The 69,047-nt window shown below is 42.0% G+C and overlaps 2 protein-coding genes across 6 annotated transcripts; both read left to right on the top strand.

Moving 5' to 3' along the window:
• The first annotated feature begins 11,798 nt into the window (after positions 1-11,798).
• On the top strand, positions 11,799-24,413 carry topaz1 (testis and ovary specific TOPAZ 1). 5 transcript variants are annotated; one of them, XM_046418093.1, is made up of 20 exons: positions 11,799-12,280; positions 14,013-16,749; positions 16,837-16,886; positions 17,218-17,315; positions 17,613-17,656; positions 17,745-17,812; positions 17,952-18,010; positions 18,527-18,613; positions 18,865-18,922; positions 19,489-19,640; positions 19,805-19,897; positions 19,986-20,092; positions 20,261-20,324; positions 20,441-20,612; positions 20,705-20,805; positions 21,104-21,269; positions 21,859-22,011; positions 22,957-23,160; positions 23,263-23,440; positions 23,530-24,413. In XM_046418093.1, the coding sequence occupies exons 2-20, from the start codon at positions 14,192-14,194 to the stop codon at positions 23,726-23,728; spliced, it is 4,611 nt and encodes a 1,536-aa protein (XP_046274049.1). In that variant the 5' UTR covers positions 11,799-12,280; positions 14,013-14,191; the 3' UTR covers positions 23,729-24,413. The 5 variants fall into 5 exon arrangements, with proteins under 5 accessions (XP_046274049.1, XP_046274052.1, XP_046274047.1 ...); XM_046418096.1 differs by having other exon boundaries at positions 11,799-12,284; positions 14,649-16,749; XM_046418091.1 differs by having other exon boundaries at positions 11,799-12,284.
• A 3,213-nt stretch (positions 24,414-27,626) lies between these two features.
• trim71 (tripartite motif containing 71, E3 ubiquitin protein ligase) lies at positions 27,627-58,737 on the top strand. Its single transcript, XM_046417497.1, has 7 exons — positions 27,627-29,537; positions 43,752-43,919; positions 47,142-47,276; positions 50,342-50,584; positions 50,746-51,243; positions 52,416-52,556; positions 52,730-58,737. Exons 1-7 carry the CDS (start codon positions 28,803-28,805, stop codon positions 53,300-53,302), a joined length of 2,493 nt encoding a protein of 830 aa, XP_046273453.1. The 5' UTR covers positions 27,627-28,802; the 3' UTR covers positions 53,303-58,737.
• The last annotated feature ends 10,310 nt before the right edge of the window (positions 58,738-69,047 follow it).

Genomic DNA, 69,047 nt, shown 5'->3' with positions numbered 1-69,047 from the left:
ACTGCGGCGAACTACGGGGGATCGATTGGATGGGAACGAAACGTTGTTTGTCGCGTGATGTTTTCCACTTACTTCTACACTGATATTATCGGTTATGGATTTTTTTTGGTTTTGAATAGCCTTCAGTGAATCTGCTGGATGTAGAGGTTAATCTCTGTGTGTTTTAGGGCCTGCCAGAGTACAGTGAGTCAGCAGTATTTCACCAGCTAGTTCTCAGGAGACTCGGCCGTGTGTGAGCGCTCGCTGCCATCTGCCTCTTGCCACACTCACCATTTTTACTGCTTTTCTGTGCTCCTCTCCCACTTTGCCTTATTCTACCTTTTGTCACATGTGTTCCATACATATGGAAACAGACGAATCAGAGTTTGATCCTGCATGTGACACTGTAGCAGAGAAGTCAGAGGAGTGGGGTGAAAGGTTTTGGGGAGGGTTGGATCAGCTTGTCAGAGCTGTCTTGACATGATATCCTCTGGGAAAGTGTGTGTGTGTGTGTGTGTGCGTGTGTGTGAGTGTGTGTCCGTTCAGTGTGACATGTTGTGACAGAAACTGACTGACAAGCCCCTTTGCAGCCCAACACCAGCCACTGCAGAGAGACTAATGATGACAGCTCTCAGGCCGTACACACTGCTCTCTTTTTCTCTTTCTCTTTCACACAAACACACACACACACACACTCTCACCATGTCTTCCTATCTCTCGTTCTCTTTGTCTTGTGTCTCTCCCTCGACTACCTCTATCACACGCCCACACAGACAATGGCATCCTGTATATCGTCTCCCTGACACAAAGGCACAAACACACACATTTACATGAAAACATACACACATGCACACACTCATATTCATGCATACAGTCATACTAGGCTACATGACAAATATTTCTCAAATACACACATAAGGTACACACATTTTTTCTATTGCATTGTCTGTCTTTCTCTCAGACACACACACTCTTTCTCTCTCTCTCTCCCTCTCTCTCTCTCTCACACACACACACACACACACACACACACTGCACTACTATCTCTCTCTGTCTTGGAATTTTGCATTTTGATGAAGGAGGAAGCATTTTGTCCAATCAGAGCAGCAGGAGCTGGGAGAGACCATCTCAACGCAGACAGCAGGGAGGTTAGGAAGCAGTTCCAAGGAGCATCATCAGGGCCGTCACTACCAGCTCTGCCCCCCGGCGTCCCCTCGTCTGCGGGTGGCTGGTGGTACAATCCACCAGGCTCGATAAGACCCCTCCTCCCTGTCTCCCCCTGTTCTGTCAGTGCTAGGGTGTAGCTACTGATCCTATACTACAGCAGAGAAAGTGAGAGGGAGGAGGGACATCAGGTGTCACAGCTCTGCAACCCCAGTTGAGGCTGCATTACCACGACAACCAGCTCCAGGGGTGCTGCCAGGTGAGTCTGAGGACATGCACGCAGACACACACACACACACACACACACTCACGCTCATACTCACACTCTCTCACCCACACACACACACACACACACATACACTTTGAGGCACATGCACACAGTTTAGTGATTCCACATTGTTTCCTGATATTGATGTATTGAACAGAACAGATTTACATACACAGGTGTGCAGCCTCGGATGTGCACCAGGATGAGGGTATTGTCACTTTTGTATCCTCTTTCAGCACTCAGCTAATAGTGTAGCAGTGTAATGTGTGAGTGTGTGCGTAGTTTCTGTCAGTGAGTGTGTGTGTGTGTGTGTCCGTGTGCATTTGTAGCCGTGCCAGGATGTACAGTTTATGTGCGTGTACATACGCCATCCCTCCCAGTGTGGTGGTGGGAGACAAAGGGTCCCCTCTGTCTGGCGCTGTAGCACCATTCACATCGCCGCTGATGGGTGGGAAAGTTCTATCTGTCAGCAATCATGTCTGAGCAGAAAAAGAAAAGAAGTCAAATAGGTACCCCCCCACCACCACCACCTTCCCACCCACCCATCGCTGTCGAACACTCCTGACTCACGGTGATAGGAGGACACGGTCACAGCAGATGATCAGCCGGTGGGTGGGGGTTGGGGTTGTGGTGGGGGTGGGGGTGTGTTCTGAGGACACAGAGGCTAAGAGGAGGAGTGTGTGTGTGGGGGGGTGGGGGGTGGGGGGCAGTCATCATACTACTGTAATGTGTGATGGACATACAATAGAGAATGAGGTTAAAACACGTATCTAAAGAGGGGTCATCTGCCATGCACATGACTGCTGGTGTGTGTGTGTGTGTGTGTGCGTGCATGTGCATGCGAGAGGAAAAGAATGGGAGCAGGAGCATAATGTGCCAAACTGTCGGCCATTAGTGACCGATAAACCCAGACAAAGGGTGGTGGATCATATGTGCAGTTTTATGTCATACGAGTGTGCATGTGGGTGGGTGGTGGGGGGGTGGGGTAGTACGATCGTATGTTCAGTGGTCACTTCTATGCATTGCACCTTGGTAAGTGTGTGCGTCTCATCTCCATATCTGAGCTTGTCCTGTAAGGTGGCCTTCATGTCCAGAAGATCACATGTGCGCATTGCGCTGCCATGTTCTCGGTCTCCCCTCTCTCTCGGTGCCTGACGCCCTCATTCAACCTGTCCTGTTTGACAGCCGGTCGTCATCCCACCCCAACTCTCCCCCGTTATGCAGCACCAGCAGAGCCTTGTTCAGTCTCCGTCTCACAAGTCTGCAGACCGGCTCAAGCCTGTCCATATGACACTGGATTATCAATACCTTCTTTGTGTTGACTACTGTAATAGATGTGCTCTTATCCTTATGTGGCCTTTGTTAAATACTGCCCACGTGATTGCAGATCTTTGCGATACTAATGTAGCTTGTAGTACAGTAGATAGATGTTTTAATTTGAACTTTTCAGCTGTTTTGATTTTGAACAAAATCAAATGTGTGAACTCTTCAATTCCATATTGAAAGAAGACAATATTCTGCATTCAGAAAGACCCATTTTTTTTGGACAAAAATATCTCTTATGTAAGGTGTGACGATTCCATCTTTTTCACAGAATTTTTGTGGCTTTTATTGGTTAGTATCCTGTAGGTGAGACACGGACGTTAGGTGAAAGAGGGTCTCCATGGGTGGACAGCTGTGCTCAAACTCTGGACATGCACAGGTCATACATTCACCTACGGTCACACTGGGCTGCTTAGTGCGCTATGACGTATTCAAGAGTACTCAACAGTATTCAGCAGAAATGTTTTATATTATGACACGGTATGCTTTGTGACAAATGTGGGCTGCCGTTATCCTCTGTTCTCTGCATATTGTATACATCACGAGAGCGAAATAATCTACATCTTTGCCCCGTGGCTTTTCCGAAAACCAAATTAACACTGACCAAACTGCATATTCTCTATGTAAAAATGGTGGTGACGAGAACAAGCCGTACATTCCTCTTTCAGTGCCCCCCCCCCATCTGTCTGTCTGTCTGTCTCCTCTTACATTTTATTCCATTTCTCACTCTACCCATTTCCTCTCTTTTCTCTGAGCTCACATGCACACACTCATCCCCTCCTCCATATGTGAGCACAGAAAATCTGTAGGGCGTGCCCCCCCTCACCACCACCACTAACGTTCCAGTGAGCTACGCACCGTACATACATTCTCGCCATGTGGGGTTCACACATGGCTGCACAATTACCGACATGCTGGCCTGTCATATATGTCCTGGTTTACACTATGGGTCCTCTGCGCTGAGAAAAGACATCTGAGACAACGAATCAGGATTCTTTTTCTATAATTTGGATACTGTGAGGCGGGTGTAGCTGCACGGTGCCTGAAATGGCACTTTGTTGCGTATATATGATTATTGCTGGGAAATGATGGCGTAAGCAACAATTACCCTAATTGAACATTCCAGAGCAGCCCTGCAAAATGGCTGCCGAGCCGGCACGCTGTCTGTGATGGCCGACAAGCGTGTGTAGGTCTAAGGTGTGCGTGTGTATAGCTGCGCTTGTCTATGTGCATGTGTTTAAGCCTATTTCTATATACATGTTTGTTCTTTGTCTTAGTGCTAACTAAAATGTGAGTAATCCTGCCTTTGCTTTTTACTGACTGCTTTGTGTCAGGGGAGGTCTCTGCTCACTGGAGATCTCTGCTAATCCATAATTACCAAGCTCAGTATACCTAGACTGTAGGAGCTGTTAAGTCAAACCGCCTTACTGTAACAGTTGATGATTGCGTTTCCTGGCACCTATAGACAGAGTCTACATTAAGCTTTGAAAACAAAACACAGATCTCCACTTTAAATAGCGCTACTGCTAGGAGTCGCCGGAGTCCCTTCAGCCTCACGTCCACCATCTTCAGGATGTCGACTTTTTCACAGACCAGCATTAAGGCGCTGAATGTGTTCTGCTGGAGAGCTGACCTTGTTGTTTCTTTACAGCTCTCTCCCTTGCCAGCCCAGCACCCAGTCGGCCGTCCAGCGCTCTGTCCAGCTATCCGCCCATCCACCCGCCCAGCCAGGCTGGCTCTGCCCTGCCCAGAACTGGCAACCTGCAGGAGTCATCAGGGTTAGTGCGCCTTTGGCACACCTCTATGCCAAAATCATCTGGAAGCATCAGGCAAGAACTTGTAAATTTATAGATCTGCACTTAAACCGAAGGCCAGACAATCAAATAATATACTTACATAATAGAAAGAGGTAAAAGGGGATAGGGAGGGGCCATCCATAAAGCACTGCTGCTGTTCATGATTTATAAAAGTCAATAGGACAAGTCAAGAGACATGCTGTGGTTTATTACAACATGAGAACCAATGTTTCATTGTAATCTTAGAGGAGATATCGAGTGTTGGCCATTTGGTTTGTTTGATTTATGCTTGTTTTTCTTTATTCTTGGACACCACAAGAGCAATGACTCCTCTGAAGTCCTTAGTCCATTTTTTCCCACATCAATTCACTTATGACACTGGTCCATTATAAAAAAACGAGCAGCCATCAGAGGTGGGTCCCCTCTTAAACACACACACACACACAAAGCCACATGCACAGAGATAAGCAGTATTCTCTCATTTACATGCCTACTTTTTCTTCCTTTCATATTAGGCTACACACACACACACACACAGAGCACAGATTATGAGCATCACTGGATTAAGTTAAAGCTGTGCCATTTTGCTAATAATTCAAATACTGCAAGTGTTAGCATTTTCTGCAGTTCATCAGGGAGACGCTGTAAAAAGACAAAGCTGAACTAAATGACTACCAGCGCTCAGGCCTTATCGCAACTGTGTGGGTGTGCGGCTTGTGTGCTTATGTGAGAGAGAAAAAATGTGTGTGCAGAGTCTTGAATGTGACAGCCGAGGGTCGGGGCTTACACATTAAAATCTCCGCCGCTGTTTCTAATGCATTTGTTGGTGTGGCCACACCATTCAGTCGAATGGTGGAGAGACAGCAGAGAGGAAAAACGAATGCACCGCTGTACATTTACACGCAACACTCCGTAATGGGTGTGTCTGTGGATGTGAGTGTTTGAATGTCAGACACCTCTGCTATTTGCTATTGATTGGAGTGAATAATGCTTCCCTTAACTATTCCTATATGGTAATAATGTCTTCAAATACAGTCAAGACTCAAGATAAAAGCACAACTAAAGGAAGAAATTTAGCCTGTAAAAAATGTAAAAGATGAGGATTAAAATCTAAAACTAACCCGATCCAATTATACTGTTTTAGAATTTAAGAAAGGACAGAATGTGAACTCGTAAGTGTGATTTTATATCCTGATAATTGTTCTGAGTGATCATCTCAAAGACTGCTGTTTTAAAAATGAGAGTAACATGCACATTCAAAACTATTATGTCAGTAATATTGACTGATAATTACTGTATGAGTTATTGGAAAGCTACAGTAAGCAGAGTGACCAGAGGTCCATTTGGTATCATTGCATCCAGTTTTTAAGAGCTGTAATTCATCGCTATGTGCACGACACTTTCGAAATAAGACCATAAAAGAGCTCAAGTCTGAAAGGCCAGGGGAAAGACATAATCTTGTTATGTTAACCTATTTAATTGGAAAGATATTGATGTTCACCTTTTAGAAAAGGGAACATGAGGACAGCAGTCCGTGTGTGTGTGTGTGTGTGTGTGTGTGTGTGTGTGTGTGTGTGTGTGTTGAGCAAAAGGCCTTTTAGACCAAAGAGGAAATGGGTTCTTAGCAAATGCTCAGCCAGCATCCTTATCACTGCTGCTGCTCTCAGAGCTGACCACCACAGCTCCTTCATAATGGACACAAAACACAGAGTCATTTCTATTTATGCACTCACTAACACCTCTCAGCCTTCCAGTGTGCGGCTGCAGATAACATTAATGCACAACATAATGTATCATAATGCAGGAGATTGCTCATATCTATTAACACAGTCATTCATTGTCTGATTTAAAAATTGAGAGAGAGGGGAAAGGTGATGCGGCACACACGAAAAGGTAAAACGTGTCGTGTAGTGTATAGAAAGCTAAAGAAATTGGTATTGTAAGGTTCTGTCTTTCTCAGCATGAGGTGATGTGGGATAAAAGAGAATAGTGTTTGACACAAGTGGAGGTTTGCTGGTTAATAGCGTAGTTCTAAAACGCAGAGACGGGGAGGTTGCTCTGCCTCCCTGGCTTCCATCCCAAGTGCAGACAACAGACGTCGTCATTTTCCAACTCAATTTACAGACGCATTAGGAGATGCTGAGGCGCGCCCAATTCTCTTAAATGCAATCATCCTGCCTGTGTGTTTTAAGAGGAAATTGAGGGTGCCATCTTTATCGACTTCGTTTTGACTTCTCTTTTGTAGACTCATTTTCCAACTAAAATAATTCCAAACAGCTGCACATGGATTTGTTTCATGACTATCCTTTACTGATTTGTCTCCCTTGTAGGCTACACGGAAAAAGACAAGGAAGACATTTGCAAGGACTGTTTAAACTCAACTCAGAAAGGTTTAGATAGATTCAGATATGGTAAGTTCAAAATGAAGGTGGCTGCATACTGTTGAGTTTGTGTTGCTTATATGCAGTGAAGATCTCCAAGTCTGAGTGTGCAATTTCTGTAAATTTTTATCTTTATTACTTTAAAGGCTTCATGGCCAATAAAAAAGGATTCCTACAGGATTTTCGACCCACAATGCAATTTTTCAAATTACGTTTTAGTTTAGAACACCTACACTTACAGGTTCATCTTGTCATACCATATCCACTGATGGCATAATCTGAAATTAATTAATGGCATAACTGGACATAAATGAATATGAAATAATGGAAATGTCACTGTTTTAATTAGTGTTAATAGGCATGGCAGTAGTCCTTCTGGCAGTTTCCAATGTTAAATATGCTTTCAGATGACCACCTGATTCAATACTGCTTTTAAGCTGTATTTCGTATTTCTTTTTCAGTCAAAATTAACACACTTTTGACAGGAATTTGTTCTCTATTTTAGTTGTTAAATTGATCTTCAATTCACTTGCAGGTAGCATTAAAAGCTCTACGTTTGGCTTTGTGAATCCTGCTGAAAGTCTGCCTCTCCCTCTCTCTCCCTGTAATTGATTTCACACCTTTGAGCCTCACAATAGTTTTCTGAGTGCACTTAGGGGAGAGATTCAGGACAAAGTCAGCTTGAGAGATACATGAACGTAGATCTCCTCCTGCACACAGCACCTGCCTACAATCCTGCGCTGTTAATGTCCTGTTTGACCCTCAGCTAAACATATAGAGGCTGGCTCAGAATTGAAGAGGGAGAAGCAGGAATCAAGACAAAGGTTGGGGGCTGGGAATGGCAGAAATGAGAAGAGGAGGTGGTGATAAAAAAGAGGACAGGGAGAAGAAGGAGTTATTAGGAAAAGAAAGAGATGACATCTACTATTATACTCTCCTAACTGTATCTTCAAATTCCTTCATTCTCTCCAAAATGTCACAGAGCATTCATCCTCTCTTTCACCCCTCATTTCTCTTTGTATCATCTCATTTCATGTACCAGCTGTTCACTCATCTGTTTCACTTTTGATCTCGTTTTCCTGCAACATCCCATTTTCCCATCATATTCCTTCTCTACATGCTTAACATTTTTTTCTCCTTCCCTCCCTCATATCCTTCAAACATTTTTTTGAATCACCCACTAAGCAAATCTAAGATGACAGCAGATTGATCTCAAACACAAATGCATAGCTCAAATATTGATTATATCTCACGCCGTGGACATGTAGACACACTAAACATTATTCATATGTGCCGTTAAGTGGCCGCATCGCTTCGGCAAATCTCTTTTCCACTGAGCAGCGGCGCAGATCTATAGTGTTCAGGTGGAGGAGGTCTCTCGAAGCATGTGGACGATATCTTGAAATGAGGGGCTGGCTGCCATAGCAACCATATGATGAGGCAGGCAGGGCTATTTAAAGGAATTCAGCTGCTGCTCGCATTGCTGTCAGCTTCACACCAGTCCAGTGAAAGACAAAGCAATGGATGTGAGAGCAAGAAAATATAGATCCTTACAGTTCCACCCCTGCAATCTAATGTCTGCTATTAATGCTGAGTTTAAAAAAAAAATGTAAAATGCATCCTGGTGTAACTGTGCAAAGTGCAAATGTTGAAACTGTTTGTTTGTTTGTTTCTGTTTGTTTTAAGATCATAATTTAGGTTCATAATTTACAACCTGCATTAAATTTATGTTTGAGCGTTCATGTCCACCACTCCTTAGTATTTATTGTTTCTCCCTGTGTGCCAATTAAATAAATCCACCAATCAGCAAAGCTAAACACACAAAGAAAATACAAACAATGGAGAGCACTTCCTTAAAATATATGAACAATTATAAATTATAAAATGTAGTCAAAGCTTGCTTGTAGGACAGTGGATTTTTTTTTTAAACGCTGATATGCATATGCTTGAATGATCTGCAGAAAGGACCAAAGTAATATAATGTGTCAAATCATCTGTAATTTAAGAAAGAAATATATACTCTTGAGAGGTATTTCTCAGTGGACAGCAACGCATGCAGAGACAAGTTTGAGAGGAAAAACAACTGCTGTGCACATATAGCGTCTGGCACGCCAAACAAACGGGGGTGAGCAAACAAAGGACAGCACGAGTTTCTAAACACATATTTTCTAAACATATTTCACTGTCGTTATAGTTGGTTGTAAGAAGACTCACACCCGAAGGAAAATGACATTTATTTCCCGTCACCTGCCGAGAGATTAACCGTATTTTAACTTAACCTCCCATGCGTCTCCGTCAACATTCATCTCTTTTAATGATAGGCAGTGCTTCCTTTCTATTCTGCAGCTTTTAGTGGTCACATGAGCTTCCTTCACTTCTCCATCCGAGCTTTGCACCACACAACCACCAAAAGAATGTTGGTGTGAATGCAATGCCCAGGTTACAGACGCTAGCTTTCCACAGTCACAGATCAAACGTTTACCTGCTGTTTTTAAAAAGCTGTTGTTTCTTATAATTAGACAAGAACACATTTAGTTTCTACTGCTAGTCTGACAGGTTTCTGGACACCAAACACGGCTTCTCAAAACTGATGAACTGATGCTCTTTCTGTGATTTGCTCCATTCTCTGACATTTCACAGACTCAGCATATAATTGATTAATTGAGAAACAGAATAACTTTTAATGACAATTATTGCTAGCTGCTGTCATTAACAGGATTCTTCCTATTGGTCGGTCATAGAACAAGACAATGAACCCTCACATCCTTCAGCACCAGCTAAATGCCTTTAATCAAAATGCTCAGTCATTTGTAGGAATCAGCCTCACTAGTCTGAGCTCACAGAGTTGAGAGGTGATTCTTCCTCTCCCATAAATAAATGCTCCTGATTTTTATATCCTTTTATCATGCTGATATTCTACAGCATTTTAATTTGAAGTGCACAGTAATTGGTGAAACTGCCGGTGTTCTTTTATCACTCAGCTGAGCCCAGCATGCTATTCCAGTGCCTGTGAGAGCAGTCAGGGAGATTTAAAGTGCTTCATAGAAGCAAAATTATGAGTGACCTCTCCCGTAACACTCCCTCTCCTCTTCACTCTGCTCTTCATCTCATTCTAATCCCAACTCATTTCATATGCTAAGTAAAAGCTTATATCCCTCCTCACTGTACGTACACACACATCCCTTATTGCTGTGGTGTGATTATAAAATTTGCATAGAGGATGTTGTTGAAGCTGTGGAGTGCTGAAGCGATGGAGCTGTAGCGGGGGGTTGTGGGTGGTCTAATGCCTGTCAGGTGTAGAGAGGTGGGTCAGAGACTCCCAGAATCTCTCATGTATGGATTTATGATGAGAACTTAAAAAGAGGAACCCAGAGAAAATTCCCTCATGTCTCAGCGTCTCTCTCCTCAGCTCAAATGGTTTCCTCCAAATCTAATTTGCATGTTCTCTTTTCACAGCTGTCACAGATGTAGCGACGATTAGGAAAAAGGGAGAGCTGACTCTGTACCCCCGTGGAGGATGCAATGAGATGGAACCATTTCTGTGCTTTCCAGTGGAAAGCCATCTCAGCTGTCAGAGCTCCATCTGCTGGCTCGGTGAGGTGGGACAGCTGGTGTTGTGAATCAGGCCGCCACAGTCCAGGGACCGGCTACTTCCCAACACCAGGGTCTCACCCTCACCCCTCACATCTTATCAGGCTTTCACCTCTGCCTTGAAGGATTCAGCTGACATATCGTAACACTTCTCTTCCTGGTGTAAGGGTGCTTATTTGTGTGTGTGAAGTGTGTTCCCTCTGCATAATGTCATCTCAATTTATGAATGAAAGAAAAAAAAAGGATAGCACACGTACAATAGGCTAAATAAATTTTCTAAACTATATTACACTCCATATGACATGCACAACAAGGATAAAGATACTTTCCCAAATAAATAAATGAAATATTCATTTTAAAAATATGTCTTTGGCCTTGTTTGATAAATGAATCAGAAAAAATATTTTAAATCAGAAAATATCATGGAAATGTGTTGAAAGTTCTCAAGATGGCTTTTTAAAAAATTCTGTCATTTTGTTGTATTTTGTTCAAAATTACTGCATTTTTTTCACCCATTGCAGATTGTGTCTGAATCACATCACAAATCACTGTATCAAATAATAAAATATGAAAAAGCTGAAAAGACCAAATATTCAATAGACAGATGGCAATTTAACAATGGAATGCCAAGGGGTTCCATTTTTTGGCCTATATTTGACATATTACTGAATATATCATCTATGTACATTTCCAAATTTTGCTTAGATGTAAAAATTGCTGTGAAAGAACAAAATTCCCACTGGTGTACATTTAAAGATTGACAAAATTTAGGGGAGAAATGGACATCAGATCTATAAACCAGCACTATGATGAGCTTTGTCAGCACTCTTAAATGTCTCATATTCTTTTCAAATATGAGACAAAATACAATTGCATAACTGTTATAACTGTAATTCAATTATAGCATTATATAAGTTAACATTATCATTTGCCCTGTGAGTTTCCATGTCTAACTGACCTTATGGTCTAAAACGGAGATGAGTGCTGCAATGCTCAATTTTGGCTAAAGTTACACAAAACGTCCTGGCTTACAAGTTCTTCCACACCAAACTCATCCAACCATGTCTTTATGGACTTTGCTTTGTGCACTTGGACACAGTCATGCTGGAATAGAAAAGGACCTTCACCAAACTGTTGCCACAAAGTAGGAAGCATAGCATTGTCCAAAATGTCTTGGTATGCTGAAGCATTAAGATTTCCCTTCACTGGTAGAAAGGGGCCGAACCCAACCCCCAGAGCAATAACGTTTGAAGAGGAAAACTGAGCTGAGCATTGCGCATGCGCAATGTGGTCAGCACACCTTAGTCCCCACGTCATGTAATAGAGAATAAATTTGAGCAGCAAGTAAAGATGAGTGAGAGAGCTGGAAGTAGTTGTCGTTACGTAGATTTAATTGCAACAAGTGTAAATTTAACTTGAAAGCACCCTTGTACAGTAACCGCGCCACCATTTAGTAACTTTCGGTAGTCAGTATTTGAATGGTCAGCATGTTGCCATCTTCTAGCAGGGTAAAACTGAACCGAGTCGCATTAAAAAACGTTATAGAGTTAAAACTGGTGCCGCGGCGCAGACGAGTCGCCACGTCGCTGAATAACGTTTCAGCTGACTCCCAAAAACAAGAGGATAACCGCCTTTCTGAACCAGAGTCAGTGAAAGAGGACGCATCCGTGTCTAGCAGCAATGAACCCGTCCACACTTTTTTAACAGACCAAATGGGCCCAGAAAATGTGGCCGACACGACTGATAACATCCCTGAAGGAGAGACGGAGGAAAACTGCGTAGGTATGCTGAGGAGAAATAATGTTGAATCATGCAAAGGCATTAATAAGGAGTTTAAACAAGCGAGGCCGTACATTAGACGCAAGAATCAACAGGGCAAACCAAACAGCAGAAGCAGACTACACCAGAAAGCTCAACAACCACAGACTGAGGTTTACATGGTGCTTTTGCACAGGCCCAGACAGTGTCCAAACATTATTAAAACGAACAGGGTAGAAAAAATGTCTTGTCAGATTAAATGGAGTACTTGGCCCCTGTCTCCAAGTGAGACTATTTCAGATATGTATATAGTTAAGTGTTTGTCCGTGGTCTGGTAGACGTGAATCTGGACATGGGCGGCAGGGACAGAGGTAAGGTTAGAGAGGGCCAGAGCAAAGTGACGGCCGTGTCTACAGGGTGGAATCCTCAGCCTGCTGCTGCAAACACAGGACATGTGCCAACAGGAACACGGTCGATAGCCATCGGACTGTCAAGTAAGGTGCACTTCTGCTGTGTTGTTAGCTTAAGGTTGGTTTAGGTAATTGGTCACTAGTAAACACGGTGAGATACTGGAAATGAAGCGCAGCTTAAATTGTTGTTGTTTTTTTTATGCAGAAAAAAGCTTTTAGCTAACGGTTTGGCTAACTTGCGTGTTTTTTGTTCATTGCGTTGCAGCCGATTGGATGCTAAGCTAACGGCGCGGCTAAATCTTTATTGACCGAAGTGTTTTCTGTCAGAGGATAAGTGTGGATTTAAGTACCACTTAAAATTTCTGTCACCGACCTCAGAATTTTTTTGTACTGCATTGAATTAATTAGGACGCTAACTGGCAGGTAAAAGCGTTTGGGTTATGTTAAACCACCTAAGGTCAACTTGCATGATGATCCCCTGCACATTGCTAGCTTTGACCCTTGGGGCTCTTGGATTGCTGTTGGGAAGCCTTTGGTAATAAGACTTTTTTTCCAAAAAGTTAAAAATTTAAATATGTACTTTGGGGTGGTGTAATGCTTTGCTCTGCTTACCATTTCTGTCAAACCATCACATTGTGAGGAAGCTGATTGAAACACAAGTGTAATGATACTGGCATTAGCACTGCCTTCTTTGGCTTCTGTGAGACAGTCCCCGATACTACCCACTGAAAAGCTAAAGAGACCAGTTAGTCCTCATTTACAGCTCTTCTCCTGTAAAAACTAAAACACACTATTTGGCATCACTTGAATAAAATAAAGAATAATCTTACCTTTGTGTGGCATGTCCAAGTTTATTTTTGACTATATATTATATATATATTATATTATATATATTTTTGATTAACCGTAGTTGCTTTTAACGTTTTTGGTGTCAAAACACCAAATAATGAAGCCATTCTGGCTTTTTAGACTAGAATGAGGTGAACAAGATGCTTCACTCAGAAGCCTTCATCCTTTATCTGTATTGTTTTCAAACAATGTTTCTCAGGTTTACAAGAGAAAAGACTTTGAGGATGAGGAGTAACTGGTTCATTTGATAAATGCGTGTCTTGATAACATCCTCATCCCTGATGAAAGCAGGGCATGGCTGCTCCCCTAAGCTTTTTTTTCCTCATCTACTCTCCCATACAGTGGATGATACAGATGGGGCTGACTTTGATGGGAATCCATAAAAATCTTTGCCATGTTAGTGGGTGGAGAGCTCCTAGTGCTTTATTGTTCCAGATAGCAACTGCTACATTCACGTTTGCACTGTTTGACAAGTTTTTGTTTATACTTTCAGACACTGATAGAAATACTTACCCGAGCCCCACTGCGCTTACTGGTTCAGAAGGGTCTTTGAGAAGAGCTGTCAGACCCTCCAGCTGTGGTTTTTGGGGTCACTGTGAATACGTTTCCCCTCAGCAGAAGGCATTGGGAAAGCAAGGGCAAAAATGCTGTAGTCCAGGGCAGGACCAGCGTATGGTTGAGGTTCAGATCAAGGAGGAAAACCAAGCCACTGAGGCCTCTCAGAAGATTACTATATGGACAGGCCAGTACCCAAAGGTGACGCTTTGTGACATAGCCCAAAAATGTGATGCTATTTGTCAAGATAGTGGCTACATGTTGCCGGATGTTCTCAAGACCAAGGTTGTGCATTGCTTCAAACAGGACATGACAGCTGGATTTCAGTTTGCGCCTGATTGCTTAACACATAACGGACACAAAAGTGAGGATTGTGCTGTGGCTAAAAGTAAACAGTTTTGTCCTCGGGTTCAGTCGAAGAAGAGCATCTGTCGGTCTCAGAGTCTGATTGAACACCAGAGACACCTGAAAGAACGCACAAATGCACAGATGTTACCCAGTCATGCCGCATGTCGTTTTCACAAGACTTGGACAAGTGAAGGCTGTGCAACCTGTTCTGCTTCTTTCTTACTAGGTAAACGTGCAAAAATGTGGGACTGCAGGACTGATGCGTGGGACAGAAATGTTGAGGAGGATCCTGGCCTAGGATCTCACATCACAGGAGTGGAGATTCACACAGACAAAAAGATAAAGCTTGGGAATGGTGTTAAAGATGAGAGATGGCCATCCACTCCACATTTAAAATGCAGTCCTGCAAAAACTGACTCCAGAGACCAAGAGAAAACATGTTTTTGGATGTCTGATGACAGTCAGTCATGTTCACAGCATGCTGTAGGAGGCTGCAGCACTTTTGGCTCAGCTGTGAAAGAAAACAGTGTCCACAAGAAACCTTGTAGTGAGCTAGATAGTTCCACTAAAGCCAATGAGAAACAAATGTCATTGGAACCGTTCTGTCAGGAGACCAACATCACAACAGATGAACTTGGGTCTTTCACCTGCCAGAGAGTTAGGGTCTATTTAAGAAAAAATACATTTTCTTGTGCACGCACGTACATGTCCTGGCCCTTTTCTGACAGTAGCTGTACTAAGGGTCCATCAGATAACGGTGACTCATCAATAAATCAAAATCAGCCAGGTACACCCAGCAGCCCAACCAATGACGCACTCCCAAATGCACCTACGGGCCTGTCTTTAAACACAACCTACCAGGTTTCTCATCGAAATGACAAGGATGGAAAAAGCTTTTTAGCAGAGAGAAATGGTGATATATCTTCATACTCTCCGGACTACACAAACATGGAGTTTACACCTCACTTAATGGAGAATGAAGAAACACTAGTTTGTCTCCCCTCAGATAAGGCCACCCTTTGCAGCCCAAGCCATTGTGGAAGAGATCCTGGCGCAGATGTGGCCTCATCATCATCTTTGCCTGTTAATGAAACTCTAGGCAACAGCTCCACGTCTACTCCATCCCTCTCAGTATCTGGCCTGAGTGACTGGGAAACTGCCACTACTTTGTCTTCAGTGTCATCACCATTAACGTACAATGGTTTGAGAAGTCTCTCAGCTACACTCTCCGCTCTTCCATCTTCACTGTACCTACAAGACAAAAGCGGTGAGGCAGCTGATGAATCTTCACCCAGTTGTATGATTAGAACCGTAGAAAAGCCATTGCTCTACTACGAAGATACCAGAAAGTTTTCATGCACTTTCTCATCCTCTTCTCCACACAATTCTGATTCCTTTCAGTCATGTGACTCTTCCCTCCTCCTCCCTCAAGAGGAGCAAGAGAGTGATAAAGCACTTCTTGTAAGCAGGTGTCCACCAAAGCTGGAGCCATATTATAATACAAACCCCATTAATGTTGAGAGATCATTGCACAACATCCTCATAGAAAAGTCAGTAGAGAGTGAGTTCATACTTCCACCAATGCTCTCTCCTGTCCCTTCACCACAAAGGCACTCACGGACAAGCCCCCTAAGGAGATGTCTGGTGAAGGAGGAGGAGGAAATAAACACAGATGCCTGCAAACATAAAATGCTAGCTGGGTGTCGCATGCCCCAAATTGCTAATGATAATATTGAAAACTCCATGGATTATCTTGGACGTGGTAGGGAAGAATTGGACGGAGTCTCGACAAATTTGAAACCTCAAACTGTTGCACACAACCCTCAGCCTTGTTCCAGCAGTGATGAAGATATGGATGATGGTAATGAAGAGGAAAGCCAGGATGAAACTGACTGCGAAAATGCCGTGGAACAGGGTAACAAAAAATCTGAACAAGTTTCCCCGGACCCTAACGTAAAGGCAGCGTTTACCTCAGGTGTTCTGACAGAACCTCGCTCTTCTCCCAGCAGTGATGAAGATGAAGGTGGAGCTTTCATTGATGAGGGTTGGCTGTGTTCCGTTGGAGACGAGGGATCAAGTCCATCTGACATAACAGACAGTGAAAGGGATCTGGCCAAAACAGAAGCTGCTGGCGACACTCAGCAGGGCATTTTGGATGAGTTCACAGCTTATGAACAGGATATCTTGCTTGTTGACGTGATCCAGGATGACCCAGAGCTGTTTGAAAACTTGCCCAAGGAAAGTTTACTGAAGCTGGGTCCTACAAGGGTTACCGATGCCCTGAAAACCGGTCCTCTTGGAGTGGTGAAAATAGGTGGGGCAACCCGGTAAGGTCATCCATTTGATAGCATCCCCTGACAGTCACAGCTGAATTGTGAAGTACATTATAAATTACTTTGTTATTATTGTTTCAGGTTGACCCCTGTCACTGTCAATTTTCTCTGCGACAGTCCTGAAATCACAGGTATTACCAATGTGCCAGTCAAAATATATTCTATAATCTATATTTCTGTTTTTTTTTTCAATCAGATGACTTTTATAATGGTCACTGATGGTACAAATTGTCAAAGTGGGGATTCCCTGGCTAACCAGTAGCTTCTTAGAGACAAATCAAAAGCACACAGAGCAGTGGTGTGAGTTTTAAGGCATATCACAAGATGAACAGAAGTTTAAACATGCACAACAGTAGAAAAAAAAATATTGTCCCTTTGAGAAATAATTTGCTCATGTACTGTATTTTTAATTTTTTTTTCTCAAAGATCATCCTGTGATTTAGTTTTGTGTATATGTTACAGAGAAGAGCAACAGGCCATGGAGACCTTATTGTAGCAGCACCCCTTCCAAAGCACAACGCAACACATGTCCCGCCGCAGAAAAACAAACCAAAAACATGGTAATGTTGTGGATGCTGTGTTATATGGTGGACAAGGACCGCCCTTTCTAGAACTGTCTGTCAGCATTTTAATGCAAGGCATCAGTGTAACTTCCTGGCAATTTTGGAGAAACAAAACATTATTGGGGTTTTTACAGGAATTTAAAATGTCCTGTTTGTGCATAACAACATACACACTACCACAGTTACATTATGTCTACTGCATTAAGATGATGTAGTAATGGCATGACAAACACTAGCAGTATTCAGTTACTACAAGTACTTGCGTTGTTAAATGTGTTTGTTGTTTTTGAACAGGGTCAGCCTGATGCCAACAACAATCATGTCAGTGAAGTGGAAAGGTAGCTGTTTGTCACATTAAGAATCATTTCTTCTGATCCTTTAATCCTTCAGTGTTTTTGATCATTTTCTGTTTACGTCCTGTAATAGGAACCAGCCCATCAAGACAGTGAACTCTTTGCACAACCACATCATTCCACTTGTGACCAAAAAAAATGGTGAGCGGAAACAACATAGACTAGTGTTTAAACTGATGTCGCTTGTATCTTGTAGAGCTGGTCCTCATTTTGTTGCCAGTGTAAATGTTCAGTCCAGTCTGTGTATCACTGTAGTTTTGCACCTGTGCTTTCTACTCAGGGCCATGGGTCACAAACCCAGCAAACATGGCTGACTTTAGGCATCAGAAATCTAACGCTGTAAGTATTCTACTAAATGAACGGTCACTGCACAGTCTTCCCACAGCTCAATTTATAAACCTGCTTAATGCTTTAATCAGTGTTAGGCAAACAAACTATAATTGTATGTTATGACCAATTATCCTTGGGAACAACTTTTCAAGTGAGTTCTTACAGAAGGCTGAAGAATCGTGTTAATATAAACAGATGTGAATGGAAAGCCAGCTCGCTCTGGGATCTTTGTATCTTAGCGCCATGGGCAAGAGGCAAAAGCATGAATATAAAAATCTTATTCTTGTGCCTGATTTGCTGTTGTGTGTTACTTGTACAAAGGGCATCATAGTAAATTCTTATTGTGGAAAAGGTTAGAGTACCACATGTGATTTTTAAAGGGCATAAAAGTTAAGTGTGAATGAATAAAGTTGATATATTGGGTATTACCTCTGTACTTTCTGGGTTGAAATTTGAAATTTTGGCTATTGGCTGTAATATAAAGATGCTCAGTAATGCAGCAGCTCCTCTCCTGCAAATCGTCAGTACTGCAGGCAGTACTTCAGTGAGTCGCTGTCCTGTGGGTTCAAGAAGTGTCGGTTCCAGCATGTGCCTGTGGAGGGGGACGAGAAGGTAAAGATCTCGCAGCAGCATGCGAAACCATGGTTGCACTGTACACATTTATACTGCAGCTTTTCCTGTACCAAGTAATGTGAAGTAGATGAAGTAGACGGTGAACTTCAGTCAGCTGTAGAGCTGATGTGTAAAGATGCTGGTTGGAAAGTGGTGTAATGCTAAAGCTCTCTGAGGCAACATCCCCCTCTGCTGTGCTGTCGTCGTAACTCCATGATTTGTTTCAGAATCGCTTCTTTCCTTTCTTTCAGTTCTGTGTTGAAACTGTGACGCGGTTCATCAAAAATCCAATGTGCCTCCAAAAAGCAGGTAAGTGCTCAGTTTGTCCAATAATCCATCCATCCATTTTCTATACTGCTTATCCGTCAGGATCGCGGGGGAGCTGGAGCCTATCCCAGCTGACTACGGGCGAGAGGCGGGGTACACCCTGGACTGATTGCCAGTCAATCACAGGGCCAACACACAAAGACAGACAACCACACACTCTCACACTCACACCTAGGGGCAATTTAGAGTAGCCAATTAACCTAATGTGCATGTTTTTGGTATTGTGGGAGGAAGCCGGAGTACCCGGAGAAAACCCACGCAGGCACAGGGAGAACATGCAAACTCCACATAGAAGGGCCGAGACCAGGATTCAAACCTGGAACCCTCTTGCTATGAGGCAATAGTGCTAACCACTGCACCTCTGTGCCGCCCTTGTCCAATAATAGAAACCCAAGTAGACACGGTTTATGCAGTGTATGTGGGTGATGATATACTCTGAACATCTTATTCCCGAGCAAGTCACCCTATTTGAATGCCCACGTGACTTTTTTTTAAGACTTTTTCATCATCTGTCCTGTTATCTGGTTGTCCTGTCCTTTTGTCTCCAGGAGCTGTGTTCACAGGCTACTACCACAACAACCCACCAGGAGTGTATTTCTCCATGCCGGTGCTTATGTCACTCCTCTGGGCTCTGCTGAAAGCCGGCATGGTGCCTGATGTCTTCTCAGTCCTCAGTGTCAGTCTGGCCCACAAGATTGTGGTGAGTGTGGTTATTTCATGCTGCAGTGCACCTCATTGTCCAATAGAGGGCAGGACGCATTCTGTTTTGTAGAACAGTTTAGAGTTTGGTTAGAGAAGCACTTTATAGAATTACCTCATACTTATGGGCAGTATAAATGTGGAGCTCTCTCTTCCTGTCTATAGCCTAGCCATGAGTTCCTGTTGGCCCTCTTCAACTTTGTGAGAGAAAAGCGTCTCATGAGTTTCGTACCTGAACTCATGCAACTCACATTCAAGGTCTGTTGATTCCAACACGCTTTAAGCAAGGCAAGCAAGCAAAATTTGTGCGTATGTATAAGAATTTATCATGCATATATGTTGACAGATGGCCAGTGCAGGCCTTGTGCTGAGCTTGGACAGCCTTGACTGTGTAAAAAACTCTCCTGAGGTCCAGCACACCGTCTTTCCAAACTCAGCATCTGGCAGCCACAAGTAAGCAGAGGTTCTTTTAAGCACCTGAATATCAAAAACTGTCAGTCACAACAGTTTTATGAATGTAGTTCATTATCATCTGTCATTATTTATAACTCTTATTTCTGAAACCTTGTATGATTTGTTTATGTTTAAGTATACATGGCTGATTTGTCTTTATTATTAAAGGTTACCCAGCAGCGCACCCTTTCCAGAGTACCTGAATTTGGCCCAGTCTGTTGTGGAAATAGAGGTTAATTCTCTTTAGTAGCATACTTCTGTCATTTTTTTTTTCCTAAGGAAGAAATGTCTTTCGGTGTCCAGTCTATCAATGCCTTCGGATCCACTTTTGCCTTTTCTACCTGACAGCTTTGTACCAAGCAAGAGGACTGGAGGCGGATGGGGGAGGTTTTCAGGTCCATTGGCCAATCCAGCCAGCGGCCCAACCATGTGGAGCAAATCAGTGGTCGCATCGCCATAGCGCTGCTGTCTGAGAGCAAAGACAAGCTGTCACTGCCCTTTGCTGCCTTCTCTGAGACAGGTAAGAAGCTGTTAAAACTAATGTAAGGTTTGTAATTACTAATTTCCCTCAACAGTACCTGATGGTTTGATTATAATTATTCTTGTTTTTAGTGTGTCAGAATGAAGGTGACAACAGCCTGGTGAGGAATTTTTTTGGCAGAATTGGAGTTTCTCTCATGTTAAGATACCACAAAACACATCAGTGGGTCAAGGTAAATGAAATTTGCACAGTATGTGGTTATGGCCTGCCAGTCAGTGAGGGAAAAATAGCCTTTATCCATATTGTACTAATCAAACATTTTGATTAATTAAATCAGCTTCATGTTTTTCTCTTATGCTATGATTACGCATGTAGAACCTTTTTGCTATGATAGTAACATCGGTACTGCAGATATCCAAAGATGTGACCAGAGGAGATCACGTTTTTCAAGAGTTGTGTATTTTATGATACAATAATCTTAGCAAGCGGATATTTATTGTGCATATGTGTGTGTGTGTGAATGCATGTAGGGTCGGAGGGTAGTGGAGGTGCTCTCTGGTTCAAAAGTCAACTACTCAACACTGAAGGGATTGTTCGGGAATGAGGACAGAGCGTCGCGGTGCTGCCTGATCACCGTGGCCACTGAGCTCTTCCTCCTGAGTGGCAGCGTGGAGGGAGCTCTGAACACACTGCGAGGTAACAGCTCTGACCCCGGACTCAGTAGGTGGCCATGACTGTCTTCGCTGTCACATCTTTACACTGGAGATGTGTACAGTTTAGACTCAAATGAATATGTACTTGAAAGTGAAGTGTCAGTGGTTAAATAAGATCTGCACAGGGGAAAGTCATGAAATGTATCATAAAATTACCTAATATGTTTGTTTGTTGTTGTATGTTTGAGACTGTAAGGAATGCAGCTTGAGCACATTTTTAGTTGAGTTTTAGATGCATTTACACTGTCAACATGGTGTCCAAAAGACAGATGGCAGTTAGATTTTTATGAAATACTTGAAACTGCTTCTGTTGGCAGTGAGTTTGTATTCTGTCTTGACCAAATAACAGCTCATAGAACAGGATTTGGACTCTGAAGCGGACTCTGACTTTGGATGCTGCTGTAGCTTAATCTGTTATAAACCTGACAACAAATCGGCATACCTACTGGATTGAATACCATTCAGCGACATACAGCAGCCCCATGCTGTAACCCTTCTGTTTTGTCGATGACAGTTCAGTTATCTGTTGGCAAATGGTGTGCTTGCCTTTTGTTTATGCGTTTGTTACTCAGAAAACAAATGGTTCCTGAGTTCGGGCTCGTGGCCGTGTGAGCCTGCTGATCTGGAGAGTAGGACTCGGGTGTTGTTGCGTCTGGCTGAGAAAAGCTCTCACAGAGACACATTGGAAGTCCTCTGTAACCTCCCTGGAATCAAAGAACCCAACGGTGAGAAAACACAAACAGATCTTTTCGTTGCCTGTAACATTAAGAATCTCAGATTTCCTCATTCGTTTGGGCTTCAGACCTGTAGCCTGTAGCTTGTCTGCTTCAGTCGTGAATGACAGAAGTTAAATCTGTGAACTCAGGGGCTGTTCCAAACATTTCACAAGAGTTTGAATGATGGGGGCCAACTGGCAGCAAAAAGCAGCCTGGGAATGTGCAACATGTTTGTCAATCAATGAATCATTAATTTAAAAAAAAACACACACACAACCTTGTTTTTGTCAGGCTGATATGTTAAATAATGAAACTAATTTTCCAAGGTTTTCCTCCACGTTTATGTGTACAGAAAGAAAAATTCAGTTGAATGTAACAACTTAACAGTGTGCTTTTAGATACAAAAATTGAAACTACTGCAATCAACACTAATTTACTTCATTCACAACATCGAGTAATAATAATAATAATAATAATACTGCCCCCCCCCCATCCTTTCCCTCTTTTGTTCAGAGCCATTGGTAGATAAATACTTGGGTGGTAGTGAAGGAAATTTTGGGATCAATAAAGGAAATGTTCACCTGTAGAGTATTAAACAAATCATTTTTATTGGAAAAAATAATGGATAGATCATTTACTGTTGAAGTTGATGACCATTTTTTTTAAAACACTTAACATAAACTTCTCCAAACATTTGCGTACAGTCTGACTATTTAAACCTTGGAGATGGTCAAACCAGTAGCGGAACTCCAAAATTGCAGAGACATTTTGGTTCCTTAGTTAGTTCATTCAGCTGGGTGACGGCCAGTCCGCGCCGGTTTCCCACTGCAGGACAAAGCAGGACAAATAGAATACATAAAGTAATTTTTAGGTAAACCTTTCAGGTTTATGTTTCAGGCTGCGGGCCTCAATATGATTGCATGTAAATGCTGGTGTGTTGTTTGTTCTCTTCAGACTTGGTCGATATCTCCAGGTACTGTCCTCTGTTTAACTCTCACCTGCAAGTGTGTGTGGACAGACAGATACTTCCTGTAGCTTCAGACACAGTGGACTTCATGCTCTCTAATAACCTGGCAGTTAACCACAGTATGCTGCAGATACTTTTAAACAAACTAGGCAAGCAGAACCTCTGGCTCCGGGCACGGGAAATCTTCAGACGTGAGTATCGCTCTCTCCGCTGCTCTGCTTACAGTAACATGGATCATAAACACAATTTAGGGAAAGACGAAACACTAGACAGAATTCATTTTAATTCCCCAGACTCTCTAAACGTGGGCTACTACCCAGATGTGTCCGCTCCCGCTGGATTCATGACACTGATCGTCCCCTGTCGACTCGGTGAGGTGGAGCTGGCTCTTGCCTTTGAGATGTTCATCACTTTCAATGCAGCAGTCATTGTCCAGTCGACCACTTGCGGCCTCAGCATCACTCTTAAAAGGTAATGTGTGTGTTTGTGTGTGTGAGATGACCGCGGCTGCATTATGTGATGTGTATTTACATGATGGGTGCTGCTTCCTCCTTCTCCAGGACTCAAAGCTGTGAGAGCAAGTACCTCTCAGCTAGTAGCCGCCTCCTCGCTGCAGCTTGTATCCCTCAGCCCAAACTAATCATAAGCTACAAAGCAGTTAACTCCTCGCAGGAGCAAGTATTCACCCTCGACATTTCCTCAGCTCGGTGCTGGCTTCGCCACAACCATCTGTGGGCCAATGAGGTGTGGACGTACTGAACCATACTGCAGTTTCTGATGTGTGTCCCTGTCCTTTCTGTGAAACCATTTATGTTCCGGAGACATCATCTGACTCGGAGGAGAAAGCTAATGAAATCAGGAAAACAAACGCATGTGCATTTCTGTTGGCTGTGCGTTTAGAACACAAATGGTCATGTTTTCTGATACTAGAAGGTAACGGTCTTTTTGTTTTTCTTTGCAAAGCTAATAACAAAATTTTGTTCAAACATCTTTTAAAACATGTTAAAGGATTTTGTGTTGATTGCTTGTTGCTCAGTTCTTTTAGCTGTTTTTTCTATGACAGAGGTCTCAGTGTTTGTGTGATTTGCTGTTGGGAGAAAAATAAGTGTTGTGAGGTGAAGTAAAACATAATTTTGTAGGATTATTGGATTTTGTTTATAACAGAAATGTGAATTGATTTGAATGTATGAATGTAAATATTTATAAAAATGTTTCATCTTTGACAGCATTATGTTACCATATTATATTACTGATTGTCAAAACCTCAGTCGTTGCTAGCTTAACAGCTGTGATTTACCTTTTCTTTGTATGAAGTTTTTATTATAATCAAAACAAAACAAAAAAAAAGTTGTTCTGCTTCAAAAAGTTTGACTCTGTAGTGTTTGTTCACAAAACAAAAAAAAATTGTTTCCTGGAATAAAAAAAAAAAAAGATGTTAAAACCACATTGGCATTGTGTTCCCATTCATAGCAGCTATATTATTAATATGAACTAAATAGTAACCAATAATATTTCTCTCCTTGGATGTCACACACTTTTCTGCAATATAACAAACAGTATAAAAGGTCTAATTTATTTAGTATAGTAGTCCTTGATGTGAAGAATTTTGGGAAGCACTGGGTTAGCACTTCATGTTGATTCACCAGTTCATTGTTGTGTGCTTTAAAGGGATGATTTCTAGAGAGTTTTACAAAGGTTTTCTTTTCTTTTTTTTCTTTTTTTTTGGTATTTTTATGGCACTTAGCTCATTTTGAGAAAAGGCAGCCATTGTCTCCAAAACCACCAGGGGGCAGTGCAGGACTGTGGTGAGGTGAATATTAATGTAGAGCACGTTACCTTAAGATGTACAGGCGACCAAAACAAATATTACAAAATAAATAAAGAAATAAAGAAAAAAAACAGATGAAATCGTTTTCAGCAAGGTTCAGCATGTTCAGCTCCATTTTCAATTTAAACTCACCCACCTGCTGCTGTGCAACAGATGATATGAAGAGCATTTGAAAATTTGACCATAAGTATACTAAAAATATATATCGATCTGAGATTTTGCATTTTGCCAGGTATAGTCTCATTCATTGCTACAGCAAGTGGGCTACGAATAGGACTCAAATCAGGCTTAGTGGAGCTTTGCATTGCACAGAGATCATACATGAATATCTGTTAATGTCATCACAACGTCATCCTTTAATGTTGCCTTTATAAGCAGTATATAAACAACTAGTAAATGAGATTGATAGAGTGATAATTTTGTAATAAAACACGTGTTTGTAGGTTATAACTGTTGACAAACAGTGCATTAATGAACACTTGTATGTGCTTGAGGCTGCATCACAGTATGTTGGAAGCCAGTTATGCCACATTAAATGGGACTTAACATGTTAAACCATTGAGTCAGATGATGTGCTTTGAATGATAGGAAATGACCAGCACAGACACCAGTGTGAGTCATATTCAGAGACAGAGATAATCCTAACACAGATGCTGTTTGTGTGTGTGTGTGTGTTTTTTTTTCTTTTGTTTGCTTGTTTTTTTGCTCAGAACTGGGCTTTCTCAATCACATCAGTCTGCACATCGCCTCAAGTTTTTCAGTAACCTTGACTACCAGACCAGACCCTAGCACGAGTCATCTCAGGTCTGAAAGAAAGAAAGAGTGAATTCTTCTTCTTCTGACTGAAAGGAAAGAGTGTTTAACACGCTGATTCTGCAGCCAGCGTCATGAGGACTCATGAGTGGCCTGCAGTGGCCTCATGAAGGGCCCATGTGAAATATATGACTTTATGGATCATTCCTCTGAGAGGAATTTTTTCTCCCTTTGATATATCAACATAACCTCTGGCATGTTTTCCAGCAATTCATCCCTTTATTTGGCACCGGTCTCTTTTATCACCTTGCGAAGTTGCTTTAAATCAACTCACCATCTCCTTTTGTCCAAGTCACTGTTGTTCTTCCCTTTAATCCATGAGACAAATGGGTAACTTTTGTGACCCAAGTCAAATTAAGTTAACCAATTGTCTCATATGATTTCACTTAATAAACTACCTCCACGGTTTGGACTGGTCTGCCCCAGATACTGCTTTCCTCCTCTGTTGTGTTTTCTTATTGACCCTGTCCCTTCCTCTGTCTTCCTTTCAGCAAGCAATCTAAGTATGTTGTTTAAATGTTTAGTCAGCCCTGTTAGTGAGCGGTAACAAAAGCCACTTTCTGAAAAGTGAGTGAATGAATGATTAATTAATTAGAAACCCAATGTGAGGCTTCTAAAATGTGAGATGACATAGAGCAGAATGATGTGTTAATGCAGGCTTCACTTCAGTGTGTTTTCATTTGTATGCTTTTTTTTTTTTTAAGATGAGTTTTAAAGTGCTATCCTGTGCCTCAGCTCTCATCACTGTTTCAGAAGGAGGGAGGAAAGAGAAGAACCACAGAAGATCAATACCATTATATGTCCCAGGACTCTAACAAGTCCACAGACAACTGTTTACCCCACCATACTGTGTGTTGTCTGAGTAGCGCATCACAGAAATGATATCTCCATTAGGCTACAACTGAATGGTACAGTTTGTTTGTGTCAGGCCCCAGATGAGCTATGTTCTCATTCAGAGTTCAGGAGATCAGATGTATAGGCTACATAAAACAGAAAGATGTATAATTTGGTCAATATGCACAAACAATTTATCGGTTAATTAAACAAGTTTTTAAATGCTATATCTTCTCTGTGCACTCAGGTGAAAACTTATTGTCATTATCCAAAAAAAATATCACTGAGTGAACAACAAAATAAAGACTCATTTTAACATTACTCACAAGATAAAGAACCGTGATATCAATATCAATATGATGTCTCCTTTATTGCATATATCAGAATCAACTTTTTTTTTATTGGCAGTATATATATATTTTTACACACATACTACATACTGAATTTTACTACAGCATTTATCCCATCCTTAGTTGAACACACACATGCAACACCCGGCAAATTACATGCAGTGAAACACACACAGGAGCAGTGGGCAGCATCAAGCGCACGGGGAGCATATTGGGGGGTTAAGTGCCTTGCTCAAGGGCACATCAGCCAGCTAATGAAGGGGGGGGCATTTTTTTCGCATTAATCACTCCACCACACCCAAATTTTTCCTGCCCGTCGATTCCTGGTGGGGGAATCGAACTGGTGACCCTCCGATCACAAGCCGCTTCTCCAACCTCTAGGCCACGGCTGCATCTATACACATAGATGCCCTGAAAAAAACACACGATACAATGTAATACAGCTTTACTCTATGTGCACCAATCACTCGAGACCGCAACTTCCAAATATTGTGAGGCCTTATGGTTACTGTCCGGTAATGTCAGCAGCCATTAGCTAATCTCCACCAGTCCACTAAACCCTTTACAGGCTACCGTCTGAACATCAGTCACAGTTAGCCTGATGTGCTCTATATCCTCAGGGATTAGTAAATTGAATAAAATAAAGGCCTCTGGGTTTCATCCCATTTCATTTCCTTTAACTTTTCCAACTCTAATGTTAAAACAATTACATTCACCTTTAACTGGGGCAAAATTGTTTGCTCTCCTACTCATAGCCGTGAGCATTGCGCACGCGCACGACCACGCTCGAATCATTATCGGAAACGAGCGTTTGGTTCACACCCCCCTCGCCTCTCTCCTGCCAGGGCGGAAGTGGGTCCATTTTTTTCTCAGTCGGATAAGAGCGGCTCGAGGAGCTGCATCGCGAGCAACACGCGCCTACGAGTGCGCATACCTCATGTTTACGTTAACGTTAGTTCGTCCAGCGGCAAGCAACGGCAACAACAGCGAAGTAAGGCACGTAATCAAGGTCCATACGGTCGTTGGACCGAGCTTTTCCCGTTTGTAGGGCACCGTTTTCCACGCTGCTGGAGGAAAAACGCTGCGCATTCCTCTACGCAGCGACCCACAGAGATCAACCGACGGACTCAACGGGGAAGAAGAGCTGGAAGGGGCCTCTTCACCAGGTGGACCGGTGAAATCTCCCACAGAGGCTGTGACACAAGTCTTGTCTGATGTTTTGGCTTTTTTCGGGGGCTCTGTGTTTGGTTTTGATGCCCTAATGACCCAAGGCACTCTGTGAGATCGTTGCTTTGATGAATAATTTACAGTCTCGTTCTCCGAGGCTCGCGCTGAGACTACCAACCCTCCGCTGGCTGCGCCTGACGCCGTCTGATCGGGCCCCGATGGTTGACTAAAGAGAAACGCCACAACGACAACACGGGCCCGTATTGGAGAGCAGAAGAGAAAGCCAAATTATAAATTCTTTGATATTCGTATTGTTTTGTTGCGCAGAACCCCGTTGTCATGTTGCCGAGTCGGTGTGGAAGGAGAGACGGAGCCCCCAGTATTTCGACGCCGACCCAGCGTCACTCCAGTTTGGGGTTTATTTTATGAGCCCATCTTTCTGCACAGAGGCGCCAACATCGTCCATTGTCATCTTGTTGGTCTTATCTGAAAGAATGACGCGGATGACCCCCCCTCCTAAAAAGCCTTACACGACTGATTAGATCTTAACAGCCCAAGTATTTTTCTTTTTGTTATCTCAGAAACAGTCTTTCAATAACTGTTTTGAAGAACTGGCTACCTCCTTGTTTTTCATCAGGTCAGAGTTATATAATACAGAGAAAATCTGTAAGTCGATGAGTGCTGTTTTCACTGTTGAACTGACTTTAATACCTCATGAATCTACCTCAAATACAACTTTAGTTTCTACACAACGCAACGGACCGATGTGTCCCCAAATGAATACCTCAACCTTGGTGCTGTGCATATTGTAAACTTAGCCTGTGTTTCGGTAACGCCACAGATGGCTTCGTTTCCAGACTCTGACCTGCAGACTTGCCCGCTCTGTAAGGAGCTGTGTGGCTCCTCTGCTCCCATTTCCTCCAGCTCTTCTACCTCCTCATCTTCCTCACATACCTCATCCTCCTCCAGCCAGACCACAAGGAGGCTCCACGTCCTGCCCTGCCTCCATGCCTTCTGCAGGCAGTGCCTAGAAGGCCAGCGTAGTCCTGGTGATCCATTGAAGCTGCTGTGCCCCACCTGCGACCAGAAGGTGTCCATCTCTGAGGCTGGTGTGGATTCCCTGCCTTCCTCCAACTTCCTCTTCAGCAACTTGCTAGACGTGGTGGTGAGCTCTGAGGAGCAGATCCAGAACAAGAACGGCCACCACCATCGGGGAGGCTTAGGTGGAGGCTCCTCTGGTTTCCATCACCCTCATGGAGGCCTGCTGCACCCTCACCACCTGGGTGAGCCTCAGTGCAGCTCCTGCGATGAGGAGAACCCAGCCACCTCCCACTGCCTTGACTGCCAGGAGTATCTGTGCGACAACTGTGTGCGGGCACACCAGCGGGTGCGGCTGACGAAGGACCACTTCATTGAATGCCTGGGAGAGAACCTCCACCTGGGCCGGGTCAATGCCAACAGCAACTCGGGCCAGCCAGGGGTGTCGGTTTCCCTCGCGCAGTCCCTCCAGAACAACTTTGCCCTTCTGTCTCTGTTCCAGGATCGTATGAGCTTCTGCCAACACCATGACAGTGAGGTGAGTAGAGCATAAAAATACAACTTAAAGCACTGCACCTTGGAGACACAGCTCTGTGTCTTTTAATTCATATGAATAAATGGTTGTAGAAATGAAGGAATGCATGACATTTTTACAGTTCTGGGGACTGTGGGTATCTTAGTCTACCCTACTGGTCCTGTGGTTTTATAGTGTAATAACATCATTATTTACTGTCTGCATACACACAAACCTATAGTGTAATAGCATTATGTGTATCGTATAGAACCATACTGGGGGCCATATGGCCTTAGGTTCAAAGGGAGCTGAGTGGCTCTTCACCTAGTTCCCTGGAGACAAATAGGCACGTGTGCTGAGCTGGATTTATACACACACTCACACACACAGTGAGAGCTTGCATGCGCGCACACACTTATAAGCATAGACACATGCAGAGTCTGGTTAATCTGTACCACACCATCCATTCAGGGCAGAGAGGCCCCTGTACTAACTGCACACATGTTTCTATGACTGTTAGAAGTCCTATTCATGGATATATTATAGAGATCTAGCTTTTCTCTGATAATGGCAAAGACAAGTTTGAACCTTGGGCTCAAAATCTGATAGGGGAAGGCAAACTGCAAAGGAAACTGGCCTTTGTTGGATTAGTCATATGGTTAGGAAGCATAACAAACAGCACAGGGGGTGGGGGATGTCTTACGATGTCAGTTTTGTACCCCTTCTGGTTTTTGGTGAGGAGCCCAGAGAATTTCTCCCTGCTGCTGCTGGAGAATACCCGTCTTGGCCACAGGACCATGAATAAAAAATACTTTGTAGATAATCAAAAATGTCTGATCAAATGAGGTCTTTAAGTGTGGTCAGTCGGTCAGCAAATGTTTAGCACAGTAATTAGGTAGTATATTTACATGCACTTCAATTCATCAAATGGTGTACAACTACTGCAAAAGTTGAAGACATGTTAGCTTTCTCACATAACCAATTAACAGGTGTGGATGACACATTCTTTGGAGTTGTTACAGTTTTATGTGTAAAACTTACAACCTTTCCATCCGTGAGACACCATAAACCAACAGGATGCCATTAATCGATAACAAAACAAAAACAAAAATAAAAACACAAAGACTGTGCTGCCCACTGCGACATCATGACTCAGAACATGCCCAGTGGTGCATCCTGGGAAAGCTGAGAAAATTGTGTTGTGAAAATGTCCTAATTAACCTGGTCAGATAGAGTTGATACAGCTGAAGAATGTATGATGGTAAAATGTTTAGTTCCAGTCGATATTGTAATTGGTCATTCATAGTAACATATTTTTAATAAATAGCAGGAGAGAGAAAAGTTATATTCAAAATAAATTCATTAAATTCAGCCACTTTTTTCTTTTAACATTGTAAGATTATAGAATTATTTTTATTGTTGAAATTGTTTGGTGCCGAAATTTGTGTTGCAGTGACAGTAATTACACAAACAGCGCCGACACCATAAGCTGCGCCATACTCCTGTTTGCTGTAGCCCACTCTGTTGCTGTGTTGCTCTGCCCTCCAGCTGTGTATCAGCGGTGGATATCGCTATCAGTTATTGGCCAGGCCTGTGGTGATGGCTAACTGTTGTGATTCTCTTGTGAAACAGAGGCAAGTTGCCGTTTCCTACTCCGCTCAACTACACAGTTGTTGAGGTGAAAAAAATCTGAAGTGAGACCTGAAGCTTAAATTTTTTTTTTTTTCTCGTTACATACCTGTTGGGCCAGGTGAGTTGCTAGATTTGCTAGCTCGAGGTAACATTTTACAGTTTTTAGCTTTTAGGCTTAACAAACACATACGAAGGCACTTCTGTTCTCATAAAACATTTGTTGAAGAGATTTTTGAAAAATATTTAAGTCGTGCATTGTTTACACACATTTGTTAGCTTGCTGTCATCTTCTTTTCCACCGTTGCAGGTTCATTGCTAAGCATCGCCCACAAGCTCTGTGGATCCTTGTGCATGATACAATCAAAACATGAGCCCGCTCAGAAATACCACATGTTTAAGTATTGAGGATACTAAATACAATAAATTATTATTATTAATGGGTAATTTATGCTGTTGACTACTGATAATGAAATTATTGTTGATAAATAGAGCTGATAATGCAAAGCCAAATTGCTTTCTTTGAATCAAAAAGAGGAGCATCTACACAATCTGATACAGTGGCAGTATGCTTTTTTTCTAATGCATTAGAAAAAAAGCATACTGCGTGGCTCTATAAAGGTGCATTAGAAAAAAAGCATACAGTGGCAGTATGCTTTTTTCTAATGCACCTTTGTAGAGCCACGCAGTGTATAGACTAGACATACTGCCATCAGTCTTTCAGAGGGAGACATCTCGACTGTAGTTTGAGTTAGATACTCCACAAGAGTTCAAAGGTGAGGGAAAAAGTCTGAGTATTAGCACAATAAATCCTATTAGCCTGTGGAATATTAAATCATGTATCTTTGCTCACTACATCTTAGCCTTTTGTATCCCTGGGCATGTGGAAACTACAGGATATGAGCTTCTTTTTAAAATTAAAATGATTGGTTAGCTTATCAGTATCGGCCATGACAAGCGGTGATTATTAGTTATCAGTATTGGTGTGGGAAAAAAAAATATTTTGCATTCCTGTTAAGCACTCAATGCCAAAGACACAACCTGGTGGCTTGTGCTGCTACTTTAAATCTGTATGTGTATAGGGATCAAGTTATATTACATTTTTGAGTCTGTGCCTGTACAACAGAGAATACAGTGAACCAGTGGCAAAGTGGAGAGTTTGAAAAAGAAGCAGATGGTTGTTTCGTTTATTGGTGAAGTGGAGTTCACAGTTACTTGATGTGCTGAATGTTAATAAAAATGCATGGACATCAATGAATTAGTAATTCTGTCGGCAGCTTTCAAAACATTAATTAAGCGCCTAGTCACAAAGGCCCAGTTCAGATTTCCGATTAATTTTTTCCCCCATGACCTCCGGCCCCTACACACCCCCCATGCCTTGCCAGTAAATAGGTGGGTTCAGTTTTCCAGTAAGGGCTTCATTTCCCTGTAATGCCTCACTCACTCACAGTGCTCCAGCCCTGGGGGAGGGAATGACACAGGAGAAGGGTAGTCTTTCTTTACCTACTGAGCAGGCAGAGTCATTGTCCGTCACCCAGCTCCACATCTATCCTACATTAAAATGGTTTCTCCTATAAACAACCTCTATAAAAAAACAGTATTTGCCTTTTTAAGATAGGTAATGTGGCAATTGTCTTAATCTCTGTTATCTTCCTGTTCTGTTAATCCCTACTTTTCTTATTCGATACAAATTTACTTAATGTTCAAGTTTCCATATCTTATTATGTGATAGCGTTAGCCTTAAGGGGCCAGTACACTACATTAGAATTGCCTGTCAGCACTTCTGTTCATGATTGGCCAGCTGTGTGGAGGTGAGAAAGAAATCAGGCTCACAGAATTCCATTTCTAACTCTCTCTTTTTTTTTTCTTCAATTTGTTACACTGGCGATGAATCCAGAAGAGACTGTCGGAAAATATGCAGCACTATGACCATATTTAAACAATGTGCTATCTCCAACCTCTAAACTACTACAACAATCATAAACACATTTGAATTGCATTGTGGTCAACCTTTGCGACTAGGCGCTTCTGAGTATACCTCAGCCATTACCACCTGATGGTTTCAAGAGTTGAACTTGTCTGTTCCTCAAATTTTAGTGCATCCTGACCAATTAAACTTGTTGTTTTAGCCTAATAGTTTATATTATCTCAAGCAGCTTGTGTGTGTGTGTCCCTCTGCAGTCTTACAAAAAAAATTCCTTATTCCACAGAGAATGGTGATGTCAGCAGTTTACCAGTAACATCAGTTAATCACCAATTAGCCAATTAATGCATTATGTCAAGCTAATGGTTCATTTGCGTACACAGACACATACACACATGCCCTAGTTAGCCAAGCCCTTGGCTCCACTAAGCTAGTGGTGTGATGTAAAAAAAATTAAGTGCATGAAACAGTGCTCTTTCCTGCAGTCAAATGTGATGCTGCTCTTCAGATTATTGGTAACCCTATGTAGCACCATAACTCTCCTTTTACATAGCAGCAGCTGTCAATATGGCCAGACTTATAGTGATTTGGACCTCTTTTAATGCTTTTTCTATGCCAAGCTGATGGCTGTTTTGTTATTGACGGATATTCTGAGACACGAGGCGTAGTTCACAGTGTGGTTTCACACAATACCAAATGATATTTTACCAATTTTCTGTGAATCTTACGACCAAATAATGACCAGCATCATAATTTGGTGTCATTGCTCAGCAACACATGGATGTGCCCTGCCTATTTTAATTGACTGCCCTGTAGTTCCAGCTGGGAAATATGTGTGAATAGCAAGTTTGTCCCATTCAGCAAGCTCTCTTCTCTTTTTTTGTATAATAAATACATAAACAAATTTGAAATATCACAATCATATGAACACAAAGACAATAGCCACCTCTAACGTTCCTCTGTCCGAAAAGGCGACAAAAAGCCCAGCGTTTACTGCTCACTGCTGATGGTGTGTGCTTAGTGTTAGCTGGGTTAGCTGTTGAACAGGTTAGCAACAACAGACTTGTCCAACTCGTATATCCATCCTATACACGGCAGACATTCCAACCCAAAACTGACTTGCCTTTTTGGTTGTGCTATTTGACCTGCTCACTAATACCTGTTCCAGTATTCCAGGATTCCACCTAGCCTTCTGGAAGGCTAATGAGGACAAGGGCAGAGTTATTAATTTCACACACTTCAGCTGAAGATCATTTGGTAATAGAACCAGAAATAGTAGAAGATAAGCCTCCTTGGATAGCAACGGGAGCCGACTACCCTCGGATAAGAATGTATGGGGTATGTGCACACATGAGTGAATATGTTGGCCTACTTAAACATGAATGTCAGTTGTTACTCATCAGAAGCACTGGCCCTCAGAGGGTCCCACGTTGTGTGTGAAATAGAAAATTGGATTACATCAAAGGACTGCCCTCTGCTTGCTGTGATGTCATCCTCCAGTGTTGAAATACATATGCAGTGCCAACAGAAAGACACCTAATGATATGATAATCCTGTAAAATGTCACTCTGTGCTTTAGATTAAATTGTTGTCACCATGACGACACCCCTGGTCTCTCAGCGGCACACAAATGGTCTTTATATGCTAGTGGGAGGGGTGGGTTTACTGAGGGAAGCTGGGAGCAGGCAGAAAGTGGTGCTGGGCCATGAATGCCTGCAGTGCATTGTGTTTATAAGGATGAGGTGAAGTTGAACTAATCAGCTTGACGGCCTACCAATGCTCTTGTATCTCCTCAGGGGCCATTTGTGTCATCTTTAAAGTAAGGAAGACAGTGGGATGTTCACTTGCAGTGGGAGGTCTAAGCACTTTATTGTAGTTTGTCACACATTTCTGCCTTTCTTTGTTGAACTTTACTGCTTCATTATGCAGGTCTGTAGAGAAGACTATCACTTAAAACATATGCTGGGTTGGCTTTGTGATCACCAGTTTTACTCCCCCTCTCTGGAGCTCGCTTGCAGAGAATGTTTGTAAGGAAACCTAACCCAACACAGACGCTGATACAAGGCCAGAGGAATTCCTGTAACTTGAGTTTATACCTCCTGGGTTCTCTTTCCCCTTCTCTCTCTCTCTCTCTCTCTCTCATGCACACACACACACACACACACACACTCTGGGTATTTCCTCTGCCGACTCCTGCCTTTCTCATCAGCTCTCCCTGTCTGCTCTGTGTCAGTGACAATGGACATTATGAATGCAGAAAATCTCCTCAACATGATTTAGCAGCTGTTGCTGTTGAGGGGCGAGTGATTACATTTCATCACTCCTGGAAGTATCCGTGTGAGTGTGTGGCAGCAGAGCTTTCCTGTCTAAGAGCATCTCCCATCTGTAGCTAGTTATCCTCTGAATAGGATTTTAGTGTGTGTGTATGTGTTTCCACACAGCCAGTTGGATTATATGAAGTTAGACTTCCAGAGTTTTAATGTGCAACATGTGCCCAGTAATTAGAGAGCATTCCCTGTTTCCTGTGTGTTGTGAATGTGTTTCATGTAGGGTAAGGGGGAATGTGTATGTGTGTGTGTGTCCTAGCTTTGATGTCCATTTGAGGACTTTGGGCCATATAAATTTAATGGATAGAAAGGAAGGCATTTATCACGTTCTCTTTGGCAACAGGATTTAAATCCCAGTCAAAAGCCGAAAGCTGCCACTTTCCTACTCAGTGGCTGGGCACCAATTGGGTTATAATTGGCCATTATTTGACCTCACTTGGTGGGATTATGCTGTTAACACACTTAATGTTAAAGCTCTCCACCCTATTTGAGGGATGCTGCTCAGCTTCCAGCCATGATTTGTCCCACTTTAAGCATTTTGTTTAATAGTAGGCCAAGACTAAACCAGTTTGTTTGCAGTGTTGATAAGCAGTTAGCACACTGCTTTGAACTGTCAAGTCATGATGGCATTAAAGCACCACACCTGTGTGCTTTATTGAAAAAAATCTAGACTGGATTATCTCGTACTTATGATGTATTAATTGAAAGGTTAAGTAATTATTGTTTCACTCTGTGGGTGTCCCTGGTCCTCACTGATTCCTTTCTTCACTTCAAGGATTAGCAGTTCTGGAGTTTGTGACTTGGGTTTCTTAATATAAGGGAAATGCTGCTTGTGACAGGCTTTTGCTTAAGTTGATATGTTGGCCTGCTCGTGTTACTAGGCCACTTTCTGTAAAGGCCATTCTCCTTATGCTGCCAAGTTGGTACGCCAGCCATTTACACGTGTCTGTGTGACAAACAAGTGATGAATGTATGCGAATGTAGCAAATTATTGACCTGTTTTAAGACCAAACCTTGCTTGGGGTTAAGTTTTGCTGACAAAAATGAACAGTCAAGACAACAAGGAGAGCTTTATGTTAATGCTAGAAGAGGGGGGGGGTCTTGTTGTCAGCAATGTGGCCCTAAAGTAAAATCATGATGTTTAGAACTGCCAGTGTCACTCTGGAGCTAACTGACATGGAGCTGACGGCAGTGTCACTTTTCTTTCAGGCATGCTTGTCGTTACTGTGTGTAATGATTTGATGCCATTACGCCCACGAGTTGTAATAATACCACTATCATGGTGTTATTTTTTTCATCTTATATCAGAATCAGAATCAGAATTCCTTTATTAATCCCTGGAGGGAAATTCTTGTTTTTCCAGACATTGCACATGCAGTAAATATATAAAAGTTATAAAAATTGGTGCTGGTATTGTGAATTATATGATATGACAAAACTTAAAAAATCAAAAAAATCTTAAAACCATCTCTCGCCCTCTCAGTCCCTTTGCTCTCCTTTTTTCCTTTCCTTTTTTTTTTTTTGCTGCTGAAGTATTAAGCACACAACAACCAGTCACATGCGCGCTGGGTAAGTAGACCAGCTGACAGTGAATTGTTTTCTTTCTCTGCCGTGGGGCCGTCCAATCAGGTCGCCGGCTTACAGCCACCGCCCCCCCATGTTGTATCTGGCAGAGTTTCAAAACATCAGCAGGCATGTCCGTGTGCATGTTGTGCTGGTGGCAATGAGCCAAAAGAGGTTGTCACGAGAGGGCGGGGCGGCAGGGGAGGAGGAAGGAAAATAGATGAGTAGCGGAGAAAAAGAGTGTTGGATTGAACAGAGAGGGGAGGGGAAAGTTGATGTGTGAGCAAGATATGGAGGGTGTTTAGAAAAGATGAGTGTAGGTGCCTGGGAGTTCCACAAAGGAGGCTCGTACAGCAGATGGTATTCCTGGGATTGCTGGCATTATCTGCCCTGAACATCCCAGACTGGTTTAGGGCTGGAGCCTTCTCCCTGGCCTTTCAAAAGTCAAGTAACTTTGCTGAACTTTTGCTCTTCCTCAGTTCTCAAAACCAACTACAACCGCTGCAGAGTGTTCAGGGGAAGATGTTTGGTTTCACATGAGGATGTTTTCTTCTTTCCACAGATGAGGAAATAGTTTTGTGTGTTTTGATTGATGTGTTGGAGCGGGGGCGTTTGACTTATATGTTGGTCGCCAAGTCTCTCAAATGCTCAGCAGTCTTCCCTTTTTGGTCCCATAAATTTCAGCATTATTTGTGATGCAGCTCTTTTGACCTGAGGTCCTGTTGAAGGCTTAAAACATCTGTCTGTTATATTTTTCCCTCAAGGGAAAAAATCGTATTTCCTGATTTAAAAATTGTTTCTGTCCATTAAAAATGAATTGTATGCTCAAAAGAGAGCATTTTACCTTTATCATATTATGATTTCAAAAATATTGGAATTGTTTGTCGTACAACAACGTTCATCAAAGAAAAACCAGCGGTCTAGAAGTGTGTAATTTCAGTGTTGACTCTTTCGAGCAGGATTTTTCCTTCTCTCCAGAGGAACCACCTTTCTTAAATGTCTTGGTCTCAAGCTGCTAAACACAGGCTCTAAGAATGTCCTGCAGTGTGTTTGTGTCCATACCTTTCTGACCTTTCTTGTTTTTGTCCTTTGACACGCAGTTTAAGAAAGCGCATTAAGACCTGAAGCGTGTTTTTGAGTCATGCTCTGATGAACGTCCTTCAACAGAAATTGATTTTGTTCATCTGGGTTAAAATCTTTTTCCTAACAGTTTCTTGACAGATCAGATCTTGGTCACCTGAGCCCCTGCACACTGCTGCTGAAAAAATAAAACCCCAAAGAAAACAAGCTGATGCTTTTCCTGCTTACTTGGCTAGCTTGCTTACTTGAATGGCTTAATAATGGTACTCTCTTCCCAAAGTGGCATATTTAATAAATTTCAGTTCCGTATATGAAATGCGTAGAATTGCACTGTTGTACACATTGCTGTTATTTATGGAGACAACAGAACTCTTATCTGCTGCAGACACAGACCTTGTAAACCATGTTGGAGCCAGTGGTGAACTGTGGTTGTTCCCAAGGCTTTCCAAAAGACTTTTTCAGAAACTGAAAAGCAACAGACAAGACTTTTCTTGGTCATGATGTAACTTGCATTGGTGCATCGCAGTGAAGAATGGATCACCCCGAGATGAAAGCTGTGGCCAAAAACAAACCTCACCCGTGATCATCTGCATTGTGGGAGTGTCTTAGACAGTGACCCAACAATGTGGTGCTCTGTAAGATCTGCAAATTGTAAAGGGTACAATAAGCATTTCAAAATCCTTTGTCAACACAGGACCGACAGCAAACCAGCACCACCGTCCGTCTGGTTTAGTTTTTGTCCACACCCAGGTGTGATATATTAGAGTCACCAGCACATGGAATGTGTTATCTTAATCCCATGTTTGTAGTAGTCACTTAAAATGGATTTTCTAAATGTTTCTTCATTCCCCCCCACCCCTGTTCATTTTCAAGTGAAATAATTAAATATTAGTTGTTTGTTTTATAAGAGCTTCAAATAACATATATAAATGTTCATATTATAGATAATATATTTCCACATTTATTTTGGTTAATTGTTCTAATGATCATGATAGAAAAGAAGATAGATAAATAGGTTGCTGAATTAATCAACAAAATAATAATAATTAGCATTCTCAGTTTTGCATGAGGTCCAGTTGTAGATTGAGTTTCAAGTTATGCAAGCCATGAATTTGAATAGCATTTCAAAACATATTCTGTAGTACATGTGAAATACATTTTTCTTGCATGTGACAGCGGAGTTATCGAGTAAGATGGCATTTGGACATAACCTTTGCGGATGTCTTGAGTGCCTCACTGTCAGTTAAAGTGGTCGAGGTCTTTGAGAGAACGTGCCCTCACTGTTCGCAGAGCAGCCCTGGTTTTTCTGGCACCAAAGTGTGACATTACATGGCCTTTGTCCCCTCCCCCCACTCGGCTGTGCATGTAGGCAGTGAGTGCTGCATGGAGTGATTTTACTGGCTAGCTGAGCTTGTGCCCTCTCCCCCAGTTCCCAGTACCTACTATGGAAGGGAGGGAGGGAGGGAGGGAAGCAGGCAGACCTTACTGTTGCCTGAGCTCAGGCTCATAGCCATCATGCTGTTATTCTAACATTGTTTTCCCCTCAGGATTTCAGTATTTTGTTTTTGTCAAGATTGTGGTGTGACACTGTCATACAAATTAGCTGGTTAATTAATAGGTTACCATTCATGTTCTTTGTAGTTGATAATTACCAGTGAAATGATTGTGCTAGATTGTCTTTTTCATCATTTATTAACAATTCTGCTATGGTAACCCGTTAAGACTGGATGTAAGAGTTGCCTGTATTAAGTAGAGATAAATTACTAGAGTTACTGGAGTACATGACGGGTACATTTTCAGTGCTTGGCTTGCGGATACCCTTAGTGTATTCATCAATGTTAGCCTGTTTTTGAAAGTGTGTCTTCAACCAACAGTAATTTTCTATATTGATTTATTAATTTGTCAGTGGTAATGTTTTAGTTTTCTGTAGAATGTAAGAAAATGTAATTACCTTACATAGTTTCCCAGTCCCAAAGCTGATGTTTTCAAATTGCTTTGGACCAGCATTCAAAACCTAAAGATATTCACTTCACAGAGAGCACAAAATCTTCCAAATGATTGTTTATTTCTCCTATTTCTCTCTTTATCGGTGAACCATCTTGTTGTTTCAGCTTTATTTGAATGATTTTCAGGGGAAACAAGGTGACAACAAAAACAAAACACTATTTATAGTCCATTTTTTATTTGGAGGTATTTCTTTATGACATCTTCTAACACACACCAACATCTAGTAAACTCATACTGTAGGAGTGTAACGAGTGGAGAGGGTGAATAAGAGACATCCGGTAAACTAATGAAATACAATAACTCACTTCCCCCAACATAGTGGAGCCCGCCTGCTCAGAGCTTTTATAGCATGTTTGCTCCAGCCGCTCTTCAATGGCCCTTTACTGCTAGCGTTTCACTTTGTGTGCCTGTGTTTTGTTGTCAGCATGTGCCTCTGTTTGTATGTTTTTTCAGAGCCTGCTACACATTCATGTGTAATACATAAATTCTGTGGGTGAGTCACCTCTGCCTGAAGGAACTCTTGGGTGTTCACTGTGGAATTTACAACCGTGTTAGCGTGACACCACGCCTATTTTACGTTGTTTTTCAGTTGATTTTCACATTTAGTGTCACGTGCATGCTGGATCTTTCTGGTATGTTCTTGCATGTGTGAGGGTATCCGGCGTGTCCATTGTATGGCGTGGCTGTAAAATGCCTAGTCTGTCCTAATTTTGTATGTCTTCACAGAGCAGCTGTATTCGTCGCTGGTAAAGAGTTTGTTTTGTGTGTGATACATTTTTGCCTCTCATAGGTTGAATAAAAATAAATATTTGCGGTAAATTACTTCCAGCTTGTTGAATTATGGGTTAGCAAGAGAGGCACACAAAGATGGAGGCAAACAGAAGGGAACAGGAGCCGTCCATGAAGACCTCTGGGAAGAACCAGTATCCTGTGCCAGTCAATAATATTGACTGGCGTTCCAAGAGGCCGATGTGTTATGTAATCTACAACCTTGTGTGTATGAGTGTTTCACCTCAAGGAGTGCTGAGCTGATGGTGACACGTAAGCTGCAGATAGTATTAAAGATAGTGGAGGCTTCTCGTGGGATCTAGTTCGGTTTTAAATACGAGGGCTCTGTTCTTCGCTTGTTTTTCTTTTTGCCATGTTTCCACATCCACAAATTGTGACCGTAAACACAAGATAACACAGTCATAAGATATTATTAATTTCTGAATGGTTCATATAAAATCACATGGGTATTTTGGGATGTTTGAATGAACTGTTGAACTGTTTCATACACGAACACAAATACGCGCCTTAATGCATATAAAATTGTTTGCTAAAAAATTCAGCCTGTGTTAGTCTCACTTGTAAAGGGTTACTGCTGAGAAAGCATTTGACAAGCAAAATTGGTAGCACATTTGGGGTATATTGTATGGTATTCAGGGAGAAAATTTGGGCAGGTGAATCGTAATAACAGGTAAACTTCCTGAAGAGCTATTTTTAAACCTGGTAGATGATGGGTGTTGAGTTTTTTGAACATCCAAGAAAATAGTCATCAATAGAGACACTGAGGTTCATGATAATATAGAAATCACCAATAATTGCAGTCTCATCGGAATAAGTAAGGTCTGTAATAAATAAATAAATAAAATAATAAACATCTCAAATATCCATCCATCCATTTTCTATACCGCTTATCCGTCAGGGTCGCGGGGGAGCTGGAGCCTATCCCAGCTGACTACGGGCGAGAGGCGGGGTTCACCCTGGACTGGTCGCCAGTCAATCGCAGGGCCAACACACAAAGACAAGCAACCACACACTCTCACACTCACACCTAGGGGCAATTTAGAGTAGCCAATAAACCTAATGTGCATGTTTTTGGTATTGTGGGAGGAAGCCGGAGAACCCGGAGAAAACATCTCAAATATCATATAAGCATTTTCATTTCAGGATTTGCTTTCATTTGAACGAAAAATTGTGTAGCTCATTAAACCACCTATCATGTAATTGTCAATACTAGGTCAGCTTCATCTGATGATCTGAGTCTTGTAGGCACTATGGCTCAATCGCACACCAGAATCCACACTGTCCTTGCACCATCAATCTGCCTGTCCCTCACCCCTGCCTCCGCCCCTGTGTCCATCATCGTCTTCTCAACCTTCCTCCTCCACTCAAGCCCAGCAGCATTCCTTGCTTTTGTGTGCCCTGTCCCCTTGGAATTTTGTAGATGTCGATGGGGGGTGGGAGAGGACATGAGGGGAGAGAAGGGGAGGGGATTGAGTGACAGAGCAGTGCAGAGACTGTAGTAGAGGACAGGGTTCTGTAGAAAGCAACAAGAAAAGGACAAGAAGAAAAGGACCCAAGAGGAGCTTAAGAAGGAGGCAGAAATGAGGAGGAAGTCAGATAAAGGGGGAGGTGTGTGTGTGTGTGTGTGTGTGTGTCTGTGTCTCATTAGATTATACTGCTCCCCAAGGGAACCGCCTTTATTGATGGATTGATTGCAGGCCCCTCCCCATTCACTCAGGTCTCTTGCTATTGGAGGGCATTGATCTGGTGTCTCTTTGGGATACGATGGCCAGTGCATATTTAATTAGCCCTTCATTACAAACAATCAGCATTCAAACCGAGGAGTTTAAAGAAAAGCTGAGGGTTTATCAACAAGGTTAAATTACATTTTTCCTTCTCACTCCTGAGGGACAGGGGGGCTTTTTTTCTTATCCAAATGCTACTTTATCTACCAAGTACCAAGCATTTCTGCTAAAGTAATAAAGATTAATGTAATATGACATACATAAGTTTATATTTGAACCTTGAAATTTAGGAAATAAGGCTTGTGCTTAATCTTTATTCAGAACTTTTCCTGATAAAACTAAAACGTTTCAAGCTGAAATCTTGACAACTATGAGACTGTTGCCAGCTTTGTAACAGTAATAAATATTTAGAAAATTGTGAAATGGGATTAGCATCCCTTTATGGCCCTATAGAGTATTGATCTACTTTTGGTCTTTAGTGCCTCTGTGCTTTGGAACAGAGAGGCTCTGTGGGGTGTCCAGCCTGAGCCTCCATGGTAACACATGCATATGAATGACTTGTTTATCATTCATAGTCTTTGCTCATTATTTGCTTTTGTGTAAGAGAGTGATAGAAAGGGAAACAGTCACTTGTTTCATTGACAGCTGTTACTGACTCACAACAGTACAACGGTAAAAATTCACCCTCTTCACTCGTTACACTCCTACAGTATGAATTTACTAGATGTTGGTGTGTGTTAGAAAAAGGAGGACTGTGATATTTATGTATCTGTGTTAAAGCATTGACCATTTCCTCACAGACAGGTATAAAAATGCAGTTTTTTTCTCAGGATTGTATTTCTTTAACACATTAACTCATTCATGCTGTTAAATTAAGACCTTTAAGCATTTAGCATTTATGGTTAGTGAGTAATACAAAAAGGTAATGTTGTGTGAGTCAAAATGTTGTTGTTTAGAACATCAACCTCTGAGATAGTGAGAGTAATCAAAATTTTTGATCAGAAGTAGATGCATCCAACATAACACATTAATAGATTTTAATTTCTGCATATGGCTTTGAGAAGTCATGATTGAAGTCCAATTTGATTTGCGGTGTGCACCCATTTTTTGTTTGTTATATCATCCACGGCCCTGACAGGGCATGCAATCTGAATACAAAACTAATTTGTCCATCCCTGTGTCCCTGTTTGCCCAGGTATTCCTGTTTTTCTGTGAAACCTGCTCGGTGCCTATCTGCAGGGAGTGCAGCGTGGGCCGTCACATGGGCCACACCTTTGTTTATTTGCAAGACGCCGTACAGGACTGCAGGGCAATCACCATCCAGCTGCTGGCAGATGCACAGCAGGGACGACAGGCTGTGCAGGTGAGACGGGAACCCAGGCGGACACATTCATAGAGGCTGAAAGGAAAAATATCCTTGAGTCATTTTTTTTGTTTGCTTGTTCTTCCCCTTAAGTCTTGAACCAGGGCAGCAGTAGTGAGAAAACCTTAACCCTTTCATAAAAACTACACTCTGTCTTGTGATTTGACCTAATACAAAGTGTAAAAACAATCAAAAAAAACAATCAATTACAGAGAATATATCCAAAAGGAGGACAGAGGAGAAGCTGAAGAGAGCAGCTGTGTCCTTCCATCGTCCCCCAGCATGGACAGACCGACTATCAGGGATGATCAGCTTGAATATGTTTGAGAGTGACCAGTCCCGGGCTGCAGGGAAGCCTGGGGTTAGAGGTGTCCAGCTGGCCCTGAAAGGGGGTGGGCGCAGGGCGTGGGGTCTGGCAGGGGCAGTGCTGAAGGTCAAAGGGGAGGAGGAGTGTTGAGGACGATGGGGGAGGGTAGATGAGGTATTTAAAGGATTTCAGAGAAAAGAAAAACTCCCCTCCTCTTTTAAAGAAGTGGAACACTTTGCCCTCCCCGTATTCGGTCACTCTCTCTCTCTCTCGCTTGCTCCCTCTGCCTCTTACTCTCACTCCCACACCAACACAAACACACACGCACTCCCTCTCTTCATTTACGTAATTATAGATTGGGTGGCAGCTTCTTAGACCCCCCTCAGATTGCAGCTCATACATCCACAGCTGAAGGAAGAATGAGAGGTTTTCACCATTTTGAACCGTTTGATAGCTGACTACAATGGTCTGGGAATCATTTTCAACTGTGCTGAATTGATTAGTCAGTTGACAGAAAAGAAAATAACACCAACAGTTTTCATATGGATTTAAAACAGTTAACAGCAGGTATTTTTGATCTTTAACAAAAAAAAAAATAAGGAGAATTTTTCTCCTAAGCAAAGAAAAAAATAATTGAAGCATTCATTGAAAATGAATATAATTGTTATTTTTATTTAATTATTCAAGCTTGTCTAGCATGACTGTTCCAAGGGGTAAAAGATAGATCACACATGCACACACACACATACACGCAAATGTTGTCCAATGTGCCTGGAAGGTGGGGCAGTGTTAGGACTTTGGTAAAAGCTCCTGAAACATGACACACTAGCTGCTGCACTAACGTCACGTGACATGTTGGTATGCACTATCTCCTCAACCGAGTTTGACCTTTGAGTGACTGGACAATTTTTACTCTAATGCATGTATACTTATGTCACTTTGGGGGTTCCACAAATTCCAAGATATCATCACATGGATTTGCTCACTTAAAAGCCAGACTCCAGGGCCTGTGGAGTTTAAAGTTTAAAACTTGTGACACGGGTCTTGTCTTGTCTTGAAAAAAAGAGTCACATCAACAGCTTCAATAATCTGTTTTCTCAAAAGCACCAGGATCTGTGCAGCTAAGTCATAAGAAAACCCCCAACCATCTGGCAGCACGTTGCCGTGTTTGGTATGTGTTTGTCCATTTTATCCCGGGTCACCATGGGAGTAAATGCTGACGCCAGATAATATGTAAACACACACACACACACACACCACACACCCTCCTGTCCCCTGAGGTAGGAAATTTCCGCCCACTCCACACCCATTATCTTAACTGACCTCTGACCCTGGACTTGTGACCTCCTGGTTGGCCGGAGCTCTTTGACTCTGTCGTTCGATTGGTCAGTTTGACCCTCTTTGTGTTCCAAGCTGTGCTCTTATGGGAGTGTTGAGGAGAAATATGGAAAGAGAAGAAGGTATAGACATGCAGACGGATAGGCAGATTATGAGACCAAGAAGCAGATGACAGAAAATGAAGTGTGAGAAGCATGAACTGATTTGTTACTTCTTTCCTCACTCCAGCTCAGAGGAGGAAGAAGAAGAATGATGGAGAAAAATAAATCAGTAGAATGAAAATTAGAAAAGAAAAATCAGAATTTTATAGGAACACGTAGAGAGAACTGGAGAAAGGTGTTGGCTTTATATTTCACCCTTCCTCACCCTGTTCCTCTCCTGATTCCTGCAGGATTCCTTCCCTGCTGTTCCCTCAGTGGAAGCCTGATTTAGTTGACCCTGTAGCTGCCTGCCTCAATTGGCCAGGCGAAAGAGAAAAGTGCCCTACTGCCAGTCTTTGTTCTTGCAGGGGTGTGGTGGGGTTGGGTGGTATGTGTCTTAAGACGGGGGTTGCGGATCACGACCTGTAGTGGTTTAGGTGACCTATGATCCCTGTGGCTGATATCACAAAGGAAGCCTTATCCCTCCTCCCCTTCGTCCCTGTGAGGTCCGGTTCACCCTGTGACCTCCCAGAAAACACCAGAGGAAAAGCCAGATAAAATAAGCAGGGGATGGGAGGGAGAGGGATGTGCATTTAACCCAAATTGTGGGCTGTAAAAGCTCAAGCCATCCAAGGTGGAATTTTTCAAGCTTATACTTTTTACTACCAGTATTTAGCAAAGTGATGACCTGACGCCCTGGCCAAAATGCTTGGTATTAAATAAAGAACTTTACCTAAATACACAGTTTAAAGTTGGAGTAAAATTTAGATTGAGACAATAAAATAAATAAATTAATAAGTATTGATCGATAACCAAGTGTAAGAATGAAATGCTGAATTTTGATACTCGACATATATCAAAACTCATTTCTGTGGATACTTTTCAAATGTTTTGATACTGCACTACGAAGGGAGAGACTTTAGTGCTTATAGTTTTTGTGATGCCGAATATCAGGAATGAGTAGGATTTAGCCCACGAGGAAGTTGCATCATCTTGTGCAGTGTGAAGTGACTTCCTGTTCCTGATGCAGCTTTCCTTTCCCCCTTCTAAAGGAGCCACCAAACGTGAGAAATGGATAGACTAAGCAGGTGTTTGTCCATTCATTTGCCAGGAAGATGTCACATACAGTGTCTTTCTTTTAATGTTTCCTGCTTCCCTGCATCCTGTTTCTGGGGGTCGTCTGTGTCCCATCTGAGTAATAAAGCAAGCAGAGGTGTATTTGAACTTCTCGTTTTTGCACTACCCAGTGAGTGATAATTGTTTATATGCTTATCCTCACTTCAGTGTCTATCATTTTTCTCACTGTTTGCTTCATTATTATTGCAAGTGGTCATTCTTAAAATTCACTTGTTTTTTTGGATCAGCTGGCTGTCAGATAAGCTGACAGGATGTTATTCCACATCAGTAAGATGACAACATCGTGTTTTGTTTCTCCAGCTGAGCATGGAGAAGGTCCAGGCCATGGCAGAGCAGGTGGAGATCAAAGCCAAGGTGGTGCAGACTGAAGTGAAGGCCCTCGTCCTCAGACATAAGAAAGCGCTGGAGGAGAGGGAGTGTGAACTACTGTGGAAGGTGAGCTGAAACATTCATGTTCATTCACGTCTAGTCAGTTCCTAAAACTGTTTATAAAGTTTGTAATTGTTAGTTTAATAATTGAAGAACCACACAGAAAGGAGAGTGAAGTTCATGCATGCCATCGTACCACTCAAGTCTCTAACACACACATACAAACACACAAAATCTGCATCATACCAATTATGACCGAAACCAAATAGTTACATTTGTAATACGTGCAAATGTGAGTTTATGTCCCAGCTTTTTCTCAACAGACGTTGAGCAATAATTTAGCCAAACACCCAGAAACACCAAACACTCACTTCTCCTCTCCTCAGAAGAAGTGACATCGTAAAAACTGAGCTGTCTTACTCCCTCAGATCTCAGATCTCGCAGCTCTCAGTGTGTGTGTGTGTGTATGTGTGTGTGAGAGCACACAGGTCAAAGTGTCACAAAGAAGGTTTTCACTTACCCATGTTCCCCCTTTAATCCCTTTTACACCATTGCAGAACTCACTCTTTATCCCTGACCTGATGAAGTCGTTACAGGCGACCATAGCATGGTTGCAAACACAGACTCTGTGTGTGCAGGTTTGATGTTTTTTTTTTATTGTTTTTTTGTTTTTTGCACAACGCTTTGCTCGTGCTACTTGTTGCTTTCTTTAGCTCAGTTGCGGAAAGCTTACAAGTTGAGCTCAACAACTCCTGAATCATACAAGATACTGGAAATGACTCTGCTAGTGCTGATGGCCACCTGTGCTGTCAGAGGTGTTGGGGGAAAATGAAGGACACTCTACAGTGACTCAGCGCTGAAGTAGAGAGATTCATGGCTGAGAGATAACCTCCAGTTAGCTAATAGCTAAATATGACTCAAGCCTAAAACATGTGACCTGAATGCAGCTCTGGGTGTCTTCTATATTTTATGGTTTGAGAGTGCTTATGAATAGTTGTTCCATTGAAAAAGATCAAGCTCGCTAGATTTTTTTCTCTGTACCTCTGTGAAATCCATACCCACCCTGCTGTTGAGTATTTTCAACTGACGACCTAAAACTAGTTGTCTGTCCATCAAAGCCTAACTTTAGTCTTTGTCCTTGGTGACTATAAAGTGTAATTCTAGTCTCACAGATGCAAATTTCAGTTCCACTTATTCCAAGGATTAACAAAAGACCCCTCTCTTGTGGAGTCTTTGTTTCTTTTCAGTCCTTCCCTACTATCAAAAGTCCTCCTAACCACAGAGGCAGCCAGGCTATTATGTTATATTCTTTTTGTTAGGTGACGTTAAGTAAGAGCCCAATCCTGGCTTCTCAGGTTCTGCCACCCTTTATTCTCACTCGCTGTACTGTAATTTTATCTGGCTTCTCACCATGACAGAAATGTGTCATGGTTAAATGATGGTCCATTTTTTTGTTTTTTATGATTGGCTGAATAATTCTCCCAGTAACACAGTACTCCACTCCCTGCTGTCTCTTTGAAAAGTCTACTTTGTATACAATTTTACACATTGTTATCTTATTGTTTCTGTTGTATTGCACAGGCAAGAAGAAAGAAACTTGCAGATGTTGTTCACAACGGGTTAAGAAATGTTTTGTAGGGTTAAATATCTGCTGTAAGAAAGTAAATGATCTGGAGCCAGAGCGAATCGCAGTGTGTGATCATAAAGATAATATCCATATTTTCTAATGACATACATGGACATACATTTATTAATCCCAAACTGGGAAATTACTTTTCTGCATTTAACCCAACACTGAATGAAATATGAAATACACACGCAACATGCAGTGAAACACACAGGAGCAGTGGGCTGCAACTATCAAGTGCCCGGGGAGCAAATTGGGGGTTAAGCCCACGAGGTTGGGGGTTATTTTTCCCATTAATCACTCCACCACACAAATTTTTCCTGCCCGTCCGGTGGGGGAATTAAACTGGTGACCTTCTGATCACAAGCCGCTTCTCCAACCTCTAGGCCACGGCTGACCCTCTCCTGTATAATACTCTTTATACAGAAATACATGTGATTGGAAGTCATAGAAGTTCGAGAAATTTCCCCACTGTGCCCATCAAGCTTCAGTCAGCTTCAGATCAACTTTATAATGGCAGTGAATGTCTCCTGTAACTCCCTCCGCTGCTTCTTGTCTCTTCACTTAATCTGCATTCCGCTGGACCGGTTAAGACTGATATACTGATGCCCAGTCAGTGATCTGTATGTAGATAATTGGCCATCACCCAGATTTTCTTCTTCAAACCTGACATAGTCGGAACATTGCTGCCATCCTGTGGGCAGACTTGCTCGTGACAGTGTGTAGTTTGGAGGTTCCTGTAGACTTCTCTTCTGTTTAATGTCACATTCACTTTCACTTGTAAAATCAAATATATTAAATACATGTTTACAAATGAGGATGACCACAATTCAAAAACGCAGTCTAAATCAGGGGATCAGAGGCCAGGGCACCATTGCTGCTGAGCTCCCACAAGGTATCAAATCAACTGCGTTGATGTTTGAAACCTTGTTGTTTTATGCAGTTGAATTTCTTTATATGCTACCCTTCATTATGGAAGGGTAGCTTAGAAAAGGGGAACCTTTAAAATGCAAAAATGTATGCAGCTGTGTCTGTTTTGACTGCCAACATTGCTTTCGTGGGCAGCCGTGGCCTAGAGGTTGGAGAAGCGGCTTGTGTTCGGAGGGTCACCGGTTCGATTCCCCCACCGGACGATCCCCCCCCCCCCCCCCACCTTCATTAGCTGGCTGATGTGCCCTTGAGCAAGGCACTTAACCCCCCAATATGCTCCCAGGGCACTTGATGCTGCCCACTGCTCCTGTGTGTGTTTCACTGCATGTAATTTGCGGGGTGTTGCATGTGTGTTCAACTGAGGATGGGTTAAATTCAGTATCTGTATGTAAAAATATATATACTGCTAATAAAAATTTGATTCTTCTTTTGCTGTGTAAAACACTGTGTTTCAAAACATCAGAAATATCAGTATTGTGGATGTCTCTGTAATGTGTCTTCTACGCTCCTCGAACAATAAAATCCCAGTTAGTGAGGCTAAACATTCTCTCTGTGGTGTTCTGTCTCCTTTCAGGTGGAGAAGATCCGACAGGTGAAGGCCAAGTCTCTGTACCTGCAGGTGGAGAAACTGCACCAGAGTCTGACCAAGTTGGATAGCACCATTGCTGCTGTCAGTCAGGTGCTAGATGAGGGTCGCCACCTTGACGTGCTGCTGGCCAGGGAGCGAATGCTCACCCAGATCCATGAACTCAAGGCTTTGAGGGGCCTGTTGCAGCCGCAAGAGGATGATCGCTTCATGTTTACTCCTCCAGACCAGGTAGGCACACGGACCCCATAGATCACGGATCTTCAGCACCTCAAGTTTGTTTGGATTTTAACATTAAGGAAGTCGCTAACCTTGGGGTTGTCTCTTCTGTTTTTACAAGCAAACCTTTAAAACTCATAAAGCATTTAAATGTTTCGTCATACTTCCCGCAGGCGCTGTACATAGCCATCCAGTCCATGGGCCTCATCAGTAGCGGAGCCTTTGCTCCAGTCACCAAAGCTCATGGTGAAGGTCTAAAAAGTGCGCTTCGTGGCAAGCCTGCCTCCTTCACTGTGATTGGATACGACCATGACGGCGAGCCACGTCTCTCTGGCGGGGATGCAGTCTCTGCGATAGTGATGTCGGTCACAGATGGTAACCTCTCTGCAGCGGAGGTAACCGACCACCAGAACGGTTCGTACACTGTCAGCTACCTGCCTAAATATGAGGGGGAGCACCTTGTGTCCGTATTAGTTTGTAACCAGCACATCCAGGGAAGCCCCTTCAAGGTTAACGTGAAGTCAGGGCGAAGCTATGGCTCCCTGGGCTCCCAAGTGTCATCCTTCGGGTGCGAGGGGGAAGGAGATGGTCAGCTGTGTCGTCCCTGGGGCATCAGTGTGGACAAGGAGGGATACGTGGTGGTGGCTGATCGCAGTAACAACCGTATACAGGTAGAGCACGACTTTCAAATGTGAAGAAACCTACTTTATTTGAACCCTACTTTCAAAGGCATTAATTCTGTATTCAGTTTCAGTTTGTATTTATTAATTGCAATGAGAGTGGATATATGTTCAGTTGACATTTTTGTGTATCATTGGTTCATGAAGTTTATTTATTTATTTTTTTTACTGATAAAATGTTTATCTGGCTTGGTAAACTTTGAAATGTTTTCCTCCTACTTTCCACACACACTCACACACACATGCACACAGTTGCATACACAATCACAGTCACTGTGATGTCTTGTCACTAGAATGATTTTATAGTAATGAATCAATAGCGATAAAGAATCTTAAAAATAACACTGTGTTTAACAACTTAGCACAAGCTCCATGTGCCTGAGTGATTGTGGCATATTGTATGTGTATCGCTTTTCTTGGTGATGACATTAGCTGTGTGTACATTAGCTTCAAATATATTCCCAAACGGACATGTATATGGACGGCTGTGGACACTACAGATGTGCAGTAGCTCTGTTTATACTCCTTTCTGGAGTTGGTTTGGAGGACACACTCCACACATGCATAGATGGATCACACAGCTTGTTGTAGTGCAGAGGACACATGGACGTGTCCACGTGGTCAGCAAGAAAATTGAAGCTCAGCACAGAGCTGATGAATACTCGCTGACGACTTAAGTATAATTCCAGCTCTAGAGTGCTCGCACAAAGCTGAGCAAAGAGCTTTTATAAGGTTTAGGTGCAGCACCCAACCCGTTTGGGGCACAAGCCTAATGCAGTTTCACTGTGGAGTGTATTAAAGCTAATAAAAGTAATAAAACTAACTAATGATTTTTCCTGGATTTAATGGTTGTAGTTACTCCTCAGTGGACTTTGTTAACCACTTTTTGAGGCGTTTATTGGTGGGTATTTATTATCTTCTCTTGTTTTTCCCCAACATTCTGGTGGTGGTAATAACAGTGGTCCGAAATGACCTAAAGTGGCATTTTTTATTTTTTTTTTATTAAAAACCCATAAAATGTTTTAATGTTTTATTAGGCAAAACTTCCCACCAACTACATACACTCAGGTCTTCCACAAATCTAAGGAAAACACTGTCTTTACAGGATAGATGGTACAGAGTGAGTTCTCCAGTGATGTAACGTTAAAATCTCCCCTCTCCAGATATTCAAGCCTTGTGGTGCCTTCCACCATAAGTTTGGCTCTCTAGGTTCCCGGCCTGGTCAGTTTGATCGTCCAGCAGGGGTTGCATGTGACACTCAGAGACGAATCATTGTGGCTGATAAGGACAATCACCGTGTGCAGGTATGAGCTCCTATTTCCAAACATTTCTGCTTACTAATTTTGCATAATATCTGGAATTCTGATCCATGTATTCTTTCATACATGGATCAAAAAGTCCTATAAACTCATATACAATGCTCTACTGCTGCAGATGTCGACATGTTGGGCCCTAAGAAACTTACTTTGTCTGACAGGTGTTTACTTTTGAGGGCCAGTTCCTGCTGAAGTTTGGGGAAAAGGGTACCAAGAATGGGCAGTTCAACTATCCCTGGGATGTGGCTGTCAACTCTGAGGGTAAGATCCTGGTCTCAGACACCAGGAACCACCGCGTGCAGCTTTTTGCCCCTGACGGCTCTTTCCTCAACAAGTACGGCTTTGAGGGGGCCCTTTGGAAACACTTTGATTCTCCCAGAGGAGTGGCCTTCAATCACGAAGACCACCTGGTGGTGACCGATTTCAACAACCACCGGCTCCTGGTCATCCGACCAGACTGCCAGTCAGCTCGCTTTCTGGGCTCTGAGGGCACCGGGAACGGGCAGTTTTTGCGGCCCCAGGGTGTCGCAGTGGACCAGGAGAACCGCATCATCGTGGCAGATTCCCGTAACCATAGAGTCCAAGTGTTCGAGCCCAATGGAAACTTCTTATGCAAATTTGGCGCACAGGGGAGTGGCTTTGGACAGATGGATCGCCCCTCCGGTGTGGCTGTGACGCCGGACGGAGTCATTGTGGTTGTTGACTTTGGAAATAATCGCATCCTCAAGTTCTAAAAAAAGTTTATTTTTGCATTCTCTCCCTCCGTTTGCCCCTTTTGCAGGTTTTTCAATGAAGGAAATGGAGGAGAGAGAATGAATCAACAGACACATTAGGAGGAGAGCTCAGAGGGGATTGAGAGCATCTTGAAGTGAAGGGAAATTAAAACTGTAGATTTTTTTGCATTGATATTCTCCTAATCAGATATCTGTGGTATGTATGAAAAAGGGGACCTCTACAAATTGATAATCAGTAGTAAAAGAGCCATATTTCCCTTCTTCTGCTCTGAATTTTCTCTGCAAGCTTTCCTTAAGTATCCATCTCAGGGAATTTCTCACTTTTCTTGAAATCTTGTACCCTCTGCTCCATACCTACCTCATTTAGCTCTTTATGAATGTACTCATTGTCATTGAGCAGAGCTTTTAGTCCGTGAAGTTTTACAAAGAAGAAAAGTCTACCTCTATACTTTGTTATTTAAGAGAGACAAAAAAGAAAAGACTGTTTGGTTGATATTTGCACAGGATTAATGGAATTCTTGCTGTGCATTTTGAAATATGAGTTAAAGTGAACCTCCTGAATGTTGTTGCTGAGACAATACTCAGACCGCTGTAGAGGCTGCATGATTTATTCTCATTAGAGGACTTTGCTCCGAGAGGAAACTGGGGTACAGTCATGTCCCTTTCATGTGTTTTTCGCTTTCGCATCAGCTGTTCTCTCTTTGTGGCTTTGTGGAGTTGTTGTCATGATAGCCTAAGACGAGTGTGTTAAGCGATGCCAAACTTGATAGAATCAAATTTAGTTCAGGTCACGTAGGACTGATTAAAATGATCAATACTTTTCAAGCTCACCCTCGAGCTTTACTAGCTAATGCTGATTTGATAGATTTCTAAGTAATAATATATATTAGGAATTGATCTCCAAAATGATCCCTGAAATGATCCCCCCAAAAAAGTGTCCGTTCTCTCAGCTATCATACCTCCCAATTGTTTCATGTAAAACTGGATGAAGTAATGTCTCTGGGGAAAAAAAATGAGAGAACCTGTGTTGTTACTACTACTCCAGTCAGTTGCAGCTGAAGATACAAATATTAGTATGCAAGGGGAGCAGTGTCTCCATCAAAAGAGAGGACCCACCAAAGGATTTTGGACATGGATTTTCCAAGATCTGCATCTATTAGTGGTATTAATTTAAAGAGATTTAATCATATAGAATGACACCTTTTTGGTGAGGCATGCTGTGTGACAAAAGCCTCACAATTAGACTCCTGATTTGGCTGTCCAGAGGACATTAATGGCATCAAATGAAAGGCCCAAGATTACAATCCTTTGGATTTAGATTGTGGTTGAAAGCCACTCCCTTTGGCTCCCGGGGCCTAGGATTTAGTCCAGACCAATGAGAGGGCGTGATCACACAGCCCTGCCCTATTTATTGATCCTTGGAGTTGAAGAGACCTCTCCAGATTGAGCGCTAGTAGACCAGTTCCTCTAAAGACGGAGGTCTATAGACCAACTACTGGAGTCAACCAAAGTTAGGATTTCTGCACAATGGCCAACTGTAGATTTGGCAATTAAAGAAACTAAAAAACCCTTTAAAGAACATTATCTTTAATAATCGTTGCTGGGAAGTTCATAAACCTCATGGAGTTGAGTTCATAGCACTGTCAATGATAGACTTAGAAAAATAAACTGTGATGGGGTCACAGTTTATTGTTCATGAGTACCTTGACATCCTGCTAACAGTAAGGCTCTTGTTATGTGAAGCAGGTTTAAAAAAAAAAAAAAATCCTCTTTGTCTTTCCGCAGAAATGTTCGTATACTTAACATACCAGCACCAAAGAGAACCCCTTTCTCCCCCTCGCATTTATCGCCTCAGCCCATCAAATAGTTCCCCAATTTTATACATATTATAGATGGCCCATAGGTTCAAAGTAGCATCTCAGATTAGCATTTGTATTCCAATCTAATTAACATAGAAAGTAAGTGATGCTAACTCTAAGGTGAAAGAGTTGTGGGGTTTTGAATCCCCTTGTCCTTTGTTCAAACTGTGTCCCACTGGAAGCACTCGACAACTGAGGTTCTGTTAGCCACTTCCTTAGCCTAGCAAAGAATCTTGAGACCTGTGAAAAGATACTCTGACTGACTCTCACCTCTGAGGAGAGGGTCCGTCTGTACGTGATAGGGATCTACATTGTCATATCTCAGACATCCTGTACCTCAACGGACGCTTTACCTCCTTTCTCCTATACCTCAACTTCTGAATACCTCAGATACAGTATGTCACTCATTGCTACTGTGCATTTAAACATTCAAATACCTCAGCTTGTTACTCATTCTGAATACCTAATTTTTACTCTTTTATTTAAGCATACCTCAACAGATATTTATACATTAGAAATATACCTCATTTATTGACTCTTCTTGTGCTACCGTACAGTACACGTCCCATAGCGCTAGGACCAAAGATCATGGTACTGTTTTTAGCTGAAGTGAAATTTGTATTATGGTCATCACACCATCTTCCAACCCTCTATTGTAAATTGCCTGGTAGTCTATGCCTTTTATCATCAAGAAACCAAATATTCTCAGATGAAAGCATTGTGCCAAAATGATCAGTGAGAGTTCTGTGCCAAACAGGGTTGGCATTTGGACCATGCTGTTGTAGATGACTAATGTCACTGGACCATTATATCAATAGATACAAATGTTAAATCAGAGTGCCTGAGAATAAATCCTTGCTCTCTGATTAGATGCACTTAAAAGGGCTGGGCCCCATTTATCTTTACCTCATGATGATGATGATGATGATGATGATGATGATGATGAACATGCAGATTCCACTAGTACTTTGTTACTGTGTGCAGGCGGTGAGGGGAGGAGGATGTGCCCTCTTGTAAAGAGTTAAGAGCTTCACACATCCACTTTTGAACGCACAAGAACGACCTCTAATTTCAGCACAATTTACCAATATTTCAGTGTGGATTTTAGGACACTTGATGTTGGCTGGCCTTGAGCTAAGTTGAAACTCAACCATTCTGAGTGTGGTTTAAACAAACCCATCAGAGGATTCCCGCTAAGTCGTGACAACAGGACGGTTTATGATTTACATGGAGCTATTAGCACATATTGATGATTCCACACACCCTGCTGCTTTGAACCCAACACCTAATTTCACCAGTAAGATTGTTTTTGCTTTTCAGTATTACTCTGTGAAATGTTCATTCATGTTGCATCAGGTTTTTTTTTTATTAAGATTGCAGAGTTCTATCTTTAAGATCTTTAGGTCTTCACTCTTAAAGAGGAAAAATGTATTTTAAACCTTTATTTGTTTTTCATCTTGTTGCATGCTTTAAAAAGTCCTTGTAGTATACTGACGTCTCTCAGATAGGTGTTGAAAAACTCAGATGGGGTGGGTAGCTGACTTTTGGGATGGTTTTTACCAAAATATATACCCAAAGATGTGTGTGTGTGTGTGTGTGTGAGAGTGAGAGAGAGAGAGTGTGTGTGTGTGTGAGTGAGAGAGAGAGAGTGAGAGAGAGTGTGTGTGTGTGTGTTAAGATTGCATTGGGTGGAATTAACCTTTGACCTTTGCGATTGTATTTCCTGTTCTCAAGAGGCTCTGCACAGCACAACCTGTTCTGCCAGCCATACCTCAATTCCTGAGAAACCATGGAGTTTTCAGATCACTGCAGAAGGCTGGTGTGCTCCATTTCCATCAGCTCTTTCTAATATGCATAATGTGGGTAGATATGTTGTTCACACTCAAGCCCTGTAACTTTAGGATGCTGTAAAAGCTTCCTGTTGAGCGCAGATTTACCTTAACAATGATGAATCCACAGTGCGGCCATTTTGTGTTTTACCTTGTAATGGGCCTGTCATGTGAAGAGCAGCTAGGTTATTCCAGTACAAACTTGCAATCAGCTCCATTCTTTGTCCTTATAAGAATTCAGGAAGTGCGGTGATGATGGATGTTGAGCACATGATTGGTTGACTGCACTCCTGCTTGGCGGGTTTTTGTTTTTTTTGTTATTGGGCCCCTGTGGTTTTTGTCCACCATTTTATTTCTGCTTTCTCACAGCTTTAAGAGAGAAAAAGCAAAGCTGCACCAGGTGATGTGTGCAACGGTCATAGACCTCCTTTTAATGATTGTATACAGAAAGAAAAAAGAAAGATTGGAAAATTTAGAAAGGAAAAAAAATAAAACTCAGGTAGTTTTCAGCAGCCCTGCCCTGCAGGTGTCTCATTGAAATGTGTCCCCTAGTGATAATGTAGTGACTTTTTCCCCCGTTTTGACCTCTCAGTACTAGTCTGATTCTTTTGTGTGTCCATTTGCATATTATAAAACAAATAACTTCTAAATCTGAAACAATAAGGCTTTCGGTTAGTTTCCCCTGATTAATCTATTTTGTGTTTGTTCTTTTCTTTTTTTCTGCCAATTTTTGTTTTCTTCCACAAAAAAGTACAAATGCTTCTCACTACTTGATGCTGATTGGCCCTTTTAGAATGTATTTTGTGAAGAAAGGGGTTAAACAGGCTCTTGTTGATGCTCACATGCTACGATCAGCTGCTGGTGCCATTACAAGACACAAGAGACCACAGGAAAAACAACAACAGCATTTTCCTCTAACATCTGGTGCTAAATGTTCCACACCAGCAATACTGAGGGTATTAGGTGCAATCATGTGGTTGTAGTGGAACATGCAGCACCTTGTTCATTTTTAAACCAGCTTTAACATCAGATGGGCCAGCTCAGTTTCCGCTGTGTTCTGTTCTCCCAGCAGCTGGTTGTGTGTGGAGAGTACATTGTGTTTGTGCGCTGCATCCATGTTGTCTAAGCAGAAATCCACTGAATGTATCCTCCTAACAGTCCAAGAGGCAGGGCGAGCCAGCGTGGCCAGCTGAGTTTAGATGGGTGCTGCTGGTGCTTCCTCAGCCAGACTGCTGTGTGTGTGTGTGTGTGTGTGTGTTATCAGTCCACCCTGGTGTGTGTGTCTGTGTGGACGCATGTTCCTGTAGTTGTGGGGACAAAAATCTGTAGGGTTAGGGTTTGGTTAAGGTGAGGGTAAAGATTAGGCAAGTAGTGTTTATTGTTATGGTTAGGTGGTGGTTAAGTCTCTGAGATATTAATGCAAGTCTGTGTAATGTCCCCACAAGTGATGGAAACACAAGAGTGTGTGTGTGTGTGTGTGTGTACGTGTGTGTGCATGCGCGCGCGCACACACATGTTTTCCAGCACATCTTCCCTCCCTCTTAACACACACTCACACATTGTGCTGAGTTTAAGTGCAGATGTCAGGTCTTCAGTCTAAATAAGGCAGAGGAGACTATAATATATTGGCCGCCTGCTGCTCTCTCTGTACTCTGTGGACTTTAAACATTTCCTATGCAGTTCTTTTTTTGGTTGCTTTTTTTGTTTACACTCAAATAAATAAAGTTGTATTTCTTTGACTTCAAAACATGTGACTTTGTCTTTGTTCTTAAACTGCAGAAATACTCAAATGCGATTTTATCGTGACAGTTTCACTCCTATGACTTCAGACAGGAGTCTGAGGATTTTGAATACTCCAAGTGACACATGCACACATACAATGTAGCCATGAAATCACTCAATTAGAGTTTAAGCAGTTGTATTTGTGTAGCTAACAGGACATACACCATATGTGTTTGACATTCTATACAAGTTGACAAGGTAAATAGTGCCTTGTTGTCTTTCCTTCAGTTAATTCACACATTGACTCGAGGCAGAAAAACAAACACACCTTTTGTTAGCCGCTTGTGAGTCTGAAACTGGTTTGTAGCCACTGGGTTCACTTGGGGAGGGAAGAGCACCCCAGCTACTACTGGTCATATAAAGTAATACCACATAAGCTCCTGTTCCTACTGCCAGTAATTTGGGGTAAATAATACAGTTAATGGTGGCTGACCTCTGTTTAGCTGCTTCAGTTTCAGGCTCCTGATATGGTATCCTGACTCACTGCCACATTTTAATAAAACAATCAGTTGTTTTATTTATCTGGTGCTTCCGACAGCAGACCAAAATAAGTCTGCCTCGACTGTGGATTCTGGTTCACTGGGGTTGCTGCCGGCATTCTGTGCAAGTTGATTTTCAGTTTCAAAGTGACCTCAACAAAAAGAGGAGACTTTTGCTGTCTGACTGACTGTCATCCCTTGCAGCTGCTGGAAATATCTTAAAGGTAGCTCAGATGTGTCTCTGGCAAATGATTTATATCAGTTTCAGAGCTGTTTTTGCACCACACGGGGGACCTACAAAATATCAAGCAGGTGGTTGTAATGTTGCAGCTGATCGGTGGACATTACGAGGTCCATATACAGACTTAATAGGATTCAAATCAGGTGCACTCACAGCCAAACTTCAAAAAACAGTTTGGAGACATGATACAGTGGGAATAATAGCTACAGAAACTGGAAGAAAAGGTAATAATACAAAAGAACTAGTATTCCAGTGACCCCTAATCACTGATGGCTGTTGACACATTTCAGAGCAGACATCTTGGCAGTAGAAGCACAGTAACAAATGACCTTAAAGATGGCTTTGTACCAGTTAAGTGTTAACAGTCAGCAGGCCAGTGGAACTTTTACATCTACATGCAATAACAACTTTGTTCATTAATACTAACAACTTTTCCAGCTGTAATATATCAAAATGCAAAATGTGTGTCAGTGAAAAAAGTGTCTTTTGAGTATTAGAGCAATTTCCTGTCTTTACTGAGCAATTCAGTCCCAGTGAGTTGAAGCCTCAGGACAAGTTTCCCCACAGAGGGGCTATAATGTGCATCAGATCAAGGCCGTAATGATAGAGTGGACTGATATCAAGTGGTATAGCCTACATGTTACACTCTAGTTTTTCACTTTTTAATCCATTTGAAAGTAATGAAATAGAGAGACTGTACCCACAGCAGTCGAGCAGTTGAGGTGTTAGCTGGGGTATGCCAACACCACTAAAACCAATGGTATCAACGATGGCAATTTGTTAAATTATTATCATTTCATTACTGACAGCAATTTTTGAGTTAGATTTTTCTATCAATACATGGGGTGATGGGTGTGGGGCATTTGGAGCATATGTGAATATTGGGGGGAGGTTTCTGCCCAACACATTATAATTACTGTTTTGCATCAGACTCTGTTGTAGTTCACTGCCTTCACAACATGATGTCAGCAGTGCCACGTTTCAGATGCACCCTGAGAGCAACACTGTGAGCTGATTACGTTACAGTAGCAGTGCAGCATATTCATGAATGATCTTAATCAGATCAAAAGAGGACTGGATAAGAATGTTAGATTTGTGAAATGTACCGTGGAGCACCTGTCTGATAGAGATCTGTTGCTTGAAGTGAGTGGGCTGGAGGCAGTGAGACCGGTTGCTGTTTAGACAGAAATGAGTCACTGTTGGCTCGCAAAATTACAATGACAAGACACGACACACTGTCGCTGATCAGACACAACAGCTGGTGGGACCTCAAACACCCTGAGCACTGAGCTGGGACAGCAGGAGCAGAGGAGCACCTGTACCTGCGAGCCCCCAGCAGATGGCTGGGAGGTCTCCTGTTGGTGTGTGTTCACATGGATGTCATCTACTGTATGTGTATGAGTGGCTGTACATGTCTCTCAGAGGAGCTAATTAGCTGTAGCAGACTGAGAAGGTGCCGCAGAGCACAGAGATCCAGACTGTTTCGCTTTGGTGGCAGCACAAACTCGGCTGCTCTGCCAGAATTAGCGGAGAGCGTCAGTCACCTTTAGTCACCGCAGAGCTTGATTACGCGCTCATAATTTTCCTCCACTTATTTGTTTCACTGACCGTTGAGGGAAAGCTCACATTATAAGGCCAAGAAGCTGTGAGCCTCAAAGTGTTCAGTATGAAATAAGAAATAATTACGAGTAAATAGTGTGAAATATATAAAGGAAGCAAAACCTGCAATAATTTAAACAATTGTTCAAACTTATTGATTATTATTGTGAGCGCTCACAGTCATCTTTTCATGATTTAAGTTATTTCATGAAAGAAAGGCTCAACATCTTTAGAATCAAAAAGGTAACTTGGAACACCTAACAGCTAACAGAAGCTAACTGCTACACTTGCTAGCAGTAGTTGAACTCACTTCAAATCAGCAGAGGCTACTTTTGAAAAAGGGCATTTTGGAAAATTTGAAAATTTTTAAAAATGTTTTAACAATTGAGTAATAAGTCATATCTCATGTAATTTCTTAAGTGAATCATCCATATATTTTTCAATATTTATTCTTGTAATTTTTTCAAAATTAAGTAGGAAAAGGTTTTGAGTAACAAAGCAGTCATCAGTTTTGACTCATTCTATATTTTTGGACCCACAGACAACTTCAAGTAATTAGTAATTCGCTGGTAAGATGTTGTGACCCAGGACCTTGATGGTTATCTTAATTTTAAGTGAGATACTGAGGCAGGGGTGGATTTGACCGACCCCTCTCATACAGAGCAGACCAAGCAGCTGACGTAGTCTTGACGTCGAGGTGATGCAGAAGACCGTGATTCCCCCGCGGTCCTCTCCTGTCCTATTTATCCCTGGTTCTGAGGAGAGTCATTGCTCAGAGTTGAGGAGGTGTGAGGAAGGAGAAAAGAGAGGTGGCAGAGATGAGCAGCAGCAGAGGGGGGAAACACATAGAGGGATAATCAATGATTTTTGTCTTGTATTTCACACCCTTCAAAGACCCTTTTCACCCTTTTCAAGCATATTGAGTCCAAATCCAAACCATGATGTGTTTGTGCTGTGGCTCATGGAAACAACCAGCCCTTGCACATGGGATAATGAGGCTTTTCTCTCAGAAAAATAACAAGCTACACAAAGTGAAAACATGCAAAACAACTTTTAGTAAATAAATGTTGTAGATTAGAGTAAAACATACATTGGCAGTATTTTTGTATTTTCACATAACATGCTGTTCTCTTCTTCTGTCATACAGAATTTTTATTCCCCTCCATGTTTTAGGGTGTGTATTGTCCTGTAATGTGTGTAGTGCCAGTTTTTCTGTTGCCTCTTTCATGCCTGTTGTCTCACCATGAGCAGAGTCATGGACATGTACAGACAGATTCAGCTCTGCTAAAGATAAGGTGTTAAATTCATCCTTATGTCTTGCAGGGACTGTTGTTTATTCCCTGTTGCTGCTGCTAAACCGATTAGCTGCGAGCCAAGAAATGACTCCATCTACTGTACGTTTACCATCCTATCCACTTCATCCTTTTCAAGTGTATATTGTTATGTATGTCCATATTTATACTTTTCTCAGTGGCGGATGCCCCAGGAACACCTAAAATCACGGCAGAACCTCCACTCATACACACTCACACACAACCTCTTCAGCAAACATCCAGGCTGCACCTACACATGCATGCACACATTTTTCTACACCAACAACAATGACACTCAATGAAGGCAACTGACTAAACGCAGAAGACGATGCCCACTTTTCAGCCGAGGCAGATCAAGGTGACAGTCTGAGTCACAGTTTGGCACATTTTCTTCCAAGATACAGTGTGATGTTTTTTGGTGAATTCAAAGATGGGACAGATGAGCATATGAGGTTGGATGACACTGTGTTGACGTAGCAGCTGTGGGTCATGTGGTTACATATAACCCCTGCATTACCTCATGTCCTCTGAATAATTTCTTCCACAGACAAACTGGATCATGAAATCTATCCTCCTCCCGTCCTGTCCCTGAGTCATGACAACCCCACTATAGCAGGGTTGTCAGGCAGAATGTGAATAACGTGTGTGTGTGTGTGTTGGAGGGGGGGTATAAAGCAATAGGATTATAGGCTCAACACGGCCTTGTAACCTCAAGTTTTTTTCTGGGTTGACCACTGCTCTCCCTAGTCATCATGCATCAGAGAAACTTATTGGACACACACACACACACTGCTGCATGCACATACACACACCTGACCAATCCATTATAACAGCCAGTGGACTGATAACCATACAAAGCGACAGATGCAAGATGGAGCTATATAAGAGCTCATTGACCTCTGCTCTGTTCTGAGCGCTGGCCCAAATTACCCGTCCATCCATCCCATGCATCCTCCCAGCAAAATGAAACTGACGGTGGATCACAGCATCTCCTGCACCGATAGAGCCCCATCCTGTCCAGAAATTTTCAGCCCTGTCATGCGTGTGTATGTATGACAAAGCGAGAAATAAGCACATACGAAGTGAAGGAGCGAAAATATGAAGTTATTTCTAATGAAAGACAGCAATGCAAGGACACGTTTCTTTGGGGTTTTTACTGTTCTGATGTGTCCTCTAAGAACTTTGAAACTGAATCAAAATTGTAAATGCTGAGCATAAAGCAGCCCCTTTATATGTAGCAAAAAACCTTGCTGCTAAAAAAAACATGTTCCCAATGGATCACGATCTGGAATATGTTCCTATCTGCACAATATTAACTCTGCATCTTCCGTTTCATGTTCATTGTCTGCAACAGGATATTATTACAAAGGTAATAAGACTGTAGATGCGTGTGATTTAACATCATAGCTCTCATAATGTCAAACAAGCTAAATAAAAGCTTCTAATATAGCATGAACTAGCTCACTTTAACTCTGTTAGCTTGCCTTCTAAAACACATGAAGCAGCTGTTTGCTGAGTTTATACATTGATGCTACAACAGAATGTGTTATTTACTGCACTTGTGTTCCATACATCTGAAGCTACATTTAATTACTCCCAGAGCTTGTCCCTGAAAATACCCTTTGCCATTCAATTTAAAGTATAAATATTTATCTTACATTTCTGTTGTTTTTTTGTTTGTTTGTTTGTTTGATTCACTCATAGCAAAGCTCTCTATCCCCCACCAGAGAGTGGCTTAATCTCGCCTTGTTTCTGTGTTTTTTTTATAGTTTAACCAGCCAATTTGTCATTTCCAAACTCATCTTGTTTGTTGTTTTACATCAACCTCCTACAAGTCAGTCAGGCATAAGCAGGTATGCTGCTGTCAGTATGATAATCTCATTATTTATTCATTCTGCTTTTCTGTTTGTCTTTCTTGCACTTGCTTCTCACATGTGTGTCACAAATGGAAAGAGCCAGGGGGATATTAAGCCTACCACAGTGTGAAAAGGTCAGTACACACACACACACACACAAACACACACACACACACAAAGGCCATTACATGAGCAAAGATCAGACACTTGCAGTGTACTGTACATCATCCACTTTCTTCTTCTTCTGTTTTACCAACGCCTGAATTTTTTTCTCAGTCTTTGTGTTTGTTTCCATCTTTCTTTTTTTCGCCCACTCATTCATAGAGTTTTCTGTTTGAACATGAGGTTTTCTTCATCTCTGACGGCGGTAAAATGCATCAAAGTTTGTTTCATGTTGGGGTGCAAATGCTGGCTTTTTTATTCCTAAACTCTTATTTACTTTCTAAGCAATGAGTACACAGACATCATCAGTGTGTTGACAGAGACATACATGTAAGCTAACGTTTCAGCAACAGCATTTGGAATGAGTGCAGGCGAGAAAACTATCCAAAGTATGTGGAGTGTTCATCGTGTGGCATGTAGCTCGGCACTATTTCTGGTGCGCAGCAACGCGGCCTTCTGTTTCATTTATTCTCTGAGAAACTTCAGTTTCTGTATAAAATATTGTCCCAATTCATTCTACAGACGCTGGAACATTTAACTAAATAAACCAAAATGTCAACCTCATGGTGGAGCTAGGGACAAAGTCAGAAAGTTTAATCCAAACAGTGAGAAATCATGACAATCCACCCAGCAGTTGTTGAGATATTTTCAGTCTGAGCCAAAGTGAAAGATCAACTGACGTTGCGTCTAACAGAACTTAATATGAGTTAGAGAAGCTGTGAGTTATTACTTTTATCACTTTATAATATGTCACACTTTATAAAGGTTGAATAATTAAAATGTTCCAATGTTATTTACCAGTAATACTAACAACTTTTGAGATGATTGAGGTTCTTCCTTCCATTGGTTTTGTCTATTAATAAACTATTTAGAAACTTATAAAGACTTTTTGAAGGGAGTCTTATTAGAATGTGAAAGTGGTCCCAGCTGCTTTTGCTTGCTTCTTTTAGGGAAAATGAAAATTGATCCGTCATGTATTGTGAAGTAGAGCGGTAGTGTTAATGATCCACAGGCAACGCGTGGGGAAGTTTGAAGTCACTGGGCTGAATGATGTGTGCACAACATTTAAAGTCATCTCAGAAAGAGATAAGAGGCTGGGACGGCGTCGTTGCTCCTGCTGGGAAAATGACTAAGTCAATATCAATTGAGTACAGCAAACACAATGCTATTGACATAACAGATCACTAATCGATGAAGTGGCACACAACCAGAAATGATGGTAGGATTACTAGGTATTAGCTGCTGAATATCCCTTTATAGATGCATTTGTTTGGTTTATTTAATTGGATAAAACTGACTAAAAATAGATTTAGTTTGAATTTGGGGAAGAGAAAATGATGTCATGTCATATATTTTTGTAGAATATTTTTATATTATGAATCGAATGCAATCTACAATTTAAGAGGGGTTATTCACAGTGACAAAACCAGAGTGAATCTGAGCTCTGCAGAGATATATGGGGAAGATTACAGGCAAGCAACATTCACGGTTTGGTTCGGTCTCGCTGCTCGCATCAGACTTGTCTCCAAGAGCAGCAGGCAGCTGTTTTCAGCCCCAAAATCTCTAAAGACCCACTGTACACCACTGCCAAGAGTGCCAAGCAGCCGACACAGTTAGCAACTGGTTGGTGACCAAAGTGGAGCATTTAGCTGCTAAAAAGCCACATATTTAGTGGAGACCATCACAGAGCTAAAAGAACAGACTTACTGGGACAGCAGGACAAGAAAGAAAGATGAGCATTGCACAGAGAATATCAACATTGTTTGTCTTTGTCTGCTTTTTCTTTTGTTAACATTCTCTCAGTCAAACACAGCACCCTAAATGCACAGCCTAAATGCACAGACACTCCAAAATTGAGACATTAACTTTGAGATTTTCTCCAGACATGTAAAGCCAATATCTGTCAACTGATGCCACAATATCAGTGCAGCCTCTCGGCCCATCAAATATTGAAACAATGTGCATTAAAAATGCATGGGGTTAACAATACTGTGTTGTTTCTCTGATCATTCTGCTGTTCATTTTTAAAGGGCTCAGACAAGCAGCCCCTCTCAGAATGAGCTGTTTCACAGACAGACATCCGTCACCATCCAAGTGGTTTTCGAATATGGTTTCACTCGTTCCATTATGTCTGATGTCTCCAGGAAAACTTTGAGTTACTGATGTAGCAGTAGAAAACAAGGCGCTTTAGAGCTTCTAAATGGTCTTTTTGTCATCATTGAGGTTACGTTTCTACACTTCCTTGTGCATTTGAAACTTCTTTCATTTTCTTTTACATCTGACACTGTGGCCATCTTTGTGATTATCAGCACTATACACCACTGGGTTTATGCATATTTATACATTACAATTCATTACATGTACTCATATTAAGCTCCAGTTTTTCTGTATTAAATGTATCTTCAGTTTGATAGACTCAGGCATCATTTAGAACAAATCGGAAGCTGAGGCGATTCATGCAGGGCGGTTGGGTGGTGATCTCTTCCAGAAAAGCTTTCTCCATCAGCGGAAAGTTTGCAAGATGGCAGTACGATGTTGTTTGAGCCACCAAGAAACATAATAGAAACTCGGAACAACACTGTTTATCTTGGTCTTATCACCAATTATGCGATTGGCTCATGCAGCATGATGTCAGGTTGCCTTCCTTCAAAAGTTAAGTCTGTTTCAACTTTTCCCGCAGGATGCTCCATCGACCTGCACTGCCACAGCCTAAATGCACTACCCACTCTCAACATGACTGTGAAGACTGGTATTTCCACCACAAAGTTATGTGTTAGTTGATGAGAATGTGCATTTGAAGTGCAAATCTCCTCTCATTTATGGCATCTCAACGATATTCCCATGCCTCCACGTCTTTTTCTCTCCTCAGTCTTTTTCCTTTAATCCCTTTTCTCTTTCTCTCTCCCTCTATAACAAAGGTTGTGAATGAAAACTCTAATGACGACCAGAGAGACTTTATAATGACACGTCATCATAAAGGTCCTCAGGCATACATAAATAAAGACAGAGTGACAAGGAAGAATTTTAAGCTAAGAATAAACTTAATTATCATGGTGATTTTTCGACTTAAAAGCCTTTCTCACTGCTGGAGATACTTCTGATGTGGGGAAAATATCTGGGGAAAGGACCCACATTTCAATTGCAATATCCCACAATGCAACTGTAGCAAAATGATCACCTTTCTCTATACACGGGAGGCGTCGTCTCAGTCCCCTGCAGCCGCAGAATCACTATCACATGCTGCTGTGACGTGTGTCAGGGCTACTACATTTTGACATGCAGTGATGGTGTATGTATCCACCAAGCTGAAGAGGACACATTGACAGAAAAGAAGCTGTCCTTATTGCTGTCCTTGCTGTCAGGAATGAGGACAAGTGATGCAGTGTTGTTAAACAACCCGTTATATAAGAAGATGTGTGTTATTTGCATACATGAAGACAGAGGGTGAAGATAAATCTGTCTGTCTCTTTCTCTCTCTCTCTCTCTCTCTCTCTCTCTCTCTCTCTCTCCCTCTCTCTCTCTCTCCCCCTCTCTCTCTCTCTCTCTCTCTCTCCAGGGGCTTCAGTAGTATAAACACTAATGATCAGTGGCACTGCAATAACAGTGGCATGTAATTGTTCCAAGGTAAATGTTAAAAATGTTCTGTTGACAAATGTTGATACTGAAGTATATTACATTAATTGCAAAAGCTGGTATGTTGTTACCAATGGCTAAAAGTCAAACATATGTGTTTTGTTACCTAAGTGAAGTACCTCTAACCACTTTAACTTTTTGGAAGGTTGACTCACTGTAGAATAGAGTCTATCAGTGTGGGCATTCAACCATCACATTGGGGTACAAGTTTAAATGTTTGTATAGAATTTTGCTGTGATGCCTGTTGAGTAGTAACCTTTAAAAAGGAAATCGATTCTGAGCTAGTTTTCCTCTCAGGAAACATAGCGACGCAGTGCCATCCTGTCACCACTCCCCACACCGTGTAGCGATGTACAATGTACAGGTTCCAACAAAACACACGCTGGGTCTTCTTCACACATTATTGCAGTGTTTGCCATGTTGAAAAACAGCTGTTCCTTCTCCCTGAGAATATATTGAAATGCCACATTGGGAGTGACAATTTTAGATAAAATATGAGTCCAAAGTCTCTAATAGTGCCTTTATAGCACCTTTATCCAAGTCTTCGTTTTCACTTTAAAGGTAGCAGTAACTGTTTAAAAACAAATACTCATATTTTCCTCACAAAACAGAAACATACAACTGCACACATACTGATTACAAGTTTCTCTCTTTCATTGAACCAAGATGAGTTTAACTGCCTCATCTTCAAACACACTTCATTCAAACAAGACAAAAACTAATTAAAATTCATCAGAACATATTGGTTTGTCTTTTCACAGTTATCTCTTGTTTTGGTCAAAATAAATCTTCAAATCACATTCCTGTCCCCCACCTGTCTTCTTGTCCCCAGACCCATAGTCCTCATAAGTACTTGTCAAAGTGGTGTCCTCTTTGACGTTTTCACTGAAGGGTTACTGAGCCTGGTTGACCTGAGCCCCAAGACTCCCTCCCGTGATCCAGGGTTGCTGTCTAGGCACAGCTACAGGGCCACTAGTTTCACAGATAAATTT

The sequence above is a fragment of the Scatophagus argus genome, chromosome 17, assembly GCF_020382885.2.
Source record: "Scatophagus argus isolate fScaArg1 chromosome 17, fScaArg1.pri, whole genome shotgun sequence".
Classification (NCBI taxonomy): domain Eukaryota; kingdom Metazoa; phylum Chordata; class Actinopteri; family Scatophagidae; genus Scatophagus; species Scatophagus argus.
The sequence above is the reverse complement of the archived record's forward strand: the minus strand, read 5'-3'. Positions and strand labels throughout refer to the sequence as shown.

Excerpts from the sequence above, each read along its gene's own strand:
- topaz1 (XM_046418091.1), top strand. The coding sequence starts at position 11,981 with ATGGTCAGCATGTTGCCATCTTCTAGCAGGGTAAAACTGAACCGAGTC. Across the intron at positions 16,750-16,836 it reads AAAATAGGTGGGGCAACCCG|GTTGACCCCTGTCACTGTCA; the intron begins GTAAGGTCATCC and ends TTATTGTTTCAG. Across the intron at positions 16,887-17,217 it reads CGACAGTCCTGAAATCACAG|AGAAGAGCAACAGGCCATGG; the intron begins GTATTACCAATG and ends TATATGTTACAG.
- trim71 (XM_046417497.1), top strand. The coding sequence starts at position 28,803 with ATGGCTTCGTTTCCAGACTCTGACCTGCAGACTTGCCCGCTCTGTAAG. Across the intron at positions 29,538-43,751 it reads GCCAACACCATGACAGTGAG|GTATTCCTGTTTTTCTGTGA; the intron begins GTGAGTAGAGCA and ends CTGTTTGCCCAG. Across the intron at positions 52,557-52,729 it reads AGGACAATCACCGTGTGCAG|GTGTTTACTTTTGAGGGCCA; the intron begins GTATGAGCTCCT and ends TTTGTCTGACAG.